At 31.1% G+C, this 71,384-nt stretch overlaps 4 protein-coding genes and 3 long non-coding RNA genes across 9 annotated transcripts; 6 read left to right on the top strand and 1 right to left on the bottom strand.

The window, feature by feature from the left end:
- Positions 1–1,919: 1,919 nt before the first annotated feature.
- LOC105328427 (uncharacterized) lies at positions 1,920–2,974 on the top strand. Its single transcript, XR_010709867.1, has 4 exons — positions 1,920–2,069; positions 2,202–2,400; positions 2,492–2,599; positions 2,826–2,974. It is a non-coding gene; the product is annotated as an uncharacterized lncRNA (long non-coding RNA).
- A 6,458-nt stretch (positions 2,975–9,432) lies between these two features.
- On the top strand, positions 9,433–11,785 carry LOC136271599 (uncharacterized). The gene is made up of 7 exons (XM_066071921.1): positions 9,433–9,592; positions 9,720–9,933; positions 10,068–10,175; positions 10,318–10,501; positions 10,661–10,764; positions 10,876–10,917; positions 11,054–11,785. The coding sequence occupies exons 1-7, from the start codon at positions 9,539–9,541 to the stop codon at positions 11,188–11,190; spliced, it is 843 nt and encodes a 280-aa protein (XP_065927993.1). The 5' UTR covers positions 9,433–9,538; the 3' UTR covers positions 11,191–11,785.
- A 7,050-nt stretch (positions 11,786–18,835) lies between these two features.
- LOC105333435 (uncharacterized) lies at positions 18,836–27,329 on the top strand. Its single transcript, XM_066070522.1, has 7 exons — positions 18,836–18,976; positions 19,158–19,365; positions 19,480–19,587; positions 19,731–19,875; positions 20,034–20,137; positions 20,265–20,306; positions 27,147–27,329. Exons 1-7 carry the CDS (start codon positions 18,926–18,928, stop codon positions 27,281–27,283), a joined length of 795 nt encoding a protein of 264 aa, XP_065926594.1. The 5' UTR covers positions 18,836–18,925; the 3' UTR covers positions 27,284–27,329.
- Positions 27,330–31,236: 3,907 nt separating this feature from the next.
- Positions 31,237–33,957, bottom strand: LOC136271146 (uncharacterized). The gene is made up of 3 exons (XR_010708992.1): positions 33,818–33,957; positions 31,878–32,002; positions 31,237–31,629 (listed from the first exon to the last, which is right to left on the bottom strand). It is a non-coding gene; the product is annotated as an uncharacterized lncRNA (long non-coding RNA).
- A 7,129-nt stretch (positions 33,958–41,086) lies between these two features.
- LOC109619378 (uncharacterized) lies at positions 41,087–42,300 on the top strand. Its single transcript, XR_010709039.1, has 5 exons — positions 41,087–41,276; positions 41,368–41,475; positions 41,700–41,856; positions 41,991–42,109; positions 42,242–42,300. It is a non-coding gene; the product is annotated as an uncharacterized lncRNA (long non-coding RNA).
- An 11,827-nt stretch (positions 42,301–54,127) lies between these two features.
- Positions 54,128–57,321, top strand: LOC117686032 (uncharacterized). Of its 3 annotated transcripts, XM_066071929.1 has the most exons (7): positions 54,128–54,281; positions 54,587–54,693; positions 54,810–55,005; positions 55,139–55,246; positions 55,349–55,535; positions 55,678–55,798; positions 56,218–57,321. In XM_066071929.1, exons 2-6 carry the CDS (start codon positions 54,589–54,591, stop codon positions 55,793–55,795), a joined length of 714 nt encoding a protein of 237 aa, XP_065928001.1. In that variant the 5' UTR covers positions 54,128–54,281; positions 54,587–54,588; the 3' UTR covers positions 55,796–55,798; positions 56,218–57,321. The 3 variants fall into 3 exon arrangements, 2 of the variants coding, with proteins under 2 accessions (XP_065928001.1, XP_065928003.1); XR_010709542.1 differs by lacking the exon at positions 54,128–54,281 and having other exon boundaries at positions 54,445–54,693; positions 54,829–55,005; XM_066071931.1 differs by lacking the exon at positions 54,128–54,281 and having other exon boundaries at positions 54,445–54,693.
- Positions 57,322–60,542: 3,221 nt separating this feature from the next.
- LOC105332550 (uncharacterized) lies at positions 60,543–63,341 on the top strand. The gene is made up of 7 exons (XM_034460684.2): positions 60,543–60,702; positions 60,826–61,039; positions 61,170–61,277; positions 61,406–61,589; positions 61,749–61,855; positions 61,971–62,012; positions 62,149–63,341. Exons 1-7 carry the CDS (start codon positions 60,649–60,651, stop codon positions 62,283–62,285), a joined length of 846 nt encoding a protein of 281 aa, XP_034316575.2. The 5' UTR covers positions 60,543–60,648; the 3' UTR covers positions 62,286–63,341.
- Positions 63,342–71,384: the final 8,043 nt, after the last annotated feature.

Raw genomic sequence — 71,384 nt, 5'->3', positions numbered from 1 at the left:
ACATCTATACGCGGATCTAGAGCCGGGGTGGTCGGGGGGCCTTGCACCCCCACCCCGCAAACAAAACTATCTATCCGACCCCCCCCCCCATCACCACCACCACTACCCCGGTAAATTTTTCTGGATCCGCGCATGATCATGTAAACTGATTAGACTTTTCATATTTATGTATCCATGATTATGACATCTCTCTCTCTCTCTCTCTCTCTCTCTCTCTCTCTCTCTCATCTCTCTCTCTCTCTCTCTCTCTCGTTCTCTTTCATACATGTACCACTATTAATAACTTATTCGTCCGAACAAATCCTAATTCGTCCGAACAAATCCTAATTCGTCCGAACAAATACGTTATTTGTCCGAACAAATAGCTAATTCGTCCGAACAAATCGTAATTCGTCCGAACAAATATCTAATTCGTCCGAAAAAATCGTAATTCGTCCGAACAAATAACTTATTCGTCCGAACAAATCGTTATTCGTCCGAACAAATCCTAATTCGTCCGAACAAATAACTTATTTGTCAGAACAAATATCTAATTTGTCCGAACAAATCCTAATTCGTCCGAACAAATAACTTATTCATCCGAACAAATCCTAATTCGTCCGAACAAATCGTTATTCGTCCGAACAAATAACTTATTCGTCCGAACAAATCCTAATTCGTCCGAACAGATAACTTATTTGTCCGAACAAATAAGAATTTTTTATTTTTTCATTTGGCCCTTCCACGCCGCCGTATAATCGTGCTTCGATTTTATAATTTTTTTTTAAAGTCTAAGTACTTGTTGTCAAATATAAAATCGAGACATTTATTGATTCTTATCCTTTACCTTAATTAATTTGTGGATGAAATGAGTAAAAGAAATAAATGTGATAATAGAAAATACACATGTATATGTTTTTCCCCCTGTCGTTGCAACAATTAACATGCTTAATAGCAACCTCATTAGGATTGATTTTTGATCCGTACCTGACCTAGTAATAGCATCAAGAGTGAAACAGACTATACTATTTAAGCAGAATATTCCTTGAAAATGGCTCGAAAAACTAAGTTTTATTGTTAAGCAAGGTATTGCACACCAAAAGCCTAAAACATGGCTTTGATTTGACAAAGCAGCCCAATGTATATTTTGTCAACCTCGTGCATAGTGCTTGAACACGAACAATAATTCTTTTCTGTAAATCATTGTTTATTTAAATAACCGCTTGATGATGAAATAAGACATTTATCTTAATAAATGTTCATGGTTTAACATAAATCAGAGTAGGGAATGATATAAAAACGACCAGTACTTAAACATTTTAAGAATATTATCCGAACACTCATAATTTCGTTTGAAATTTGTCATGAACTGAAATCTCGGGGAAATCTCATTCATTGCAGCACCTCTGGATTTTTTTTTTACATTCTTAGCAACGATAAAGAAAACTATCCAAAAACATTCGCATGGATGAGTTGCGACCACAAAACAAACGGGTAACGACCTGAAAGTCCGTGCGGTCAGAAACACCCATATGAAAATGTCTACGATGTGTGGTATCTATATGCAGTATCGTGCTTGTAAGAACTTTTTTTTTCAAATGCAAGTATTCAATTTGATAACTTTTTTTACAACTAGTTGTAAAATTCTTTGTTGATGGTGATTTTTTAAAAGAAGCAGAATGTGACAATGTGTTCTCTTGCATTCAAAAAATGCTGATGTAATAAGAGATGTTTAAACTGGGTCTATTATGCCGTATTTGTAGAGCAGTGGTTTAAGTTGTACGGGTTTAAAAGCGTAAAACACCTTTCACGTTAAAGGGATATACCCTATTAAAGCTATAAAGGGAATTTTTAAAAAGAAAAAATATTTAAGAATCTTCTATCAAGTTCATATATTATTTTCTGATGCAGTTGGTCTCATTTTATTAGTAGCTATGTTTTTCACTTGGACAATTATTCTTTCGTTATTCATATTTGAAGGATTGTAATCTCCATTAAAAATCTTTGCAGTTACAATGATTCAGATAACCATGTTTACTATTCTTGTGGTTCTGAAAATAATATGTGGATTAGTTTCAACAAATAATGAGGTAATCTAAATGAGTTACAAGTATTATTATTTATTTTGCATATTGTCATTGATAAAAATCGTGATTATAAAAATCTGGTTGTGACTACATGCAATTTTGTTAAAATAATAAATGAAAATGATCTTTGCATAGGCAAGTTGTCCTGAGTCAACATTGTCAGCTGTGTATTTCGAATCATGTCCTCGAACAGTCGATGAATGGAGAGAAGCAGGCAATAGGAAAAACTGTAAACAAATTGCACATAGTTGCAAATCTTTCGAATACCACTGTGTAATAAATGCATGGAAAAATGGAACTGTTGAAGTATGTGCACCAAGCCAACTGATTATTGGTAAATTATCAACTTTGAAGTGTCATAAATTCGTTCCGAATTTTAAAAAGCAAATAAAATCGAAAAACAAAAACATAATTATCTTTTCAAGGAAAAGTTTGTGCTGAATTTAACTTTGGAGGAAATAGAATACAGCGGAATGATAACACAAAATGTCAAAAATGTCCAGAAGTCTACAATTCTAGTGATGCTTTGAGATGTAAGTATCTTGAAATGCCTTTCTAAAAACAGTCACAATGTTGTTAATGATATGATACATTATATTGATCAGAAGCTAATTTTACTGATTTATGTTAAGTTCAAAGATTTATGTTTGCATCTTGAACAAATCTTTTTTTATTGGCTGTGGGAAATCAATTTTTGAATTTGCTTAGGTTTATCAAAATTAACAAAAAGGGTACGAGTTTTTTGTATTATATTTGCAGATCCCGAATGTTATGATTATGTGAAAAGTACGGAAAAGATAAATAAATCACAAAGTACTAAACAGTCAATAGACGTTAGCAGTGATTCCTACACTACACGATACGTATCGATCTCATCGCATGAAAACGTGTCAGTTCATGTAAAAACAAATCTTAGGTAAGTGTTTTAATAGGTTAAACAAAACAATTGATCGAAATATTATGAATTTATTTTCTTCCACGTTGTTAAAAGTAAAATGTATGGTTATTTCATTGCATATTGTTTTTATTGTATATTCAATTTTTTAAACAGTGTGGTGATTGGACTAAGCATTACGGCGGTAATCGTTTCGATTTTCTTGATTACACTCCTTGTTTTTCTCTGTATTGGTCGATGTCGACAGCAAACCGAACAAAACCAACAAACGCAAGGTGTATACTCTACATTAAGACATGCATTTGGTCTTACTTTTATTTGTTATTTCTTTAATTTCTTACAAATGATATCAATGAAAAGTTTGACATGCATTAATAGTTGTAAATAATAATCGTAAAAGGTATTACATGTACATGTAATCATGTAAAAAAAAAACAACTTATGTTCCTAACTCACTGTATGTCTTATTGTTTCAACATGACAAAAGGAAATAGTATAAGATAGCGTGCTTGAGAAAGTTTGAAAAAACATATAGCAACATACAATGTTTGTAGTCCTTCTTATCGTATTTAGGTTGCTCAAGGGTCGTCCAAAGCAGGAAGTCTTACGAAGAGAGTAACATGATATCTGAAGTCTAAGAAGAAAAATCCCTCCAAATCATACAATACTGTGTAGTTAATTTTATCTGGAAACAGCATTAGGCGTATTTATTTTATGGTATCAATGGGGATGATATGTGGCCCAATGCTGAAGTCAGATGGATACATTTTACTCAGGGGGTTTCGAGTCAACAATGCCATCTTTATGATACAAATTCCAGAACAACAAAAAAAAAGGACTAAGAAACAAATGGGTGAATATAAATGATTTAATAACATTTTTATCAATTAGGAGCAATAGTATGTTTATTTCAATTGTCATTAACCTAACATTGTTAGAATTTGTGTGTTTGTCTATTTGCATGTGGAACCTAACACGAAGAGACCTAAGAGAAATTAAAGTAAATATGAGTTATTTGGTAGGAAATGACTTGATGAATTCAGTGTCCTTAAACAGTTTCTGGCTGTAATAACATGTTAAATAATTTTTGACTTTTTTTTAAAAAATACATCAGATTTTTTTTCATATCTTTTCTTTTATTTTGTGTGATATGGATAATTATGTACACTGGTATTTTGTTTAGTGGAATATATTATATCAAACTTTTATTATTCTATATGCAGCAGTTTTGTTTGATAAAAGAGATGTATGGTTTTCATCGAGATTTCATATTGTACAACCAACTAATAAATTTTAAACAAACAAGAACATGATTGATCTTTTCCCTTATTCTAATCATGATGTTAATAGGTACATTCGGAGTAAAGTCATTTGTCCGACAAAATGCAAATCGCCTTGGTTTCTAAACTTGATAAAAAACAGAGACTACTTAACGTCACAAAACATCACTGTATTTTAAAAATATAATTAATATTATTCTTAAGGAAGTATATAAAAATTTGATAGTTGTTAATGGAGTTTTGATTGACAAAATGTAAAGAAGGAATCATTGCAGAAAAAAAGTACTAATGCCGGTTGTGTATTTTTTTTTTACCAATGTCGGCACATACATATCCCTCTTAATGCACCAAAGAAAGTGGTTTATTGTTAATGCATTAATCGCACTGTAAATTTGTTCTTACAAAGCAAACTTTTGCTGAAGAAAAGTTTTGTTTTAGCTCGCTTATTTGAGAAACATTTTATTAAACGTGATATAGATTCTTTTTAATCATGTGGTACTGTTGTTGATATATGTTACTGTGTAGCTTGTGTTCAGAACTCCATGTTGACTGTATATAGGGAAAGAAAGTCTTTTGTAAAAATTCATTTGTATTTTTGGAAGGGGTGCCTATTGTTTCTATAATTTATTTTTTAAAGGCATAATAAACTAATTAATCTCAATAATTTTTTTCTTTACCAAGCAAAGAGACGATTTATTTTAAATGTATAAATATTGTTATAGTGTGAGGTTTGTTTTGTACCCATTGATGTATAGTATATATGAGGTTCAGGCTTCGACATTTGAGATCAATATCTAAAGAACTATGTACAGTTTCAGTCATATTTTGCCTTGTTTTAAAATGATTTTTAAAAATAAAACCTAAAATGGAAATGTTACATTTATTAACACAATAATACCCATAATTTTATATCTATAAATAGTAACTTGATTAGATTTTTCACAACGGTAATTGTGACGTTAGAAACAGTGCGTTTTCCCGTAATATTCATAAAACCGAGTAGAAGATACCAATTCTTCAGGTTTTTTTCTTTTTTTTTTTATACAAGAAAACTATCTCCGCAGCTCAGATTATAACTTTATTATGTGATATCACTTAAAATATATTAATTTCGTTGTCGGCGACGGCTTTGGACACAGTTTCCTCATCAAAAAAGTACAAGAAAAATTTTCATCATTTTTGACTTAATCATAGAAATATGCCAAAATGTTGAAGAGTAAAGTGAAAATGCGATTATGGTAGACAGTTTATAAGTGGATCAGTCTATTTTTTCCGGTATGGGGGAAGAGGTCTTAGGCCTATTTTCAATAATTTTACTGTGTAAATTTAATAAGCTTCAATTTTCCTGAGAAGGGAGGAACTGTTCAGACCCGCTGACCTCCTCCCCTCTAGATCTGCGCATGCAGAAAAACATCTAGAATACATTTAAATTTCATTATAAACTTATCATTAAAATATTAGATCATTTAGTAAATGATCCCAGACTGTCTTTTTGGTGCTAGAACCATTATGACGTCATAATTGATTTGATGAATCTTTTCCCGTATTTTTCGGCTTTAAAGGAATGATGTAGAAAATAAAACAATATTTTTACATTCTATATTTAATCACGGGAAAGGTAATCCCGGTACCTATATTTAATTTGACATCATTTTAAAGAGGAGGTCAAGAGCTTGTTAGATGCCGTTTTTGGAGAGACTGTAGGCATTCTAGATATATTTTATTTGTGAAAATGGATAAAACTCCAAGATTTGCTACTTTTACCCTTCATATTTCATAGAAAATGGTTGTTTAAAACATGATTTTTCATTTTTATCTACCAAAAATTTAAGCCCCGGTACAGCCTATGAAACAAAGATATTGTTATGAAGCATCATTAAAAGAATTTATATCTTGAATTTCATAAACCTGTAGGCATCTTTCATTTACTAGATCTTGACCTTAATACAAACAATTTCAAAATGTTAATATCGTTTTCCTTACAAAAAAATCTTATTATAAGTCAAACTGTTCGCATTGTTTTCAATATATTTTATTTAATAGTTTTGTTGCAAGGATTTCATTTTGGCCGGAAAAATTATCAGGGCGAAGCAACAAGGGGGCGTGTGGAGTAAAATAACCAATTTGTCACTATACACACACAAAACGCCAAATAAAAAACTGCATGTAATTTTGTTTGTTTACGTTTAGATAATAAAAAATATAAACATTTATCTTATTTATTTGTTACACTTAATCTGGGACACTTATCACATCTCGGTCGTTTGTGAATGAAATTTGATTTACGACGAGCGGATAATGCGTGGGAAAAATTAAAGGGATTTATGTTCGTCCTTGACCGTTCTCCATGGTTCGTAGTTTTTAGTTTAAATTTTGTTATTAGACCGATGCACTAAACGCATCGTTCGATTTAAAGATAACGAGAGAACCAGTTTATATACAGTCAGATTTTATTCAAATATAGATGTGACTTCAATAGATCAGCATTTGAAGGAAAGAAACAAAAAGAAAAAAAGAAATATAGAATTTGGATTAGTGTTTGTTATAAAATATACATCGATGTTTGGAAATAAAAAAGGTATCCTTACCTTTTGTGTATGCTATATTATTAACAACTTAAAAAAAGACAGCATCATTTTACAAGTTCAATTTGATTGTGTTATGCAAGTCAGAATTTGTAATCTGAAAACACTCACAGTTTTTGTAATATTTTTTTCACAACACGTAAAGCGTTTTTAAAGTTTGAAAACATCCCGAAGAGCACAGGTTATTCGTGATGTAATGATTGTTTGGCCTTCACAAAGACTTTAAATAAGCTAACATTGAAACGGATTATCATGTATGATGACTCACCACTCTGTACCACCCTATCTGGTGCACACACAAAACACTGACCGAAAAATGAAATGATCACAATTGCTCTATTATGAAGCATCTCTCTCCTCATGGTTGTTTCTTTTATGTTTATGTAAATATTTGAAGTTGTCCTGAAGTATCCGTAGCAATGAATACCATTTTGTGAAATCAAAGAAGACTAAATTTATGATGACGAAAATTTATTCGATTTTATTTAATTAAATAAACAAAAATATGTTCTGAAAATCACTAATTATACATCAGCTGGTTTGTAAAAATCGTCGTCAGCATTTATTGTACCGCTTCTTTAAAATGATTTAAAATCATCAAAAAGGATCGAGTCAATTTAGCGGTCCTCATGCATTCAACGAGTGACATATATTTTTCACGGGTACAGACATGAGTCATACTAAGCGTTTAATGTTACAGTATCTGCAATAGAGATAGAGAATCACACGTACAAACAATAAATTGAATTGTATAAAAAACGTGTTAGCTTGTAAATCCCTGAATACTGACAAGGCAATCATACCTGTCTCTCGATTTATCTCAAGAACCAAGAAAGCAAATAAATAGTTGTTTTTTTTTGTTTGTTTGTTTGTTTGTTTTTTGTTTTTTTTTTTATAAAATTGCATTATGTGAATTTAGTTATATATTTACATTTTCCAGTGTCTTTACCAGTGATAACACTACGTATCGATGTTGTACTATATAACTGATAATACAAATGACGTCAAATTGAGGCGCCAGCGGGGTTTGCTCATCTATATTTAATGGCTTAAAATTATATAAATATAAGTAATAAGGAATCATTCTTTGAATATTATGAGGTGATAATTTCGGTCGTGGCGTGATCAAATCTATCATAAAGCCCTTCGGGCTTTACTGGATTTGATCACGCCTCGACCGAAATTATCACCTCATACAATGTAATACTTAAAGAATGATTCCTTATTCCTTATATAATACCTTCTTGATCGGCAACGTGTGCTTAAATTCATAACAGAAAATATGTTTAGAATTTAATTTATTCAAAATTCGATACTGTGATAATTATGCATGCTTCATTTAGATTCAAAATCAAAAATAAAAAGTAAATATCTAAGTTGTATCAGGATACCGTTTCATCCACTAGATTTTAACACAGTTTTGTACAGGTCGACATTGATACAATTTATTGGCTTTGCCCACAAAATCATAAATAACATATTGATTTTAAAGCATAATCTGATGGTTACTGTTCAGTAAAATAAAATTTTACCGTAGGAAATTAGAAAAATTAGCTAATACTTCTTTATTATTTCAAGGGAAGCAACTATTATTTAATTAGAGCAAATCATAATATTTTATACTATAATCTCCATGTAATGGGAGGGATATAAAAATAGCGAAGTTTAGAAATTTAATCACATCTCTCAGATGTTTTTCGATTAAAATGATAACTGGATGGATATATTTTGCTGTAAACATTTTTATTTTTTGGACTTGTTGTGAAACTCCTTTAGACTTATTTTCATTACAATTTGGCATGATTCTAATACTGTACTGTATAAGAGAAGCAAACAGACCAGTTTTTTAAACTCCGGCATAAAGAAGGGTAAATGTTGGGTAAGACTTTTTGATGATGATTGTAAACTTTTGGAATTGATAAAAAACAAACATAATCTCACTAACACTTGTATTACACAATAGACTTAAACACCAATTTCTAAACATTAAAAATCATAATATTGTCTTTCGATAGCACATTTGTAAAATCGTAAATAACTTTACCTTGTTTTTTAATATTTGATGTTATGCATAAAATGATGGTAAATATCTGTTTACTGCCGAATTAGATGATCAGATAAAATGATATGTTAAATAAACTTTGCTCCTACATTCAAAGACTGCCTCAAAAGTATGTTAGTGCGACTGTAAACTAAAAGATATTATATTCTTCTTTTAGCCATAGTTAAATCAAACCAAAACATTCATTGATCATATCTATTGAATCAATAAAAAATATATCAAAGGAGAAATTAAAATAAAAGAATAACTATATGCACTGCTAAAAAATAAAAAAAAAAATGTCAGATTTTGTAAGGGTTTTATTATCTTTAATAAGGTATCACATGCAAAATTACAACATTAAAAAATACATTCATTTAAACACGTTTTGTACTTCTGTTATCTACACAAGGTGACTATTTTTAAAATACCCTTCCATTACCGCATTTGGGAAATTACCTTTAAATTCTAGATCTAAAAATAGTTGATACGCTTGAAGCGGATCTGTGTCGTATATATTTAGGATGCAATTGCTGCGCGATTCATTTTATTTCGAGAGAGTGGAGTGGTAAATTGTTGTTTTAGCATTTAAGAATATTTATAACCAGCTGATATAGTCGTGTTCAAAGATATTCATTTGCATACTAATAGTTACTACATACACAGAAGACATGAAACTTAACAGATTGGTCTTGGATTGTTTAATATTAATTGCTTTTTCTAAGGTAAGTTTTGATTTAGAAAACTATTTCTTTTGGTTATCTTCTTTCATCTTATTGTCATATGAGTGTTAAAACATGGACATACAACTTTTAAACAGGAATTGAAAAATATATAAACTTCATTTTGTAGGTTTACGTGAATTCTTCTGCATGCTACGAATCAGCAGCAACTGCAACAAAAGTAAAATCTTGTCCACAAAATCACGAGGAATGGACCAAAGCAGCTGTAAAGAAAGGCTGTGGGGAAATATCACACGCATGTTCTTCTTTCGAATACCACTGTGTAATCAACGCATGGAGAAATGAAACAATTGAAGTTTGCGCTCCAAAGTGGATAGTTCATGGTACGAATAAGTATAAATCATCATATATATATATAAACATCTATTTTCCAGTAGCATGTTTGTGGTTTCATATTTTCTAACCAGTTTTGTGCAATTTTCTTCATTATTTTTAACTAACGTACTGTTTTATGCAGGATATGTTTGCGCTGAATATAGCCAAGGAGGAAAGAGAATTCAAGGCAACGAAAATGCAGCATGCAAACACTGTCCGTCTTATTACCCATCTAATGAAAGCTTTAAATGTAAGTTTATGTTTGTTAATGCAAAATCGATAACACATGATATATGTTTAACTAATTTTAGTATTTTATTCATAAGTGAATTGGAAAATCTCTTAATCAGCTATATGGCGTGAAATACAATAATTCATTGTCTTTTTGACAGATCAAGAATGTTATGAGTACGTCAAAAATGCAAATGCCCCACTTACAACGCAACTGACAACCGAATCAACAGACATGGAATCAACGACACAAGAAATAGTTTACTCATCCTCATCAATGACTCATAAGGAGGGACCAGCACGTTCATTTCAAAATATTGAGAGCCAAAATACACCGCGTCATTTGTAAGTAAAATCAAAATATTGATGGTAATCAATATAAATGATATACCCTAGAGACTTTGCATTTCATTAAACTGATCAAGTACATCAATTCACTTTTAGGTGTTTTGTTATTTATTTTAAAAATTTCAAATATTAAAAACATGTATTTCTATTTTTCAGCACAATCATAGCTATTTGTGTAGCCGTCGGTCTAGCTGCTATAGTGGTTGTCTTCACAGTTAAACGACAATCATGGATAGATAAAATCTTCTCTTATCTTAAAAGTAAGCTTTTCATTTTAACCATATTTATTAAGTTGTTTTTGTATTTTTTACTTTCGAATGTTTGTTTAATATTTTAAGATATATTTTATTTTGTTTTTTTTTTCTTTATAGGAATAATTTCTCAAAGTGAAGAATCAACAATGGGAAAAACAGGTATGTTTATTCTATTTTAATTCATAATTCATTTAGAAAAAAAAACAAATTTCTGTTCATAGAAATGGACAATTATATTGTTTATGTAGGTTATTTAACAATAATATTGTATTCATATTTGTTTTTGTTTTTGTAGAATCTGTTACTAAAAAAATCGTCGAAGACCCAGAAATACAAAATTGTTTACTGGAAAAAGAAACGCAAATACAGGACGTGTTCTTTAAACTTAATGAATCTTCAGACAATGTAAATTCAAATGCAGTGTCAAGCTGACACGTTTTCTATCATATGCAATGTTTGTATATCCTGTTATATATGTATTTATTTTTATTATTGTTGTTTTTTTTTTTACTCCAAATGGCAGCTACTTGTTATATGAATTAAACCTAAAACAAAATGGTGTTTGTCGATCAAATAGTAAAACTCGTTTATAACGAATTTCAAGGGACCATAGAAAAAACGTTGTTATAGCCGTAATTCGCTATACGTTTATAACGACTTCGTAATAAATATTATAGCGAATTCGTTATAAAATAATTAAGTTTTTTTTTCGGCTTTTACAGTTTTCTAAACTATCGTAAGTTATAAAATTAGTATTACCGTCATTTACAAAAACTGTCAATATAACCATTTCATTACGTTGTCTATTAGTCATTCTAAAAAGTAATTCAAATAGTTAACATTCATGACGTCTACATGTGAACAAGCCACCGGCTGCAGTAGATATGATTCTTTTCAAAAAACACTTTTTATTAACTGTAAGCATTTAAAGATACACATTCATTCATAATATGTGTATGAATAGCCGATAGGGAAATAAAGATATTAATAACGTTTAAATTTACCATTAAAAACTACATTGAACTACATTAAATTCATTAACTCTCATTACATTTGCCTTTTCTATTTCATTATGCAAGTTGTAGCAATATTCAATTCTTGATGAATCGTTTCTGGTGATTGTTAAGACCAGATATTGTTATTTATAAAGTGTAAGTTGTTTACCTGTAAATAAAAGACAATGGTGTTAATAAACATGAAAGCAAGAAATCCTTTCAATTGCAAGTAGTTTTCATATGTAATTAATTAATGAAATGTGTTGGAGCAAAGGGTTTACTTTCTTTTACTACAACTGTTTTAAAATCGAGGCTTGAAGATTCAACTGTTAGCATTAAATATTAGAATACTTTTAAAAAGCATAAAAAGTAGCTTTGATATTCAAAACAGCAATGAATCAAAGTATTTTTTACGAAAACGTAGTTTAATGATATATTGTAAGATTTGAATGTTATTTGCAGTTAAGTTTTGTATGGAAAATCCATAAAACGGCTCAAAGCACCTAATTACATTACTGTAAACTGTATCAACACGTATGTTTTTTTTTCAACAAAAGAAGAAACACAGACACTGTCGATTTGTCGCTTCAATGGCGTTTACTTATCTTCAGCGTCGAAACCAAAGTGATGCTTCATGATTTAAAATCTGGACTAGGACCGAGTGGTTACTCTATTTAAGCTCTTTTATTGACGTCACCCTATCAAAACAAAAAGTAAATAATACGTTCTACTGATATCAGTGTGTCAACCTATGGTTATCGTTCAGTCCTGCATTTATCATAAATTTGATAAAAAAGAAACTGGAATCACTTACGTAACTTCAATGCTTAAATGAATCACAATATATGCAATGCTTGTGTAAGAGGGAAGCCCGTTCATTTACCAGATAGCCAAGACTTAGTCAATTTCGTTTCGCAGGGGAACTAAAGAGCATACATGTATGAAATCTATGTTACATGCAATTCTGCATGTTTTTATATATCATGATAATATAGCTTAAATATCACGACAGTTACCTTACATTTAAGCTAAGTATGTGTTTTCGATGATGCGTTTTTTTTAAAATCAGAATACCGCTAAAACTCTCTACTCCATTTAATATTATACGATTCATTGTGATTATCATCATACTTCTCCAGCAAAGTTATGATAATATTGAATTAAGTATCAGGTCGTAGTATTCTTAAGTTTGGTTGATTTCACTATTTTTACACTTTTAATTTTTCATTTTGTGATGGAACACGAAACGGTAATTTAGTGGTATTGTTGTCATAGATCAAGTAGATTAAGTAAATGTATTGTTTCGTATTTTTATACGTACATGCAAGTTATATTAAACTAAACTCGACAAGAGTTTCATATTTGAATAATATTGATAAAGAGTTCTACACTTTAGCTGTTGAGAGATAGGTCTATACATATTCAGTTCGTGCTAGGTAGGTTTACGAATCAAATATTTGGTTAAGTGCCCAACTGTACCCAAATTTGGCACTTAGTCAAGGTCGTTTGACACTCCTGTTTCATGAATGAAATACTTCAGATTATGTGCTAGGGCATGAGAAGCAAGTTAAAGGGTATGCTGTTTGTCCTTGGAAGTTCTCCTAATGTATAGGCAATCATCCAAAAGGGTATATCATTCGTCTTTGATCGACAACCTTTAATTTAATTAACGCTATAATTTAAAAGAAAGTCCTCGTTCGGGGGATTGTTGGAAGTAAAAACTGAAGGAAAAGAAGCAGTACATCTTCAGAACAAACGGAAATGTGCGTAGAGTGTAATTTTAGCTGCACTTGACTTAAATTGATAAATAAATGTACAATAAAAGTTTCTACCATGTAGTTTAAGTTTGCCACCTGCAATGGTTAACTTACTAACTACACAAACATATATAGACATCCCTGCCTACAAAAATATCATATCAAAATTATGGACACACATTGCACTGCATATGTATATTGCATATATTTAATCGAAGAATTTGACTGAAGTTAAATATCCCACAGCAAAATAAAGACAGTCTCACACACTGGGCGACATAACAGTAGTGATGTTAAAAGGTTCGTCGACTTCCTACGTCAGCATTGATCCTCAAAACACTGTTGTGCAGGCAATAAGTCTAGCGAAATGTGAAAACAGATGTCATGAAACTGAATCCTGATCATATACTGATAAACGTTGCTTATTTTTAAAAGAAAATTGTTTTCTTTATTAATGAAAAAATCGGCAGTCAATAAGGCACATCAAACACAAGAAAAGATGCCTGCCGAATTCAGAAATTTATAAATTGAATTTTCTAATTTTCAAATGACACTTAACAATGTACCAAATGACATCTTGATATGCAATAACATTCCAGAGAAAAACTTATATTACTATTTGTTTATTTAACCATCAATACATGTGTTTAAAATAAAAGAAATGGAATTGATAAAAGAATTATCAAAATTAACAAAACACAAAAAACCTGCTTCCATAATAATGTTGATTATTTTCATTTAACATTCAAAAAGATGTAATAGATTCGCAGAGAATAGAAATGTAAAGAGATAACTCCCTATCCCCTTCCCTACAAAAAAAATTACAAATCTTAAAATAAGAAGTTAAACTTTAAAAGGGGTAGTGACTGGTGAGCGCAACTCAGTGCACCTAATTTTAATATACAAATGGCTATAACCCAGTTATTATGCATAGTAGCTGATATACATGTGAAGACACATATCATATGAGAACACTTCTATCTTTCACTGTCTAACGTAAATTGTTCAAATATTTAGAAGTACATATCTATAGCTTTGTTCTGATAACATCAACAAAGGCACGTCATGGTACGCTTTTGAAATCACTTTAAAATCATATAACACTCGGTTAACAATATAACCCACGGGCTTTCATGTAATATATATGTTGACATAAATGGGTACTTATTAAATATTGAACACTACGTATACACTAAAAGTCATTTTCTATTGAAAGTATCATTATATGTTTATTTTGATATTTCCAAAAAAAAAAGAAAAAAAAATCGGGAGAAATGGGTAGAAAGGCATGGCGTTTCAATAAATACATTATATACTCAATATTATTGTGAATTTTTATTCCAGTGAAGAATTTATTTGATGCGTTCGTTTGATACAATTTGAGTCTGCTAATGAAATATAAACAGATACTAGGAAACGGATAGCATGACAATATATAATACGAGTTTAAGTCACAAATAAATAATCTAGACATGAAATTGCTTTCAAAATTAAATTGCGTCATGTAATTTTTCAGTGTTTTTTTTTCTATTTGTTATCACCGTTTGTCTTTTGCGGTTTTTCTGCATAAGTCATGCGGCAAGTGAAACCACCTGCAAACACATTACGAATATATAACGTTTAACACTACCTTGTTGATCAGACAGCGACAGTTTCGAACATATCTTATGTTCAATGAATAGGATTCTCGCGATCAAGACACATATACATGTACAGTTTCAAAATAATTCAAATCATTTTTAATAACAGTACCCGTATTAGTTTCTTTCGAAGGAAATATTTCGCCTACTAAAAAAGGGTTTATTCCATACTTGCTATCCTGGGAAGCAACAACGTGTAAACAAATGTTTAATATATATAATGATAAGATAAAATTTCATTGTCATATCATGCATTCGTTAAATGATCAGGTGGACTTATGGATTTAATGTGTTACAAACCAAATTAATAGTACCATCCAAAGCACAAGTGATACGATTTGAATTGTATGATTCACTAATAAAACAATATATCAGTAACATTTTTATGTAAACACTCATAATTATACTTCTTTATTTCGATGTTTCGTGTTTCATACCCCTCGCACTCATAATATTGCTCGCTGTGCCTTGCCTGATTCAATATCGCCGTTCTAAATTCTACTGAAGTATATGTATCACTTATTTACATCATTTATTATCATTACAAATTATATAGAATACAATAACAGATCTTGATGTACGGTTTTTAAAAAGTAATAAAAAAGTGATAAACCGTATGTCGAAATGGATAATAATATTTTTGTTCATAATTTCAACACAATTACAATGCCAGTGAAAACAAAACAAAAATATATGTAAATCAATAACGCGAGATGTGTATTTAAATTTACCAAATGAATATATACATTAATGAACATATTTCTTACGTAGGAAATTAAATTTAATCATTATTTTGAATTGCTGTCACTATTGATCAATTGAAGATGATTTATTGCACTCGTCTGTTATTTGAAATATGCTTAAATATAGGTATGAAATTTAAGTTAAGTTAAACAAATACATTGTTTGCATTAAAATTCAAATGTTCTATATTTGATTTTTTTTTTAATTCCCATGTCGAATTAATTGGTAAATCGTGTAACTTCAAAAAAAATTTGAAGAAAAAAAATAAAGAAATAAAGGTTATGGATAAGTTTACTCATAGAATATATATTTTGTAATGTCCTGCTGGTTTCTTCAAAGCAAGCACAAATTATATATCATCTTATGCTGATTGTCATTAGATTAAGACGCCTCGACTGATGATTGATTTGTCCCAATCTAAAAAAAAAAAACCATGAAAAGCATAGTTCCGCTAAACAAACATGGCTCGATAACACAGAAAACAGTAACAGTAAAAAGTTTTATTTCATAATGCCTACATAGAAAAATAACCAACTGTATAAACTTATATTCATTAGGCCCAACAATACATCGTCTTATTGTACCGGACAGGCAAACAGACAGACAAACGTGCAACCAGACAGACAAACAGACAGATAAAATGGATTTTGAGATAGGTAAATGATATACTATGACTCACTTTAAAAATGGGGTCAGAGGATTTTTTTAAAAACCCATATTCATATTATATTTCATTTTTACAATGCTAACGCTCTGAATGTAACCCAATACTGGAATAAATATTTGTAAGATAACAACGTCAGATAATTGTTAAGTTCTTGGTACGCCCTTTGAACAACATGACTAATCGTCTATTGACACAGATTTTTTTTCACTGTTGGTTCACGGTGTCCAGGTACACCTTAAATGTTGCAGAGTAGACAGTCTTTGATATTAGAAAAATAATTATTTTTTTGATATATTGTTAGTAGGAAGTACAGTATTGAGTACACTACCAGTGATCAATAAATATCATTCGATATCGATGGTTGCAAGTTAAACTCTTATTTTGCGTTATTCCGCTCCATTATAAAAATACATTATTACAACATAAAACGGATTCTTATGCATAAAAAATACCCCGAAAAATACAGGTATTTCTTGACGTAATGTTTCGCTGACCTTAAAAAAAAATTAGATATCAAGACTTTTAAAAACGGGCCTAGCTAATGCGTCAACACACTAGATCACCACACTAAATCATCGTGTCCGGCGAATACAGAAAACCAGACAAAACAATGAAAAGAACATCATTACAATTTCATAAAGCTTGTTTTCCTCATAATTGTCTATTTTTCTGTCGTAGATGTTTGTTTGTGTATTTAAGTTGATTCAAATTGTGCGGTATAATTGGGTGAAAATGAGTAATCCCCCAAAAGAAATAGTTTGAATTAAATTGCCTACACAAAACGTTTTCCAAAATCCATTTCCTTTCTCCGAAAACCCTCTCAATAAAATCAATACTAACACAGGGTTTCCTTTTACTATGTAATGCACAAAGAAAGCGATTAATGTGTCTAAAACCGAGGTATGAGACAATGTTTTATGGCATACAAAAATCACGAAATTATTTATTTTGATTTTATTTGTATATGCAGTAATATAACAACGTCATGGTGAACTATATTAAAAAAAAACACAACAAAAACCTGCGATCATTGCAACTTTCATTTTAATAAAATGATAATCGAAACAAACACGCATAATAACGATTTATATCGCTCTGTAAAACAATTTCATAAGTTTGAAAAGCAGACAAAGTTCACGCTAGTACAAACATATAAAACAATGATAATGAGGAGTATCAATTTATTGGCATCACTGAGAGTCTAATAGAACAAAATTGGGTTTATCATGTTGCATTTCAAAATATAGAGTTCTGGTCAAAAGAGAATTCCATTTTATTGTGAATTCGTTTTTAAAGTAGTAAATGCATCCATCATTACATGTAGAATATTTACGCATCCCTCTAGGTTGTTATAAATGTAAGCATAATTATATTCGTTGCAAGATCTTAAAATATTCGAATTTATCAGATAAGATCAACCGAAGTCACCAGTCTGTTCTACTAAATAAGAGACATGTATGAATCGTAGGGTACACACAAATAATTATTGGCATTTAAACATACTGTAGTGGAGGAAACCACCTATATGAACCTCAAAATCAATGGTTTGTGTTTGTTTCATTTAGAAGCTAAGTAATGAATATTATCCGTTAAAACTAAAAAAATATCTCAAGGAAAAAAGAAAGAAAATTAATACTAAGTATGAATAACATAGACAAGTGTCAAGAAAGCTATCACGATGTTTTCTTTAGAATTGCTATATTTGGAGACACACATAAACATCAATAACTATCTGCCTGACCTAAATTGTTGTTTTCATAATCCAGCTTTATTTATTTTATGTAAACAATTTATTTACACTCACGATTGCATGTTTAAAGCACTCATTATAAAACTAATGATATTAATAACAAATCGTTCGATAATTTTGGTATATATATGCACTTTGTTTTATAGCTCGGCAATTTTTCACAAATATTGATTAAACTACATCTTCACGCATCAAAGCAATATTCCTTTTTTTTGTTTATTTAGGAACCCACCCCCCCCCCCCCCCCCCAAAAAAAGAAAGTTAATGGAGCCTTAAGATCATAAGATTGTAAACCTCAATAATATTTTTTAAATTAATACCGTTTTTGCAGACTTACAAATCTAATAGATATATAATGGGTTTTTTTCAAGTCGTGGTTGTGTTACATGCAAAATAGTGACCTGTTTTAAAATACCCTTTTATTACCACTTTTTGGGAATTACCTTTAAATTATATATCTATTTTAGTTAACACGGTGTATGTTGATCTATGCTGCATACAGTTACGGTGCTTTATCGGTACTACTCATTTTAATCCAAAACAGCGAAGATAAAAGTTACTGAAGCTTCTCTATAGTCCAGTATTTACCTACATGTGATACCAAAAAAAAAATAATGATGGATAGATTACTTTTCGTTTGCTTAATATTTTTTGCATTTTCCATGGTAAGTTTTGATTTGAAACTTATAAATTTACTTCTACTGCATGTGCACTATTATCAATTAGGCATTTAAAAAAAAATAAAGAATAAACCTACCTTATTTTATTGCCTTAGTAATTTAAAATATTTTGAATAATTAATATTTTGAAGACAGAGTGTAAGTTATCCATGTACATCATTTACAGGTTTTCGTAAATTCTACTGAATGCAAAGACTCAGCAATAACTGTTAGAAAAGTAGAATCATGCCCTCATAATGTCAAGGAGTGGAAAGAAGCAGCTGCTAGGAAAGGCTGTAAAAAAATGACGTGTTCCTCGTTTGAATACCACTGTGTGATCATTGCGTGGGGAAATGAAACAATAGAAGTCTGTGCTCCACGTTTGTTGATAATTGGTAAGAATATATACCGGTATATAAATGTATCAATTAATTTTATCGTTTATTTTAACCAATTTTTTTTTTGTAGTCCTCTTTTAGTTTTTAAATCGTTACTTTTCTTTAATGTAGGAAATGTTTGCTCAGAATATAACATAAGAGGAAACAGGCTTCAACGCAACGACATTGTACCATGTGAAAAATGTCCTCCTTTTTACTTTTCGAACGAAAGCTTTAAATGTAAGTTAAACTTTATTGCTTATTTCATAAAAATCTAATATAAATAATGATAAGTATTTACATTTTTTCTTTATACATAGTTACTATGAGTTATACCTAATCAACTAAAATTCCTTGAAGAAAGCATAATTCTTTTCATGCAGATCAAGAATGCTATAAGTACGCCAAAAAAGCAAAGATACACTTTATATCACATGTGAAATCCAGTTTGATAGGCATGGAATCAACAACACAAGAAACAATATACTCATCTTCCTTATCAACAATTAATCAGGAATCCAGTCACATGTAAGTACAATTTTAAAAAGAGATCATGCAAATAATAATAAATGATATACAAAAGAAAGTTTGCATCGTATAAATCTAGTTAGTTTGTACGTTTCTGAATGTTGTGTTATCAATTTACAACTCAAATTTTTTGAAATGTTTTTACTTTTTTTTATTAGGAAAACCATCATCATTTGCGTAGTCGTCGTTGTATTTGCTGTAGCACTTGTTTTTACAATTAAACACCGATCATGGAGGAATACAATTTACTCTTATTTAAAAAGTTAGTATCAGTACATGCTTTTAATTGCATCTAGACAATTTTATTTAGTTTAATACTGATTTATTATCTTCCTGTCTTTCTTTGATATTAGATATTATTAAATAATTATGTTGTGGTTTCCTTTTAGAAAAAGTTTTTCAGAATGAAGAATCAAAAATGACAATCAACGGTACGTTTATTTTTTTTTATTCATAGAACACAATCCAAATCAAAAAAGGAAAATCAAAATTCCTTTTTTTTGACCCTGTTTTTCATATCTGCATCCATTTACACCCCTTTTTGCCAAAATTAAGCCTTTACAAGTCAAAGTTCATGGAATTTTTCCTGCATCATTGACATTTAAATGCATTACACTGAGTAACGTTCCTCTTATTCTTATAAAAACTTAGGAAGCATCAGAGGAACGTTCCTCTTTACCTAAACTAAAATCTAGATCTACATTTCATATGAGGAACGTTCCTCTTTTCAATTCAACAGAAATCTTCACAAAGAATCTGAGGAACGTTCCTCGTTTCACTTTAACAGAAATCTTCACAAAGAATCTGAGAAACGTTCCTCTTTTCACTTTAACAGAAATCTTCACAAGGAATCTGAGGAACGTTCCTCTTTTCACTTCAACATAAATTCTGACAATTCATATGAGGAACGTTCCTCTTTTCACTTCAACAGAAATCTTGACAATTCATCTGAGGAACGTTACTCTTTTCACTTCTTTATATAAACTGAAATCCTGACAAAGCATCTGAGGAACGTTCCTGACTTGAAATCTTTACACTGTATCTTAGAAATGTTTCTCATTTCACTTCATCTGAAAGCTACATAAAGCATCTGATGAACGTACAATCTTTCACAAGTTGATTGTTTACTTTTTACATGAAATCTGTATAAATCAGCCGAGGAACGTTCCTCTTTTTCCTTAAATTGAAATCTTTACAATGCATTCGAGGAAAGTTCCTCATTTCATTTAACAAAATGTTTACTTCTCACCTGAGGACTTCAAAACATTTCCTTTTTTAGTATTTTAATCATTACGCAAACTATGACTGGCAACAATCCTCTTTGTAAAACTAATAAAAGACAAATTGAAACAACGATTTTGACAAACCAAAAGTAAGCTAACTAATCATTCTTAAGGAGACTCAGAGTCTCAATTGACGTCATCGTAAGACGTTGACTTCGAGGTGGATAACATCGATTTTGAAGATCTAGAAGAGGCGAAATGATTAAAATACTTCTGAACATTTTTCTAAGGATTCACTTTTTAAAAAAATAATTTTTATGATAAATTTTAAAAATATAGAAACGTTACATGATAACCTGAATATTTGAACATTTTACTCTGCATTTGTGTTTTACGACATTGAAACTATTTCCTTTAAGTATTGTGTAATACCTTGTGCAGAGGGCGCAAAATTGTAAACCCGCGACTGACCTTAAGTTTATTGTTTCTATACCCCCCCCCCCAAACAAAGTTTAGGGGGTATATAAGAATCACCTTGTCTGTCCGTCTGACTATCCGTCTGTTCGTCTTCTGTGCAACTGGACTTAAAAAAAGTTTTGCTTAAATTAATTGTAAATAATTGATGTGCGATTGTCAACATTTTATTGAAAAATCCTGATTTTATTTTTAATATCTATCATGATGCAAATTGATTTGATACATTGCGGTGATTATTATTACAGGGATGATTTTCACTAAAACCCCTATTGCACTTGTAGCTTAGTATAAGCACAATTGAAATTTAGAAGACATGCTAATTATGTCACTTATTAAATAACTTGTTTAACAAGTGTGCAAAATTACTCCTGATGATAGCGGGTTTGCAGCTCATTATTTAACAATTTTAAATATAAAATCAAAAACTTTGTGTCAAGCCGCTGAAACAGCAATATGATGTTGGTTAAGTAATATAAGGACTGATGAAAAAGGGTGCACACACACACACACACACACACTGTAAACTCGAGGTCACAACTCTAAGCACATTATGAGCACTCAGTTGGAGCGCAGTCATTTGTTAGTAAAAGTTTGTAGGAATGCAGTTTCACGCTGCAGGAGCTGAGTAGAAATCCCTTGGTCAACTGTCACATTTTCACCTTGTAAAAATTTAAAATACAACAGTACAATGTTTTTGAATTTCCCAGCGAACCCACAGCAATTCCAGAAATATAACAGTATCGTGAAACTCTGGGGGAATGCAATCTGGTGTGACAGGACCTAAGCTTTGAGAAAACCATTAGGTTACCAGAAATTTGCATTTGTCAAATTCTTTGAGCTGGATGATAGTAACAAACATTATTAGGATGTAAAATTTGAATTACAGTTCTCATATGAAATGCAATCATTATATTAATATACATGTAAATTATATTATCTTACACTAGCTAACAAATACCCCCACCCCCTTCCTAATAAAATCACAACATACACGAGCTATAATTCAATATTGTACTCGTAGTTTTGATAAATCTACAAATCTATACCTCTGCTATTAAGTAGGATATTTTAGGTAAAAAAAAAACCAACTCACTTTTTGGCTTTCTTGGAGTACCTCATGTTTATCAACTAGAAAATATCTAATATCAAAATACTCCAGTATATTCTTTAAATAACTTCTCAGCATGCATGGTCAATAGAAATGTCATGACCTAAAGCCCATATTCCTCTGCTTCATTTGGTTTGCTAATGTCACCGCCGGCCATTTCAAGCTGAGTAACAACTTGTTGTTACATGCACTTGCTAAGGTCCTCTGTCAGATGTCAATCACTAACTGGATGCTGATAAGATGTTCGGGGTGTGCTAATAATAGTAACTGTGTGAAATTTGAGAGCTTTCAACAGCAGATCACTGCTGGAACAGATGCAAAATGTGGTCGCAAATTTAATTTAAAATCAACGCTGCATGTGTACTTTATGAAGCAGAACAGAAATATTGTTTGGAAATTGCAGTTGCAAACTTTGCAGGATACATGCATCAAGGTAATAAATACTTCTATTATATCCAAACGTTTAAAATACATAACTGAGTTTCTTTTGCTCTTCTGCTAATTTACTACAATCAAGGTAATTGCAAATCTAAAGCATTTAAATTAAATTGATACAAAATTCTTGATTATCTGATATTTAAAAAAATTATTGTAATCATCAAATTTTGAAAATGATGTGCAAAATTAAAATGTAATCATAATACAATGTAATGTTATAGGTGATGATGATTGGCAGTGACAAAATATTTTGCCTGGTGGATTTTGATTTGAAATCACTGCATTTGAATTGTTTGCTGGTCTAGAGGATGGGGAGCATTAATTTGGACAGAGCTTGATCGGGATGGAAGATGCTTGAAGATTAAGGTTTGTTATTCTTAATTTAAAATTAATCTCACACTATAGCTGTCCTTCTGGGACTACTCCCATAAGGCTCTTTTGAAACAGCGTAATCTGCTAGCCACTTCTCATTTTACAGGTTATCAATTTCCCCTACAAATGCTTATCAACAGACAACGCCATTGCTAGGAAAATGGCCCTCTTGGGACAAATGAATTCAGTAACACTATAAACTCCATTTACATGATGTGAGTTTTTAGATCTTACAAATCAGACTTTGTAAATAGGAAAATCATAAACAGATATTAGGTCATATGGAATAGGAACATGCTCTATTTAAGAAAAAGTTAAATATTAAATATATGATTAATCTGCCAAAATGAATTATCACACAATTGTAACCTGTACAAATGTGAAAGGATTAATCTAATGAGTGCACAGGGGCCCATTTCACAAAGCAAACTTAAGACTAAGTTATATCTTAGGAAAGAACTTTTTCCTAAGTTCATTACTTATCCGTTTCACTATTCCAGTTGTATATTATAAATTTTAACTTTAAGACAGGTAAATTGATGTTTTAGGAACAAACTTAACATGGTGACTGTTTATATTATATTGAAATGAATTATATGCACAATTAAGTTGAACAAAAATACTAGATAACGGGTATCATTAAGACTTTTTCACTTTACTTCTAATTTATTTAAACATGTTTTATTGAATAAATTCAATAGGATTGGACAACAGGCATATAGCCTATGTATGTCCTCTCCTTGTAATATATTATCCACTTTACTTCTAAACTGAAAACATTAGAACTATCAAATTATTCATATATTTCTTCAATTAATTTCTTTGGTGTAGACTTTTAATTTTTACATTTTTTTAGATTATCTGGTTGCACCCACAGATGGATAGCGGGTATATAGTTATAGCTAGTGCACTGATGATAATTAAGTTATTCATGCCTGAGAATTACTGATATCTTAAAAAGGAATAAATACTACATAAATAATCAATTAAAGAATGACTGGATGATTTGTCCTATCCCTCCACGAAATAAGCTTTTCTTTTAGGGGAGAAATGTTAGGTGTTTTCTTCATCTTATTTTTTTTGTCGGGGGAGGGGGGAAGGGGGGTAGGGGATAGGAATTACCGCAAATTAAGTGATTTGGGAATATTGATGCTAAATCATCCTTATAATGTTGTTTCATACAGAATTTTTTGCCTTTTATCCTCACTTCTTCTATCAGCCAAGATGCATTTATTTGCAGTGTTTTCTTAAAAAAAAAACACCACCCTATTTTTAAATCAACCCTTTCAAGCAGGCACGTAGCATCAGGGTGTAGGAGGGACCCCCCCCCCCCCTTAACTTTTTCTGTAAACAATTTTCTTAAATTTACATATCAAAAAGTGAATAAACATGGAGTCCCCCCCCCCCATTTTTTGGGGAGCATGTAAAATATTGAAGAGAATTTTGATGAAACAAACATAAAGTCCTTAGTATAACAAGTATAACAAGTATAACAATGATGAGCAAATATTCTGAATAATTTATGCTTCTAAATTTCAAACAAAAATAAGTTTGCCCAAGCTCATCAAGCTTATTTACTGAATTCTAGTATTCCCTTGCTGCAACATTAAATTGATAGGATGAACAGAATCTGAATTATACAGCTCTCTTGTTTGACGTGGTTAATAATTCCTGCTTTATTTAAGTTATGCAAATTCCAACTGCTCAGCTGTCTGGCTTAAAACAAATAATTTAGAGCTGTGAACCATTCTCATACTCACAAGAATGTTCGGCCCCGATAACAATAGCTTTGGGATTTGATGTGAAGTGTTAAGATCTGTCGCCATCCAAAAAAATAATGCAATTAATACCAATGTGTTTTAAGATTAGAGCAGAAATTCAAGAGTATATTGATGTTTGGTAGATTCAAATCAAACTCATGCTTAATTATCCTGCTTGGATTCTGTAAATGTTTTAACATATTTAGGTATATAGGTATATATATTTGTTGTACAAATCTCTCTCTCTCTCTCTCTCTCTCTCTCTCTCTCTTGTGCTACATCTCTCTAATTTCTCTCTCTCTTTCAAGTTAAGCAGGGAAAAACTTATGTGACCTTTAATATACTTGGTATTTCTTCTTAAAGAATGTCAATACCTAAATGTATGTTTGAGAATTTGTGTGTTGTTAACAAAAATAAGCATTACAACCAGATCTTCATTATGAAATGAAATAACAGGAAGTTATTTAGCGATGATGAGTTTTAATGCAAATATGTATTATACATAGATTCTATAGAAGATCTGGACATCCCCCCTGGGAGGAAATCACTGAGGCCACAGAAAAGTTCAAAAGCCATCCAGCCAGTCACACAGTATGAACAGAGGATATACAGAACAGAAGATAAACCTTGATTCATGTCAACCATGTATCAAAGACCGTGGTTTCTGGAATATGCAGCTCTACTTGGGAACTCCATCCTGAATTTGATGGATGCGAGCTTTATGATTTTAGTAATTATAAAATCATATGCACTGAGACAATTATTGATATAGTTAAATTTTTAATTATATAAACATCTAATCCAATTACAAACTAAACTTGATATTTAATATAAAAAGAAATATTAAAATTGGTATTCTTAATTACATGCCTATGTATTTTTATTGAAAACAATTAGTTATAGTTTGATCTACAATACAAGATCAATTTTTGACACCAATTAATATACATGTATTTGCCGCTTAAAAAATACACAAGGGGCACCCAAAAATGCCGCGCTATAAAATATTAAAAATTCAAAATCTTTTTTACTTTATATCGAGTAATCAACTTAGAAAATTTTAGCTGATCATCATCAGGACTGAGCGATAGTCAAGTACTCGAGTACTTGTTAACATCCTTAATATTTTCGTAAAGTATAGCATGTTTAAATGCCTATTTAATTTAAGATTACCGGTATTTTGCTTATTGCTGTTTTTACTTTCAAATGTAGGAAATTGGAACATTCTTCAGGTACCATGTAAAGTTTTCAGTTAAAGAGAAAAGAGGAACGTTCCTCAAGAATTTCCTCGTGAAGATTTCAGTTGTAGTGAAAAGAGGAACGTTCCTCAGATGACTTGTCAAGATTTCAGTTGGAGTGAAAAAAGGAACGTTCCTCAGATGACTTGTCTAGATTTCTGTTAAAGTGAAAAGAGGAACGTTCCTCAGATTCTTTGTGAAGATTTCTGTTAAAGTGAAAAGAGGAACGTTCCTCAGATTCTTTGTGAAGATTTCTGTTGAAGTGAAAAGAGGAACGTTCCTCAGATGAAATGTAGAGATTTTAGTTTAGGTAAAGAGGAACGTTCTTCTGATGCTTCATAAGTTTTTATAAGAATAAGAGGAACGTTACTCATTTTAAATGTCTGTGTAATGCATTTAAATGTCAATGATTCAGGAAAATTCCATGAACTTTGACTTGTAAAGGCTTATTTTTGGCAGAAAAGGGTTTATATGGATGCAGATATGAAAAACAGGGTCCAAAAAAAGGAATTTTGATTTTCCTTTTTTGATTTGGATTGTGTTATAGTTCATTAAGAAAAATATTTTGAGTTTCATTGGAGACAAAATGAACAACAGATACAATGCAAATGCGTGATATCTAAAATTTGTTATTATATTCGTCTTCCTTTTGCAGAACCCGAGAAGTTCAATGTCGAAGAAGGGCGTGAAGTGGAAAATCATTTACTAGAAATCAATGCGATCACACAAGACGTGTTTCATGAACTTAATAAATCTTCAGACAATACTAACTTAAATGCAATATTAAGCTAACAAAATGCGTCAAGTGTATAATATGTTATATATTTATTTAATATGGTTGATATTTTTATTCTTTCGAAATGGCAGCTATACTTGGTTTATTGTTATATGAAATAAAACTAAAAGATATAAATTGTCATCACTGTTTAATTTAAATAGATTTGTTATCATGAATATGCAGCAAAGATAATTTATTTGATTTCAACAAAGGACAATAAGATATATTTCATTTATCAGCAGTATAAATTTCTGTATATAATCCGCTCTGTCCTAACGTTTACACTTTTCCTGTTCTAAATGACCCGTTTAGAATTACTTTAAGTTCAAAATACTCTGTTCAGATAATTTGTTTCTTCATTATCTTCTTTTTGTTTTTTAGTTTATCAAGATAGAAATGTCTATAATTATGCAGCAATGTATTAATGATCATATTTTTTGTTTAAAAATTTTAGAACTCTTCCGTTTGCGGAGGCGGTTTGGTTTTAAAAATCTCATTGCATATTATTACATACCATATCATTAAATTTTTCATGTCAATTTCTCATAGCATAAAAATCTTGTAGCATTGCATAACAATTTCATACCATATCATTAAAGTTGCAAACCATAGCATAAATTGCTAAAGAATTGCATGAACTGACTTTAAGTGATCTAGTTACATGTTTATCATGACTTGTTTTTTTAAACGTTCAAGGGGAATGTAGTTTTTTCTTTACTTGTACGACTTCTTCCCTTACATACAATTAAGAATTCTTTTCTATTTGTGAACTACGCAACATATCATGATGATCGTTTACAAACGTTATTTCTTTTAAAAGCAGCTATTTTTAGGTAGCTTATTACATCTAATTATGACTCTTATTATATCTAATTTCAAATTTAATAACAACTTAAATGTAAATCTTTTCCCTTACTTAAATCCAATGTTGCAATTGTTTTCTATTTGCTCAAAATTATTCAGTTAGCAAATGACATTAATCTATTAGCGTGATTACAATTGTATCTATCCAATATAAGGGCTGCATAAATCGCCCATGGTATCTTGTTTACATAGAAATATAAAGGAATTCAAAAAAACGGAAATACCCATACTATTCCAATGATGTGTATTTAAAAAATCTTCTTAACGCGAGCAACCAACAAAGAACCTGAAACTTTTAGAATAGGATATTTATTTATGTCATAATAACTCGGTCGAATTTACTCTTTGGATATACATCGGTGGTTTTAGGACATTAATTTTATGTATACTGTGAATACAATGGTATTGCGACGACTAATTTTCTAGAGTAAGATTTATCTATACCCGTTTTAATTTTGCAACCATGCGAAAAAGGGTGGTTCGCAGGGAAAATATATTTCCAAGGACGAGACTCTCGTAAATATTCTCCCCATTTCTTCCGTGCGAATAAAAGTTAGTTGTAACAGTTACTGGTTATAACACAAATTAACCTGGTCAGTTTGCATTGTGAGTTTATGATTGGGCAGGGGTTAGGGTAACCACTGTTTTGGCCGAACAATTTTAAAGTCATATTTTTTGTTATTTTGGATGAATGTAAAATTTAAAAAATAACTAAGCAAACAAAAAAACGAAATAAAATAAGATCAAAACACAAACCCCAGGTTATAAAAGAATATTGACGATTCGACAAAAAATTGTTTGTCTATATTAGTTACGTGTTTTAAATTTGGTGCACAAACGTTGTTTTATACTATTTTTTCATGTAACCTTAAAATAACTTTCGTTTGATAACCTAACGTCCCTATCAAATTTGATAAAATTAAGTTTTAAAAATCAATGTAAAACAAACATATTCAATCTATTTCAAGAATTGTTTCCTAACTGTATCCTTGTACTAGTTATTATTTGAACAGATTGTTTAGGTCGACCTTTAGAAATAACTTATTTTTCCGATTAAGTTTTATACACATGCTAAAGATTCTTTCGTGAGTTTTATATAAAAAACAAAATAACTATTACATAATGCATTTTTTCTGGATCATCGCATTTTTCAAAGATTAAGATTTCTATTTTTGTAACTGCTTCATAAAAATTTCCAGATCTAAAAACAATGGTTTATGGATTACAGTATTTGGCATCATTCTGAAAAAATGCTATTTATTAAAAGAAATTGTCGCCTTTATTGAAGCAAAGCCAAACTCTATCTTACTCATTCTTTAAAAAAATGCCATCATGATAGAAGTCAAACGTCATATTCTTATCGCTTATGAATTAATTTGAACATATTTTAAAAACAGTTTTGTCTTTGGTACTATTAAAATATTGTAGACTTTTAAAACCTCAGATAAATGACAAATACGGCAGAAATTTCAACTGTTCTGATATAGGATACAAAGTCGCGCAGATTATTTAACATAACATATTTATTCTTTGTTCATTTGTTACCAGCCTACAGTTTAGGAGAGCTCTCAATACTTTATAACTTTATTAATTTGTTTCAAAACATTTAAAAAAATCTTATAAACAAGAAGGGACAGAGAATCAGATGGAAAACATATGTACAGCGAGTCAGCATGACTGACATCAAGGGAATTTCCTGCCGAAATTACGCACTATAGAACATTTCTTTTCTGCGAATTTGAATTGACTGTGAATCATGACTTTTTTATAATGCTAATCAATGTTTTATTATTATTGTTTGTTTAAGATCGGTTCAAAACATGGGTTTTATAATTCTTTTTAATCTATTGCATAAAATTTAATCTCATATCACTTTCTGGCGAGTGACAATTTTGTTTAAAAATATTTTTTAAAGTATTTTAGAAAAATTGATCTGTATTTAGTTATATTTTTAAATTGTATTATGAGAATGCTCTCCTTATTTTTCACTTGTAATGAAAGAGTCATTTTTTTTTAATTTCATCCAGATTTATTAAAACAAACATTACAAAATTATGTTTTTTTCCTTTGTTTTATTATTATCGATCTGCTTATCCTCAAATATTAGTTTTAAGTATTGAGAGAGAGTTAACCAATATTTTAATGAAATGTAAACTTAGGTACAATTAATGCATACTTGTATGACATTTTGTTTATTAAAAGCATCAAAAGACGCAGTCCATGTTTATTAAGTCCATACGACACTTGCATAAAAAATCTCACGATTTTAAAAAAAAATACCCGCTTCATATTATTTATAGGGGATTTTTAATGTAAAACCCAACAGAATCAACAACAATGTCAACAAAATTTTGAGGAAATCAACTATTGAATAAGTTCCTCATAAAGGTTATAAACGTGCGTTTCATAATGTAATGAAAAACCATCATATGTGAATTTGAAAGTAGTAATTCGGTGTCCATTTAACTGCTGTGAACGTTAATTACATGGTGACTGCTGTAAACCTCACATGGTTGTCAGTTGTCTGTCTCTATACTTATCTGCTCTCTACCATATCTTTTTATTCATACAGAGGAATAAAAATAATGCACGTCAGTTAACCACGATTAGTTATTGTACAAGTTAACTTATATAACTCGAGAACCAAAGACAACCCTTCATATTGGTTATATAAACTTTAGTACATCGATACAAGAATGCATGATTTATCTGCATATAATTCAGATTTAAACGACAGCAAACAGGAAAAGGCTATTGACCATAACAAAATAACCAAAAATGGTACTGTATAATAAATTTATGTACAGAATTCTATTTTTGGGGTGATTCAATGCATCAAATTATGATGCTCACTGTCAAAAATGTCCAGAAGTGTAAACGTCTAGTAATGCTTTTAGTTGCAGGTACCTGGATTGTTTCTTTATAATAAATGACCTTTCTATGATGTTATGCATTGGTTGCAGACGAGAGTGATCAAATGAATACAAAACTATAAACCTGAAATTTTTTTTTCTATGGATGGTACTTTTTTAAATGCGGCGATTTTAAATATAAATCAATCAAATAACGAAAATTGCTTTTATTGAATTGACAAAATCTGAATGTTATCAATACGTCAAGAAATAAAAAAAATAAGTAATGCTCAAAATAAGTCTTCACACATCGAATCTAAGATAAGGTAAGTTTCCATATTGTCGTAAAGGCACCATTCATCAAAATACGTGACATTCCGGTCGAATTTTAAGTACCATTTTTGTCCTGTAAAACAGCATAATTATCGGTTTGAGTGTCCCTATGGTGGTTTTGTTTGCTCTACTTATCTTTCTTCTGTTTCGACGCATTGTTCCAGGACGAACCTCATTTGGTCGACAAACACATGATGCATGCTCTTCACTAAAACGTAAGTACCAATGAAAGTCTTCTTAGATACACTGCAAATCATTTTTAAAAGCACTTGATTTGAGCATGAACAACCCCCATGGTGGACTAATACTCTCTGTAATATAAATCTCTACGTGTTTTATGTATGTTTCGTTACAGGTATGTTTCTGCCGTACTTTGCTTCTACGAATAACGATAGCCTTAGCACAGCAAAGGAAGATTAAAAATCCGTTTTTAAATAGATTGTAAAAATGTCTACAGACACAAAAAATAAAATTTTATTAGTAATATTTTATTGTATCTTCAGTTATCATTTATTCACTGAGATTTATATTATGTTTGGATATCAACATATATACTTACATGCTCTTGAAAGGAACTTTTCAGCTGGTTCGTTAGGCTATGAAAGAGGAAGGCCTTATCCTGAAGGAATACCAATATCAGCGTAGACCTACGATATTACCACCGTTGATAGTCATGAAGATCGACTATTAATAAAAAAAAAAGTGATATATTATCCAAATAACAAGAGCAGCACATTTCTCGAAATCCATTAACCATCTTAGGGTTATTCAGAATGTTTTGTAAAAATATATTTGAATTGAAATTGACAATAATTGAATTGAGCTTCATTAAACTGTTGACATCATTCATCAAGTTTATTATATTCACTCACTCAATAAATCAAGGTTATCATATTCAAACTATCATGCAAATGTATTTTGCTCCCACATATGTTTGTTTATTTGTTTCGTATTGTATGATCTCGACTTGTATGCGTTGTCAGTTAACAATAGCTTATGAATATGCCAGGACGTAATTTTATTAAAATAGTTGAATATTTTGACAAAAGATCAAGATCTAGTAACTAATTTTTAGAGTGTTTTAAGGTACAAGGTCCATTATGACAAAAGAAGAAATATATTTAGTGTATCGTTTTTCCGTACTTTATCAATAATCTGTAGGTCTCCTTTTCTTATACTAGATATATTTTGACCTTTTTAGCATATTTTTTAAATTCAGATTATTTTAATAGGGTACATGTAACTGAATAATGAAAAGCTAGTGTGAAGCATGTAGAAAAAAAGTGCGAATTAATCCAAATCGTTTTTTTAAGTGTTAAAAGATGTGAATGTTTATTGAATGTTTATTGAAACCTTAATTACGCATTTTCACTGATAAAATTATTTACCTTTATGTGTAAGTTATGTATTATTGAAATTGAAATACATGTTTGTTTCATTGTGTTAAGTAATTTGTTTGTGATAATGCGAATACGACGTTTATTGCCTTTTTTATCACTAACATTTTTTGATATAACATGTACGCCAATAAAACATACTATACTTTCTGTCCATTAATATTATCATTTTCAATGTCTTCAATACGTTAAATTAAGTCATCAAACAAGATACACAATCGAATGATTACAATAATTGGTTGCTAAAACGGGATAAAAGTCGCAAGAACATAATGATACGTTATAATTACGACATTATAAGTTTGAAAAACATAATGAGTGGTTATGACACGACATACATGTATTATGTATACATGTATTATCTTGTAGCAACATACGACAATGTTTCCCTTACAAACGACGTTACGCAACGACATAACGACTACTTGAAGGATCTTTTGACATGTTTTCTCGTATTTATAAAATGTTTCTTTTATATTACAAAGATAGTGTACAAAACTTACATGTATATAATGTTCTTTGTCCTACTTATATTTGCAATAATGATCTTCTAGTTGATTTTTTTACTCTAATGAATGGTTCATATTCTCGAAATAAGGACTACAGTCAATTTAAGCATAACTTTTACAATATTCACCACAGGAGAGCATTTAAATCTCATACCTTAGCAATATAATCTCATATTACAGCAATGAAAGCTAACCCCATATCAGATAAGCTCGTAGCATATCATCACGTTCTCATAAGGCATAGCATACAATAGTATAGCTTACAACATAAATTCAACTTAATTTTTTAAAGGGTTTTTTTTTCAGAGAACAAACGTTTACATTGCAGATCAGTGATTTTTTACTTTGAAATTGTTGGAATTCTTTTTTTTGCAGAGACGGTTTTGTTTAAATCTCTTAACACAGTATTTCTATTTCTTACAGAAAAGCATATAATTCTCATAACACTCAAAAAACATCTCATAGCATATCATTAAAATTGCAATTAAAAGCACAGCATAACATTCCTAAAGATATGCATGAAATGACGTGATCTAATTACATATGTATCATGCCTTTTTATCATACGTCCAAGTTGCATGTCGATTTTTTACCTGTAAAACCTGTTATCGTATATACAATTAGTATTTTCGAACAACTGTCTCCTTCATTCGTGTTCTGTTTTACATATATGTATCACAATTACGACGTATCTTTTTAGAATGTTATTTTTCGAATGTACATCTATATTTACGTATATGTCTGTACGTTCTGCGCGCGTGTATTCCTAACAATCATATTTATTGAAAATAATGGCTGAATGATTCACCCCTCATATCATTTTAACAAACAAAATTTTAAAAAAAATTCCCAAAAGGGAATACCCGTAGTATTCCCATTATCTGTGTTTAAGAAAGAATTCTTTTTAATGCACTCTACACAAGCAACCAACAAAACTTATGTAAACTTTCAGCATAAGATATTGATTTGTGTCATAATGACTTGGTCGATTTAACTCTTTAAATTTTCGCGAGTAAGTCTTATCTAGTCCCCATTCTTTATATAACCCGCTGGTTGCAGTGAGATATATTTGCGATGACGAGGATCTCCGATATTTTCTCGCCTGCGAATATTGGCTCTTACAGAAATCAATTGGTCAGCTTACACAGTTTATGGTTAATCGAGGGCTAGGGAGAGCACCTTTCCAGCCCAACAGCTTAAAACCAAAAAAGATTTAATACATCAATCTGACTTTATCTTAGATATGTTGATTGATATTATGAATAAATGTAATATTACCCCCCCCCCCAAAAAAAAAAAACCCAACAAACAACCCCCCCCCCCCCCAAAAAAAAAAACAACAAAAAAAAACCAACAACAACAACAAAAAACAAACAAACAAAACCCAAATTTCATAAAAAAGACATATAAAGGTTCAAAATAGAACTCTGAGTTTTAATTGCGTGTTTTGCTGCAAACTTAATTACTTAAGCATTCATTTATTTCACAGATAATTTACCCGTAACGCGAACTTTCATTTGATAAGCTACCGTTTCAAACAAATCTGAAATTGAAGCTTTAAAAGTCAATGTAAAATAAACATACACATTTGATTTCAAACTTTGTTTACTAAATGAATTCTTGTACTTGTTCATGTTCACGAAAAATACATCTAATACCCCAGATTTCTTCTTTTTGTTTTACACAAATGCCTGAGATTTTTTAGTGTGTTTTATCCCCCCCCCCCCCGAAAAAAAATAACCATTACATCATGCATTTTTCCGGGTCATCCAGTTTGTTAGATGAATATCAATATCTTTTCAACGGCGGTATAAAGAATCCAGGTCTAGAATAAAATATGTTATCTGGTATCAATATGAAAGACTTATCCTTTATTAAACGGATATGTCGCCCTCATTGAAGCAAAGCCAAACTTTATATATAATGCATTCCTTAAAAATAATGATAGAAGTAAGGGACATACCCTAATCGCTCTTGAATTAATTTGCATACATTTTAAGAATCCTTTTGTCCTTGACATTATCAGAATATCAACGATTTTAAAACCACAAATAAATGTCACACATACTTCAGAAATTTTAAATGTTTGATAAAGGATACATGTACAAAGACGCACTTAAACAGAAGACGTGTATTCCTTGTTTATTTGTTATTAAAATTTAGTTTAAGAGTACTTTCAGTGTAAATTACTTTATACCTTGATTAATTTGTTTAAAGACATTGGAAATTGACTTACAAACGTGTAAGAATGACCAGGTGATCAGATTAGCTCTTGACAGCGTTATATCAGTATGGCTGATATATTGTTTGCGGATTTCAAATGAATGTGTTTGGTGCCATTTGTTTGATATGCTTATCTATGAAGTTTCAAATTACTGTTTTTTGTTTATAGAATCTTTACAACATGCATTTTATAATATCATTATGTTCATTGTATAACAAGTAATCTCTTATCACTTTCTGACGATTTAAAGTTTTGTTTAAAGTGACGTAAACATTTGAGATCATAATTGTTTTTCTTAATCCATATGTATAAAATGGAATAGTTTTGCATTTTGAATGATTGGGCAAAATTTGATTGTTAAAAGTGACATGACGGAAACCACTGCGTTTTTACGAAGCTCCCGCGGCGGGTAACTGCATTTCCACAGAGTTCTGCATGGCGATTGACTGCGCTCTCGTTGAGGATCTGCCAAGCGCTCATGACGTTGTAAAAGATTTTACCCTGCGTTGTCGGCGTGCTCTACGCGTTGACAGACCGATCTTTGCTTGGTGATAAGTAAATTTTATATTTATTTAACTTTAATTACCGGGTACAAACAAGAATTTTGAACTTTACAACTAGAAAATAAATGATGAAAACATTGTTAACTGTTTAAATGGAATAATGTACATTGTAAATGCATGAAACGTAACTTCATATTTTCTAAATAATAGACAAAGAACTAGATATAATAACTGCTGTTGGTAGTTAGAAAACATAGAGGGTTATTATCATTATTATTCCATTTACGTCCTTCAATAGGTCTTTAAATTTTCGTAGATTCTGAATTTTAAATAGTCATAAACATCAAGTTTGAGAATACTATACTATTTGCTATTGTAAGGCCATTGTTCAAGTTTTTGTAGTCTGGTAATAGAAACAACGAAAGCGCGGTATAAACGCTAATGAAGGCAGAATACACGTCAAGAGAGACCAATGATCGCAGCAAAAGTTCTTTGGGGTTTCTTTGTGAACGCAGCAAGATGAACAAAACCCACATTCAAACAATATGGATGAGCAGTAAGAGCACGGTATAGACGCAGTCTGTGACATAACTAAGGACTCCGACGAAAGGTTGCACAACCGACTTCTCACTGCATCTATACTGCCATTATGTACTTTACTTAAACGCGCCAAAGCAGCTCTATTGGCGCTGTTGGAGTTCGCGCTATCGAAAGGCGTTTAACAGTGTTCCAGGCGATCCCACATTGACGGTGGTACGTCGCTATAGGAGACTCTACTACGTGTACCATTGCGTTTCTCATCATTTGAGGACGCAGCAGGGTCGCTTTTAGGATGCAACCCCTATGTGACAGGGTTAAAGGAAATAACAATTTTTTTTGACAAAATGACGCGCGACAAAAAAAAACCCTGACTGATTGATTCAATTTGTTCATTAACAATATTATAAAAAAAAAACACCCCAACAAACACCATACAATTGATTTATCACTATACCAATACAACACACATGTGAACAATAACAAGACAAGCTTTATTTACCAAACAAAGAATTTCATATCTGTTTTGTTTTTTCTAACTTGATAATTGGCTTTTAAATTTTTGGAAGAATGAATATTTAAAATATTAATCATTAGAAATGGAAAAATAAATTTGACAATGTTGAGCTCAAATTGTGTCTTAATAATATGACAATTCTTCCCATTCTTTCCGCTTGTAGTTACCCCCCCCCCCCCCTTCCCCCCTCCTTTATCTTTGCACCCATGGTAGCTAAACATGTCTCAAAATTAATTTTTCTTTGTTTTTAAAAAATTGATATGCTAGCATATCCTCGAAATTCTTCATTACTATTGTGAGAAGGTAACATTTTTATTCTGTTTAACGGAAACTTGCATATTATTAAAAACATTTTTTTAAAAATATGACTACTTTAGATATTAGTAGACACAGGTCTTGTTTATTAATCGCACACATAATAACATGTATAAAACAATTACTAAAAGAAAATTTAAAAAATCTCACGATTAAAAAAATACTCAACCATTTATAGGGGATTTTTAATGAAAAGCCCGACAGAAACCAGTTAGAAAATGTCAACAAAAGTCTTGTGAAAAGACACTATTCAGTAACTTCCTCATTAAAAGTTTAATGCGTGTGTTATATAGTTTAATAAATTTCACCTTACAATTCAAAACGGCACTATACAACTTGAAATCGTATTTGCTCACATTGTTACAGAATTATAAGTTAGTTTTTTTAAGTATTCATTTTAAAATGCATTTCCTTTTGGAAAACACTGAACGTCAGATGACGTTACTAATTCTTTTGAATAAATATTTACAGATTTTCTTTTCTTTTCATTCGGGCCACTTGATGTTTCAATAACAGTTACGACAACACCCGCAAACACACGCATTACAAATAAATACAAATGTGAAATGAATTTTAACATTATTTTCACCACTGAGCATATTTACAGTATTCATTTTTATGTGAAGAAAGACCAAATCTTATATATGTTAACAAATAATGAAAAAAATATTTAATTGACAAAATGACGCGTGGCAAACAATAATCACAAGACTGCTTTTCAAAAAACTATCAACAGATTTGCAATAAGACATATCTGAAGATTGTCATACGATCTGACTTATTACAATCATAAGATATATCAGTTCCGTTTTACAAAAGAATCTAAAGTCTCATTATTTCTAGAGTGTTTATCCTTTAAAACCTGCATCAACTCAATATATTTACCGGGAGAGGGGATATTGCTAAACTGAGCTGTCTAACATATGATAATGACTACATGTAAAAGTTATCCAACGCAAACGTCTGAATTTACACTTTACACATTCATATAATACAATGTTAATATGTTGATCCGTATTTTTTGTTCTCTGTTGTACATACTGTGTCTGGATTTTTTCCTAATTACTTCCATAACCTATTTTGTCTGCGATGCATGATGAACTCGTCCTACACTTTCAGTCGTGACCTCAATTACTCAACCCACGTTCTTGGTAACCCCGTTCTGAAAAGTCCAATCCCGTTTTCTCACCAGAGGTCGTGCTTCGCAAGCGTCCTTCAAAACAAAAGTTCGCGTATTCAAAAAACGAATTTGCTTTTTATTTGTTCAACATTTGTCAAATCTTAACCTGTATGTATACTCTTAATCAGTCATCAGTTAATATATTCGCTCTTAACATAATCATTCAATATAATGTCATTGCAAATATATATTTTGATGCAAACTACCGCTGACTTGGATACGCCAAAGCGCGTCCACCACCTCACTCTTATTTTTGCTATTTCGGACTTGTTTGTCGAAATCTAAATAATTACTTAGCAATTAAAATTCAATTATAGCTTACAGACACCATCTCAAACGTATTGATATACAAAATGTGTAAGCAGTTATTCTGGTGCAGATATTTTGTAGTTTTTTGCAAAATGTCTTAATTGTTAAGTATATATAATGTTTGGTAATTTAGACATTTAACAAAACACTGCATATTAACAAAATTATACATACAACTTAAGGTAAAACAGGTATTTTTATAAAGTATATTGCATTCCTAGAAATCTTTATCTCATTGACTGTTTTATTGCGCGTGTACAAACAACTTAAAATGCATACAGTTCACCCCCTGCGAATGTTATTTTCATTTAAATTTAGATCACGTGGTGTTTTTACCCTTTCAGGTTTGCAGTAATAATCGTGCTCGAGTTTATAGTCTATTTTCTAAAGTCTAAGTACTTGTAGTCAAATATAAAATCTAGACATCTATTGATTCTTATCCTTTACCTTCATTAATTGGTGGATAAAATGAGTTAAAGAAATAAATGTGATGATAGAAAATACACATGTATATGTTTTCCCCCTGTTGTTGCAACAATTAACATGCTTAATAGCAACCTCCTTAGGATTAATTTTTGATCTGCGCCTGACCTAGTAATAGCATCAAGAGTGAAAAAGACTATACTATTTAAGCAGAATATTCCTTGAAAATGGCTCGATAAACTAAGTGTTTTTGTTTAAGCAAGGTATTGCACTCCAAAAGCAGCCCAATGTATATTTTGTCAACCTCGTGTATAGTGCTTGAACACGAACAATGATTCTTTTCTGAAAATCATTGTTTAGTTTAAATAACCGCTAAATGATGAAATAAGACATTTATCTTAATTAATTTTCATGTTTTAACATAAATCAGAGTAGGGAATGATATAAAAACGACCAGCACTTAAACATTTTAAGAATATTATCCGAACACTCATACTTCCGTTTAAAATTTGTCATGAACTGAAATCTCGGGGAAATCTCATTCATTCCAGCATCTCTGGATTTTTTTACATACTTAGCAACGATAAAGAAAAATATCCAAAAACATTCGCAGGGATGAGTTGTGACCACAAAACAAACGGGTAACGAGCTGAAAGTCCGTGCGGTCAGAAACACCCATATGAAAATATCTACGGTGTGTGGTGTCCAATTTAATAGCCGCAGTAGAAAGTTAGTTTCAACTGTTGGAAATGATCTTAGGAAGAAGAGAGAGAACATAAAAACGAAGCATCGGGTGGGGGGGGGGGGGCATTAAAGTCTTCAACTCAAACGTGCACGTTGTTCGGTGGTAGACCAAAATATAGGCTCCCGATATGTTTATGTTAGACTTAAGACATATGTGGTTGTCTTAAAAATATGCCAGAATTGACATAGATCTGACAGTTTTGTAAAACGGCTGTGATGAGATTTTATCACACATTTTCGTTTTAAGATAGATCCTAGTCCTAGGATAGTTTTGCGAAACGGGCATGGTTTCTTGTGTTTATAGATAAAATTATCCACGAAAAAAGCAAAATTTATATGAAAATTACATAAATACAATACACATGAAAATATATTTGTACAAATATAAACAATAGCAAAACTCGAAAACTGTTTACAAAAAAACAACAAAAAAATCTTTATGCAGCACTGTGCTTGTAAGAAGATCTTTTTTTTTCAAATACAAGTATTCAATATGATAACATTATTTACAACTAGTTGTAAAATTCTTTGTTGTTGTTGTTTTTTTTTTAAACAAGGAGAATGTGACAATATGTTCTCTTGGATTCAAAAAATGCTGATGTAATAAGAGATGTTTAAACTGGGTCTATAATGTCGTATTCGTAGAGCACTGGTTTAAGTTGTACGGTCTAAAAGCGTAAAACACCTTTCACGTTGAAGGGAATACCCTATTCAAGCTATAAAGGGAATTTTTAAAAGGAAAAATATTTAAGAATCTTCTATCAAGTTCATATATTATTTTTTGATGCAGTTGGTCTTATTCTATTAGTAGCTATGTTTTTCACTTGGACAATTACTCTTTGGTTATTCATATTTAAAGGATTGTAATCTCCATCAAAAATCTTTGCAGTTACAATGATTCAGATAGCCATGATTACTATTCTTGTGGTTCTGAAAATAATATGTGGATTGGTTTTAACAAATAATGAGGTAATCTAAATGAGTTACAAGTATTATTATTTATTTTGCATATTGTCATTGATGAAAATCGTGATTATAAAAATCTGGTTGTGACTACATGCAATTTTGTTAAAATAATAAATGAAAATGATCTTTGCATAGGCAAGTTGTCCCGAGTCAACATTTTCAGCTGTGTATGTGGAATCATGTCCACGAACAGTCGATGAATGGAGAGAAGCAGGCAATAGGAAAAACTGTAAACAAATTGCAAATAGTTGCACATCTTTCGAATACCACTGTGTAATAAATGCATGGAAAAATGGAACTCTTGAAGTATGTGCACCAAGCCAACAGATTATTGGTAAAATATCAAGTTTGAAGCGTCATAAATTCGCTCCGTATATTAAAAAGCAAATGAAAGTGAATAACAAAACATAATTACCTTTTTCCAGGAAAGGTTTGTGCTGAATTTAACTTTGGAGGAAATAGAATACAGCGGAATGATAACACACAGTGTCAAAAATGTCCAGAAGTCTACAATTCTAGTGATGCTTTTAGATGTAAGTATCTTGAAGTGCCTTTCTAAAAACACTCACAATGTTGTTAATGATATGATACATCATATTGATCAGAAGCTAATTTTACTGATTTAAGTTAAGTTCAAAGATTTATGTTTGCATCTTGAACAAATCATTTTTTTAAGCTGTGGGAAATTAATTTTTGAATTTCCTTAGGTTTATAAAAATTAACAAAAAGGGTTAGAGATTTTGTATTATATTTGCAGATCCTGAATGTTATGATCATGTGAAGCGTACGGAAAAGATAAATAAATCACAAAGTACTAAACAGTCACTAGACGTTAGCAGTGATTCCTACACTACACGATACGTATCGATGTCGTCACAGGAAAACGTGTCATTTCATGTAAAAACATATCTAAGGTAAGTTCTTTAATAGATTTAACAAAACCATTGATCGAAATATTAAGACTACATTTTCTTCCATGCTGTTAACAGTAAAATGTATGATTATTTCATTGCATGTTGTTTTATGACATATGTAATTTGTTAAACAGTGTGGTGATTGGACTGAGCGTTACGGCGTTATTCGTTTTGGTTTTCCTGATTATCCTCCTTGCTTTTCTCTGTATTGGTCGATGTCGACGACAAACCGAAGAAAACCAACAAACGCAAGGTGTATGCTCTGCGTTACAACCCACGTTTAGTGTTAATTTTTGCAATTTGAGTAATTCCTAACAAGTGATTTTAATGAATGGTTCGACATAAAAGATAATGCTATAACATGTGCATGTATATTTTTTTCAAGGTATATTCCTCATTCCACACTGTATTTCTTCACGTTTCAACAGCATGACAGGAAAAGGTATAAAAAAGCGTGTTTGAGAAACTCTTAAAAAATATTTAGCAACACACAATGTTTGTAGTCCTACTTATATTTTTTTAGGTTGCACGAGGGTCGTCCAAAGCTGCAATGAGGAAAGTAACATGATTTCTGAAGCACAAGAAGAAAAATCCCTCTAAACCATGCACTATTGTATAGTAACATATATGAGGAAAACGTATATAGGTGTATTTTTTATAGTATCAATAAGGATGATATGTTGCCCGATGCTAAAGGCAGATAGATACATTTTACTAAAAGGGTTTCGAGTCACTAACGCTATTATTATGATAACTCCCCCCTCCTAGAAAAAATGAAAAAAAAGAGCGAATGTGAAACTATCAATGATTTGATAACATTTGTATCTATAAAAAAAATCAAGATGTCTAATTCAAATGCTATTATCATTATCCTAACATTTTTGGAATTTTTGTGTTTGGCTATTTGCGCAGGTAGGTTAAGGCAACTCCGAGTTAAATGGCCGTCAAAATTATGATCAAGTTAAAAACTGTTTATCTTTATGAAAATGGTGCTGAATATTTATACCAAGTGAATGTGTTCACCAAGATATTTTTCTACTTCGGAATCGATTCGATTTTTGAAGCTGCTGTGCCATGGTATCACTTGACAGTTAAAAATAGATCACTTTTTACCTTAACAAAAAATCAAAAAGTGTAACACTTCCCCGATGTTCATTGTATGTATGATACGATAATCTGATCGGCAATTAGTTAAATTTAACTAATATTTCTGCTAAAATCATGTTAATTGCATCAAATAAATATTGTCATTATCGGAAACCCTCTCAACTTCTTCAATTTCATTGAAATTACTACGTATTTTTCATCTACAACAACAACAAAGCACAGGATTCTAGCAGCACTTTCCAGGTATTTTAGGTCATACACTTTCGATATTTACCAAATTCATCTTTCATATTATTCGGGGTAGTGTTACACTTTTGCCTTTTTTTGTACACACTGACAGGGGAAAGGCCGGTCAAGCCATATAAATGTATATCTGCTTACCTTATAACACTCGCTAATAAAACAAATGTCTGTTTTATCTTGATTATATCCTAACTGCCACTCACCTAAATCTTGGGTATCTGTATTAAATAAGTCTTATGTTGGCATTGTTTACACTGCATTCCGATGATTTGTCTCCCGACATTGATTTTCTCTATTAAACTTGCTTGTGACGTCATCAATGGTAATTAAACATAATACAGAGAATTTGAAGATATGTTCAATTAAAAAAGTTTCTAGTGACATTTAACGCCCTTAGTGTTTATAATTTAAAACCAGAGATAAAGTTAAAACATACATATTTCTGAATAAAATATGACATCATACTGCTAATTATGACGTTATATCTATCAGAATAATTTTTACTCAATCGATTGCTGAAAGTTGCATTATCATACTCGCGTTGAACGTGGAATCTTACACGAGGAACGTTAAATAAATATTGATATTTGATATAACCTTTTGATGTAGCGTTCTTCATAATTGAATATAATACGTTATATCAAACTTTCATTATTCTATTGGCAGCATTTTTATTTATTAAAGAAATGTATAGTTTTGATAGAGATATAATATTGTACAACCAATTGATAAATTTTAATTAAACAAAAATATCATATCTTTGTATTTTGTGTATAGTAAACCCGATATCCTGATATTTTACCTTATTCAAATCTTGATATAAATAGGTATCCCGATCAGTCCAGTCATTTGTACAGCAAAATGCAAATCGTCCTGATTTCTAAATATAACCTAGACTACTGATAGTAATTAAGAATAATAACTAGGTGTATAAGTATCACATCCAAGTTAAAGAGCTAGAGCCACGAAGCATCTCTAAAATTGCCCTATTATTAAAAATTACCATATTTTGGTAAAATATAGAGTAGAATCTTAGCTTTTCATAACTGTTTTTCTTTTTTCGATATCTATCATTCTTTTTTTATAAACGGAATTTACAAGATGCCATTGTTTTGATGAAAAATGTAGAACAGACGTCATTTTTGTTAAGTAACGTCATGAAATGATAAAACTACGTATGACTTGAATCTAATAAAATAAACAAAAAACAAATTAAATCATCATGTAGACATTATAATTAATTTATGAAAATAAATTTATTTATAAAAATACCATGAAAAGATTATTTACAATAAAGTTTAAATATATTACAGGGACCAGTGCTGAAGGTTAATATAACGGCGGTAAATTTAAATATGTCGGTGTCTTAAAAGTTCTTTTTTCTGCAATTTGAAACAGCATGAAGAAATACTGATGATGCGCAGTGTATAACCGAGGATTAATCATTGAATTCTACCAATGTAATCACAAATTATTAAAAATAAATATATATATATGACAGAGACACGGTAATTGAATTCAATAGAGATATATGTAATCTCGAATTTTGATGCATTAATGTAGCAGTCTGTGTACATTACTCTACATGATTATTTTACTTGTTTCAAGGCTTCGATATTTTCACCCAATCCTGGCACTTTACAGCAGTTAGATGCCAGGGTTCAGTCCTTTGAAATGTTTTATTTTCCCATTTTCCCGGCAATCGGTTTTTAGAACGCAGTTCGCAGTTCGCAGTTCGCAATTGAATAGTGAACTGCGTTCTACGTAGAACGCAGTTCGCAATTCAAAATTTAGAATTCATATTCGCAGTTCGCAATTGAATAGTGAACTGCGTTCTATCTAGAACGCAGTTCGCAATTCAAAATCTAGAATTCATATTTGGGGCCCGATTGCCTTATATGCAATTGAATAGTGAACTGCGTTCTATCTAGAACGCAGTTCGCAATTCAAAATTTAGAATTCATATTTGGGGCCCGATTGCCTTATATGTAATTGAATAGTAAACTGCGTTCTATGTAGAACGCAGTTCGCAATTCAAAATTGAGAATTCATATTTGGGGCCCGAAATTTTCAGGAGCATCTACTAGTGGTATTTCACTACCACTGTGAAAATATGGTGATGCAGTTATCTATAGTTTTTGAGAATCGTATGGTGTCCGGATAGGGCCATTTGCGTAAGCGCGACATCGTGTTCAGATAAACGAGACATCGCACTAACACACAACACGCCGTCGCGCTAACGCAACTTTGCACAACACGCCGTCGCGCTAACACACACCACGCCGTCGCGCTAACGCAACTTTGCACAACACGCCGTCGCGCTAATGCAACTTTGCAAGTTTCATAGTCTAGTAGGAAGTCGTGTCCGGAAATATCAGACTGCACATGCTGAAATATGCATTCACGCAAGCATGGATGAAAAGTGAAATAAATGTTCTTTGAAATATATATATTATTTTCTTTATTATCAGTGCATATGAATAAAAATATAGTTACTAGTGTGTTCCTATATAAGGATATGAATTATTATAAAATCTACCAATTGTTACATTTACCTTAAATATTTAAAAAAATTCATTAAATCAGCAATAATATATTCATGACACATAGGCGTCGGAACCGGAGGAGGGGCTGTCTTTTTTTGCTAAGTTGTACCTAACCATTAGGAACATAGCAGAATAGAGGGTTCAGCCCCCCCCCCCCCCCACACACACACACTTTTTTTTCGCAGGAAACATAATTGTTCCGTAATGTACGTTTGAAAGATTTAGAAGTTGGAGTGAAAGGTATAACCCCCCCCCCCCCACCCCCCACTGATTAGGATTCTCATGATTTGGGGAAAAAAGATGTATGGCCGGAAAGATTTTGTTTTGGAAGTATAGGAGTAACCCCCCCATACCCCCCCCCCCCCCATACTCCCCCCCCCCCAAACGGATTAGGATTTTCATGATTTTGGGAATTAGGTTTTTTCTCTCAATATTTCTGAGGATCAGTCTAGCCCCCCCCCCCTTTCAATTTGCTTCAGACGGCAGTGTGACATGTTATATACCTGTAATTTTACATTTTAAAATTTCTTTGCTTTGGTAATATACAGAGCACCTAATATGAATTTGTGACATGTCCATGTTATAAATATATAATTGCTGAATTAATTAATTATATCAAATATTTGAGGTAAATTTATCAATTGGTAGATTTATTAATAATTTATATGCACTCAAGCATATCCTTATACAGTAACATACTAGTAACTATATTTTTATTCATATGTATTGATAATGATTGAAAATAATATATGTATTTCAAAGTATATTTTATTTATTTTTCATCCATGCTTGCATGCAGGCCTACAAATTTCAGCATGCGCAGTCTAATATTTCCGGACACGACTTCCTACTAGATTGTGAAACTTGCAAAGTTGCGTTAGCGCGACGGCTTGTTAAGCAAAGTTGTGTTAGCGCGACGGCGTGTTGTGCAAAGTTGTGTTAGCGCAACGGCGTGTTTTGTGTTAGCGCGATAGTGTGTTGTGTGTTAGCCCGATGGCATGTTGTGCTAAGTTGTGTTAGCGCGGCGGCGTGTTGTGTGTAAGCGCGACGGCGTGTTGTGTGTTAGCGCGACGGCGTGTTGTGCAAAGTTGCGTTAGCGCGACGATGTGTTGTGTGTTAGCGCGATGTCTCGTTTATCTGAACGCGATGTCGCGCTAACGCAAATGGCCCTATCCAGACACCATACAAATCTCAAAAACTATAGATAACTGCATCACCATATTTTCACAGTGGTAGAGAAATACAACTAGTAGATGCCCCTGAAAATTTCGGGCCCCAAATATGAATTGCGAACTGCGTTCTAGAACGCAGTTCACTATTCAATTGCATGTAAGGCAATCGGGCCCCAAATATAAATTCTAAATTTTGAATTGCGAACTGCGTTCTAGATAGAACGCAGGTCACTATTCAATTGGATATAAGACAATCAAGCCCTAAATATGAAATCTAAATTTTGAATTGCGAACTGCGTTCTACATAGAACACAGTTCACTATTTAACAATTTGAATTGCGAACTGCGTTCTAGATAGAACGAAGTTCACTATTCAATTGCATATAAGGCAATCAGGTCCCATATATGAATTCTAAATTTTAAATTGCAAACTGCGTTCTAGATTTAACGCAGTTCAATATTCAGCAATTTGAATTGCGAACTGCGTTCTAGATAGAACGCAGTTCACTATTCAATTGCATATTAGGCAATCGGGCCCCAAATATGAATTCTAAATTTTGAATTGCGAACTGCGTTCTAGATAGAACGCAGTTCACTATTCAATTGCATATTAGGCAATCAAACCGCAAATATGATTTTCTTAATTTTAAATTGCGAACTGCGTTCTAGATGGAACGCATTTCACTATTCAACAATTTGAATTGCGAACTGCGTTCTAGATAGAACGCAGTTCACTATTCAATTACATATAAGGCAATCGGGCCCCAAATATGAATTCTAAATTTTGAATTGCGAACTGCGTTCTATCTAGAACGCAGTTCACTATTCAATTGCATATAAGGCAATCGGGCCCCAAATATGAATTCTAGATTTTGAAATGCGAACTGCGTTCTAGATAGAACGCAGTTCACTATTCAATTGAATGTAAGGCAATCAAGCCGCAGATATGAATTCTAAATTTTGAATTGCGAACTGCGTTTTAGATAGAACGCAGTTCACTATTCAACTGCATATAAGGCAATCGGGCCCCAAATATGAATTCTAAATTTTGAATTGCGAACTGCGTTCTAGATAGAACGCAGTTCACTATTCAATTGCATACAAGGCAATCGGGCCCCAAATATGAATTCTAGATTTTGAATTGCGAACTGCGTTCTATATAGAACGCAGTTCACTATTCAATTGAATATAAGGCAATCAAGCCGCAAATATGAATTCTAAATTTTGAATTGCGAACTGCGTTCTAGATGGAACGCATTTCACTATTCAACAATTTGAATTGCGAACTGCGTTCTACATAGAACGCAGTTTACTATTCAATTACATATAAGGCAATCGGGCCCCAAATATGAATTCTAAATTTTGAATTGCGAACTGCGTTCTAGATAAAACGCAGTTCACTATTCAATTGCATATAAGGCAATCGGGCCCCAAATATGAATTCTAGATTTTGAAATGCGAACTGCGTTCTAGATAGAACGCAGTTCACTATTCAATTGAATATAAGGCAATCAATCCGCAGATATGAATTCTAAATTTTGAATTGCGAACTGCGTTTTAGATAGAACGCAGTTCACTATTCAACTGCATATAAGGCAATCGGGCCCCAAATATGAATTCTAAATTTTGAATTGCGAACTGCGTTCTAGATAGAACGCAGTTCACTATTCAATTGCATACAAGGCAATCGGGCCCCAAATATGAATTCTAGATTTTGAATTGCGAACTGCGTTCTATATAGAACGCAGTTCACTATTCAATTGAATATAAGGCAATCAAGCCGCAAATATGAATTCTAAATTTTGAATTGCGAACTGCGTTCTAGATAGAACGCAGTTCACTATTCAAATGCATATAAAGCAATCGGGCCCCAAATATGAATTCTAAATTTTGAATTGCGAACTGCGTTTTATATAGAACACAGTTCACTATTCAATTGGATATAAAGCAATCAAGCCCTAAATATGAAATCTAAATTTTGAATTACGAACTGCGTTCTAAATAGAACGCAGTTCACTATTCAACAATTTGAATTGCGAACTGCGTTCTATATAGAACGCAATTCACTATTCAATTGCATATAAGGCAATCAGGTCCCATCTATGAATTCTAAATTTTGAATTGCGAACTGCGTTCTAGATAGAACGCAGTTCTATATTCAACAATTTGAATTGCGAACTGCGTTCTAGATAGAACGCAGTTCACTATTCAATTACATATAAGACAATCGGGCCCCAAATATGAATTCTAAATTTTGAATTGCGAACTGCGTTCTAGATAGAACGCAGTTCACTATTCAATTGCATATTAGGCAATCAGGTCGCGAATATGAATTCTTAATTTTAAATTGCGAACTGCGTTCTAGATGGAACGCAGTTCACTATTTAACTGCATATAAGGCAATCGGGCCCCAAATATGAATTCTAAATTTTGCATTGCGAACTGCGTTCTATCTAGAACGCAGTTCACTATTCAATTACATATAAGGCAATCGGGCCCCAAATATGAATTCTAGATTTTGATTTGCGAACTGCGTTCTAGATAGAACGCAGTTCACTATTCAACTGCATGTAAGGCGATCGGGCCCCAAATATGATTTATAAATTTTGAATTGCGAACTGCGTTCTAGATAGAACGCAGTTCACTTTTAAGTTGCATATAAGGCAATCGGGCCCCAAATATGAATTCTAGATTTTGAATTGCGAACTGCGTTCTATATAGAACGCAGTTCACTATTCAATTGAATATAAGGCAATCAAGCCGCAAATATGAATTCTAAATTTTGAATTGCGAATTGCGTTCTAGATAGAACGCAGTTCACTATTCAACAATTTGAATTGCGAACTGCGTTCTAGATAGAACGCAGTTCACTATTCAATTGCATATAAGGCAATCGGGCCCCAAATATGAATTCTAGATTTTGAATTGCGAACTGCGTTCTAGATAGAACGCAGTTCACTATTCAATTGCGAACTGCGAATATGAATTCTAAATTTTGAATTGCGAACTGCCTTCTAGATAGAACGCAGTTCACTATTCAATTGCGAACTGCGAACTGCGTTCTAAAAACCGATTGCCCATTTTCCCGTGGGGTCACCGTGCGTTCATGTGCGCTCACCTTGCGTTCACTTTCGCTCTCCGCTCCGCTCCGTTCCCGCTCATCGTTCACAAAACGCCCACCGTGCGTTCACAAAGATTTCGCCTTGCGCTCACTGTGTTCGTTTAGTGTTCACTTATTGTTTAGTCAGATAATATTATATTTAGGCTTATAACAATAAAAACATGTAGTTTATTGTCATTATTTCCTGATTACCAACGAAACACAATGTAACAATACCTCCCGGGGCACTAAATCGTTCATCTTGCGTTCACATAGAGTACATATATCGTTCAACGTTCACTTTGCGCTTGCGTTTGCGCTCTGCGTTCGCTCACATTTCACGATCATAAGCGCTTTCCAAATTTGGTTCAGCGTGCACTCACCGTTCGTTTAGATTGCACTCACTGTGCACTCACCGTTCACGAACTGTTCAAGTGAAAAATAAAACCTTTTAGCGACTGTTTATATGTAATGGATATATTAGTATGCCGAAAGCAGTTCTGTATGAAATAATAAAAAACAGTTTCGAGGCCCGTTATAGGGTCGTGAACTATCTGATATTTTTTCATACAGAAGTTTTTGAGGCATATATCGCACTTAAATCACTGCCATTGAATATCATTGTTGATTCCTGAGACAGTCCGATTTTAAAGAATAACAGTATTTTAACCACTGTTAATGGTCTGATATTAAGAAGCTCTCTAATATATCGGACTGTCACAAGTAAAATTGTTGACTGCCAGGACAAGGGAATAACATTACAGCAGTGTTTTACTTCATTTCTTAAATGAAAAAAGAATATCGATTTCATTAAAAATATTCGTATGAGTTAATTATTCCTTATAAATGCCATAACGTCTATTCATTTACATTTCATTTTTTCTAGTGATATTCATGTCTTTTGAGAATTGTTACAAGTGATAAGCTTTCCGTAAATGTCTTGAGAATTAAGATCATATTTCAGAGAGAGAGAGAGAGAGAGAGAGAGAGAGAGAGAGAGAGAGAGAGAGAGAGAGAGAGAGAGAGAGAGAGAGAGAGGAGAGAGAGAGGAGAGAAGGAGAGAGAGAGGAGAGAGAGAGAGAGGAGAGAAGGAGAGAGGAGAGAGAGACAGGAGAGAAGGAGAGAGAGAGGAGAGAGAGAGAGAATATGGATTGACTATAACTTTGAAGCGAAGATAGGTTAGAATGAACATTTTTATTAAGAACATCAAGCAGTAGCACATAAATAATGTCGTAAAATTGTCTTGAAAAGTCGAATTCATAGAAAGCATGTAGAATTTGTGTTATCATATATAAAGATTTGTAATGAACTCGGCCGTAAATCGATTTTTTCAGAGGGTAGGAAAGGGGGGGGGGGGTTGAATGGAAACAAATTCTGTTTTAAATCTCGGCTGTACTCATTGTTATTCTTTTAAAGAAAGGGACCGGCAATCTGAATGTTTTCTATATGCCATACAAGAAAAACTTTCATTAGATTTAATACGCATAAACTAATCAAAGATAATTTCAATCGAGAATTTTATAAGGAAAAGTAAGTCACCAATGTACACACATTTAGGGTGATTTTTCATTTTATTGGACAAATTATCAACAAAGACATCGCAATTAGGATTAGACTTCTATATAGTGCACATGCTGATAATGTATTCTAAGCTCTGTATACCAAAAGCCGTCTTCATCGAAACGGACACAATCGATCTTTTAAGTGCATGTAACGGTTCACCGGAAATAAATTGATCACGCGACGAATCAACACTGATCAACAGGTGGCTGATAAAGAAAAGACGTATGCATTGGCAAAATGTTTAAATGCAAGGGACGATGTCTTAATATTCAATTACAGCTGTACTTAGGAATTAAATAATCAAGTTTTTGACGGAATAAGTTAAGTTTCTCATATATGTACATGTTTACACGTGATGTCGACTGTCTTTCTCCCGCGGTATTCAGGAACACGTACTTGTGTAAAAAAAATTGCTTGGATCTTTCCTTTCGTTTAATGCATTTCACCATTTGACAAAAAACCCACAACTAGCTACTTATACATGCTATCGCTTATTCTACATAAAGGTATAGGAATATGTATTTACTTACGTACGTACAATGTTAACTTTGCCAATTTCTTTTTGTTTGTTAGCAATGTTCATGTATCTCATATTCTACTGCAATTGAATAATACCGTGGTACATAGAAATAATGCTTTTTAAAAATGCAGACTTTATTGGTAAATTCTATTGGCAAATACTGAATGAACTCAAGATTCCATGTACAGATTCAACTGACGTCGCAAACGTCAAACTATGACGTCATTGATGATGCAAGATATAAGCATGAATACACAGTGTAAAATTACTAAATGAAACATGTTAAAGTTCAGTTTATATGCATTTCTTCCTCAAATATTTAATAAAATGATGATTTTGTAAATAATCACAAATAATTCTTTATCATTATTAATTAAATTCTGCAATTTCAATAAAAAAAGGAAGCAAATAATTACCCTAGAATAGAGTGGTCTGGTTTATTTTCTGTTACTAAAATTTTCAAAATTTGTAAAATACACATTTGCCGCAGTTGAGTACTTTTAGCAATTAGAAATTTTGCAGGCAGAAGCATTTATGCAATATCTCTCAGTTTAAAAAGTTTCAAAGAGGTACTTAAGTGTGGCCAAATTCAAATTTGGGAAATACTGCAGTAAAATCTACAATTTTCAGCTATTTTTAACGATCATAGTATGTTTGATGATGTGCATGTGCTAAACAGTGGGGCCGAAGTAAAAAATTGCATATGCATAGAAGCAGAATATTGTGTCATATATTATAATTAATTACAATTTGTATTGTTTCAAACTTGAGTTTTGTGAACATTTTAAGGCACATTTTGATGCTTTCTGGCTCTAGCTCTTTCTCTGTAATCTCCCCCTCCCCAAGCAAAAATGACAATTACATTGAATTCAGAGAAATATGACAGTTGGCTTAATGTGCAAGTAATTCTCTAACGATGTAAAAAAAAGCACTGAGTACAATAACTACTACAAAATTACACTTAGCCGAAAAAAAAATCAGAATGAAGCTTCACGTAGGTGAGTGGTGCAAACTTACCAATTTACCGCCTTACACTAAATAAAAAACCCACCAGTGTGATGTGGGGAATGCATAGCAGATGGCAACAAATTCTCTCAAATAATCAGTGCAAAACCAAAAGTAGACTGTTATTCGTACCTATCCTTCAGATACATTGATAAAAAACTGTTATCGTCACATACCATTCGATTCTAAAGACCAAGAAATAATTGTCCTTTAACATATGAACAATTAATTGCTGAAGTAAAGGTTGAAAAGATAAATAAATAAATTATAAATAAATATGTTTCACTCGTATGAGTGTGAAGAATGAATGCCTTGAGTAAGTACATTAGTGTAACTGTTATGAATTATTATAGACAGCTACAAGTCAAATTTTATTCATTTTAAGTTGCTCACACTGTAGATTTAAAGTAAACATATTATATTAATTTATTGTGTATAGGTCATATATGGCTCTTCATGATAATGCATTAAATAATGACCTGAACTCAATTTCATACATTGGTAACAATATGTTCTGTCATTGATGTAAACGGTTTTAATGATATTAATTACATTAGTAAATATTTCTGATCATTTGGGAATAAAGTTTAAGTAAGAATATGTGACTTAGCTAAATATATGTTATGTTAACATCTGTAAAATGTTTGTGTTGTCTTTGTTGTGTGTTTATATGTTTTATGCATGTATGGCTTTAAGGTGATCTACAAAATATTTCAAATAAGTCAAATAACATAGGCCTACTATATAAAGCAGTCGAACTTTACAATCGACTTGGTGTTAACATTTAAGACTTATCAAGACCGGGTTACGATATGGAGTTTAAAAAGGAGGAAATTTAACTTCTTAAACCATGCATTGGTTTAAACATATCTTTATGCTTGTAGATAATACAAATTTATGACTCATCTCGCCAACTCATAAATGTTCCAGATAAGGGAATACCCTACGCAGTCCATTATTAAATGTTGTAGCTTGATGTTTGTTATTATTATCAATATTATCTATGCTTTTAAAGAAAGCAGTATTACTCTATCTTCACTAGCATTTACCTAAAAACATTGTCTTGCTAATATTCGTACATACTTTGTTAGGCTGCTTCTGGTGAAATTTTGGATATTGATTTTTGTTGTTGGTTGGATTGCAAGTTTCGTTAAACTAGTATCGTAAAGGTATGTTAGCTTCATTGCCCTGATATAATATTTTTCAAACTCAATATCTGTTTAAGTAATAATTAAAACTTTTGATCAAAATGTTTTAAGTTACACGGCCAATTTAAAGAAAAAATTATAAATATATTAATAAAATTACATGTGTAGCTATATATATTTTATCACATTTTTCATATTCTATTCTGTAATGTGAAAGTTGAATGTGAAGGAAAAAAGATAATACATACATTCGCACACGTCTTTTATTTCATTTTCTGTGCATGGTGTCTATGTCACAAAATATATTGTATCATACTGTTTATAAGAGATGTTATCAAACAAGGGAGTTTCTTCAATGAAAATGGATATGCTGAACACGTTCCTCATTTTTGCTGTTTTGAATTTAATTGTTACAATTGCTAAATCTAGAGAGGTGAGATTTTGAAATATTTGGTCTCAAATAAATAATGATCCAATGAGATTATGATTACTTTTTAAAAGTACTTTCAACCTTTGATAAAAAAAAATATTTAGCATATTATTTTTCAGACAAATTGTACATTGTCAGACAAGGTTGAAACAGTTGATTCATGTCCACAAACAGCTGTTGAATGGAAACAAGCAGCCGCTAGGAAAAGCTGTAAAAATATATTGCAAAACTGCTCCTCATTGGAATACCACTGCGTGATTAATGCATGGCAGAACGAAACGATTGAAGTATGCGCACCCAAAGTCCTTATCGTCGGTAATGCATAATGTACAGCATAATTAAATACAATTCAAAAGCTATTTCTATCATAACACATATCAGATCAAATGTAAAATACCCAGTTAGATTCATTGTTATTAATTAGTTTTTTTAATTTATAATTATTTAGGAAAGGTGTGTGCCGAATTTAATTTCGGAGGAAACAGAATACAGCGGAATCATAATGCAACATGTGAAAAATGCCCCGTAGTGTATGACTCCAGTAATGCTTTTATGTGTAAGTATAATCTGATTTTTATTTTCAATGCTAATTATTAAATGAATCGGCTGATCTTTACTAAAATCGATTAGACAGGGATTTTTTATCATTAATTGACAGACACAGAATGTTATGAATACGTTGAAAGGTCAAAAGGATTTGATACATCACACATGAACACAGACCCACCATATGTAAGCACACATGCTTACAATAAATTATCTGATCAAGATGATGAACTATTGCCAATGGAGGGTCACTTTAATCACATGAAGAATGAATCTTCAGTTGCAGGACTTGAATCAAGGTTCGTCCTTTTTTAAATTTTATTAAAGCTTCACTTACCGACACAAGTAAACGTACATAATTTATTCGAATTAAGTCGGGTGTTTCCACTATAACAATTTAGAAAGTAGTTGTTAGTAACTTTTGTTTTTGCTTCATTGCAGGATAGTGATTGGATTAAGCCTGACGATGGTAATTGTATTGATTACCTCCTCTGTATTAGTTCTCATTCGTCGACGGCGAATAAGACAGCACGAGGTATACATCCATGTTCAACATTGAAACGTAAGAATACAATACATATATATATATATATATATATATATATATATATATATATATATATATATATATATATATATATATATATATATATTGAATATCTAGAAAAAAAACACAAATTGATTCTGTTTACCGCAAACGTTTAAATATATTAAACAGGATTAATTTGTAATTTAATCTGGAAATTTATTTTTTTTTTTTTTTTAAATTGTGCCGATTTATATTTTTTGTTGTTTTGGGAAATTATATTAAATGCCGCTTTCAGTAAATATGTAATGGGTTTCAATTAATTTATTTAATTTACATTTTTTTTAATAATTAAAATTTATGTACAGTGTATGATGTTTATCCTGTTTTTAACAACTACGTGTACCTGACTGTGCATTTAGTGTAGAAGTGTAGTTTTTAAAATTTCTTTTAAGGTCAATCACAAGAGGACTATAGATCAGAGGTCCACCTTTTAGACAACATATGACTAAAACCTTTAACATGGGACATGAATTGAATATTATTTTTTTAAAAGTATACAAACAAATGATCTCATATTTTTATTTGAATTAAAAAATCCTCATAAGTTTCGTGATACAATTTTTACTCAATGCAGCTTTGTTAAATAAGAATTCAGGTTATTTTTTTTATAGATGTTTTTAATTATATTATTTGGATATGGTAGCAGAAAATTTGTTTATTTGCTTAATAACATATACCGCATTTTAATTAGATTAGATATGTTTTATGTTTCCTTTTATCAGCATTTAAATTCTTAAACATTATTATAATAAATGTAGATTATATCGAATTTCTCGTTCAACTACAGGCAAAAACGAAATAGTTTGAATTTTATCAACTATTACATATTGGTTAAACAAATTTATATGATACACTTTAAACGTATTACACACGGCTATGTATTCTATTTTGCGTTTTAGGCGGAGAACGGCGCCCGCTTAATCAAGTACATCACCAAATGTAAAATATATGTGGAAAAATAAGCGTAATTGGACATGCGCTAAATTAAATCCCCGCTAACTTGTTAAATAAACGCATTCTGCGAAATATCGTACACTTAAAACATAATACGTTTACAGTAAATTAAACTGCTATTTTCTCTAATAAAGTTTTATTCGTAAATGATATCATGAAAGTTATAAGTAATATGTACTAATTCTGCTTTAAGTTATTTTGTGAATGTTTTAGCTGTCACAATTTTTGATAGATACAATAGTTCATACCGTAATTATATTAAAGGAGTATCTTATAAAGTAACTGTTCATAAATTTATCAATGTTAACCTTTAGCGATATTTCAATGTATAAAGATGAAACAGTATAATACAGGTGGATAGTGTATTTTGCGATTGATCACCATTGCCAATTGTTATCACTTATATAAAAGCTTATGTAAGTAGTTAACTGAAATAGTCGTGCATTTCTAATGTGTAAAATCTATTTTTAATGGAAAACAGTTTGCTAAATGTGCAGACAAGAGGATAACTGAGATTAAAATGTTTTCTAAATGTCACAGTGTTGGATGATGTAATTTTGTATGTTTACTTTAAGATAATAAAAAATATAAACATGTTACCTGTTTCTATATTACACTTAATCTGGGACACTTAGCAGATATTGGTCGATTGTGAATGAAGTTTAAATGTGCAAATAATGCGTGGGAAAAATTAAAGGGATTGTGTTTGTCCTTGACCTATATTCATAGATCATAGTTTTTAGTTTAAATGTTGTTAATAGACTGACGCACATCCTTCGACCTAACGATAACGAGAGAACCAGTTCAGATGCATATATTCATATATACATGTGACTTCAATAAATCAACAATTTAAGAAAAGAGACAAAAAGAAATATAAGTTATGGATTAGTGTTTGTTATAAATATTTCATTTGGTTATGTCCCACTGCTCTCTCAAAGCTTGCACAGATAACATATAATCACATGCTGATTGTCATTTGATAAAGACAATAAATGTCTAGTTCGTCCAGATCTTAAAAAAAAAACTTATATCATAGTATTCATAAATTATGCCTCGATAAAACAGAAAACAGTTAGTGTATGGATTTTATTCTCATAATACCCACAGAGAAAGCCGAGCTGTTAACACATTGCATTCATTTGACTAGAGTTTCTAAAACAAAGCAATTGTTCAGGCAACATAATTGTCTATTTATCTTCCACAGCTAACAGACAGAAGGATATATAGACAGTCAGACAAACATACAAACTGAATTAGATTTTTCTATAGGGATTTGATATTATAAATCGCTTTAAAATGGGTCATATAATTTATTTTTCACACAACACACAGCTATATTTCATAATACCAAATCAAAAGCACCGAATCTAACTCAATGCCTGAATAAACCTTTTTTGAAATAGCAATGTCAGATAATTGTTCTGCTCTAAGGCCGACGTATTTTAATGGTTTTTTTAATATTTTTTTTTTTGAAACAGTTTATTTCATAACTGGTTTACGGTGTTCAGGTACACTTAAAAGACTCCGCTTTTTATGCAGATAAACCAATAAGAGAGAGAGAGAGAGAGAGAGAGAGAGAGAGAGAGAGAAAGAGAGAGAGATAATATAAACCCGCGGTAACTTTCAGTCTTTTAATCTTACCAAGTTGTGTTAAGTATTGAATCACCTGAATAGCTGTTTCTATGCCCATCAATATCTTGGTTAAAGGTAGACAATTTTAAAACTGATCAATTTCAGAGTTTTGTGTCCCCCTACTCCATAGATATCATTAGATGACCGGTTTACAAACAAGATTATGATCTTATTGTTAATTAAAGTACAGAATAAATCTACAGAAATTGTCTCTCTCTTTTTCTCTTTGTTGCAAAAGAAATACATTTTGTTTACTTTTTGCTTCTGTTGATCTAAAAAAAATCTTTATATCTTTATTATATCATTGACCATACAAATAAAGTTGTTTTAAACAGTGTATATTCTGAGGTGGGTTTACTCATTTTGATGCCGTGCATGACATATGATTTGTAGTGCTTAGTATTTGTATAAAGTATGCAAACATCATAATTGTGTCTCTTAATATGAATTTATGTCGATGTTTGGAAATAAAAAAGGTATCCTTACGCTGTTGATATGCTTTATTATTAACAATTTAAAAAAAAAGAATCACTTTACAAGTTAGAGTAGTTCTATATGATTTTGTTCTGCAAGTCATGATTTTTAATCTCATAGTTTTTACAATAATTTTTTCAAACACGTGTAGTGTTTTAAAACTTTGAAAATACCCGAAGAGCACAGGTTATTCGTGATGTAATGATTGTTTGGCCTTCACAAAGATTTTAAATAAGCTAACATTTAAACGGATTATCATGACTCACCACTCTATACTACACAGAAAACGTTGACCGAAAAATGAAATGAAAATCATCAAAAAAGGGATCGAGTCAATTTAGCGGTCCTCATGCATTTAACGAGTGACATATATTTTTCACGGGTACAGACATGAGTCATGCTTAGCGTGTAATATTACAGTAACCGCAACAGAGAAAGGGAAAATCACCCCGTACAAACAATAAATTGAATTGTATGAAAAACTTGTCAGTTGGTAGATCCCTGAATATTGACAGGGCAATCATACCTGTCTCTCAATTTAACTCAAGAACAAAGAAAGCAAATAAATATTTCATTTTTATAAAATCGCATTATGTCAAATTAGTTATACAATGCCTTCTTGATCGACAACGTGTACTTATAAATTTTACGATAGGAAATTACAAATTTAGCTGATACAGAGATTTAAAAATCACGAAATTTAGAAATTAAATCACATCACCCAAATGTTTTTCAATTAAAAGGAAAACTGGATGAATGTTTTTCTGTAAACGTTTTTATGATTTGAAATTGTTGCATAAATTCATGTAAACTTCTTTGAATTATTGAATAATATATATTTCAATTTGGTATAATTCTAATACAGTACAAAAGAAGCAAACAAACCTATCCAGCTTTTCTTAAAACCTCGGCATGAAGAAGGAGTAAGTGTTGTGTAAGACTTTTTGATGATGGTTGTAAACTTTGGAATTTATGAAAAAAAAAACCATAATCTCACTAACAGAAACTGTTGTATGACGCAATAGACTTGAACACCAATTTCTAAACATTAAAAATAATAAATTTGTCTTTCGATACCATTTTTGTAAAACTGTCATTAACTTAACCTTGTTTCTAATTTGATGTTATGCTTAAAATGATGGTAAAAATCGGTTCACTGCCGAATTCGTTGATCAGATAAAATGCTATGTTTAATAAACTTTGCTCTTATATTCAAAGACTGCCTCAAAAGTATGTTAGTGTGACTGTAAACTAAATGCTATTATACTCTTCCAGCCATAGTTAAATAAAACCAAAGCATTCATTGATCATATATATTGAATCAATAAAACATACATCAAAGGAGAAATTAAAAAAAAAACTATATGCATTGCTAAAAGAAAAAAAAATAGTTAGATTTTTTAAGGGTTTTAATATCTTATATAAGGTATCATATGCAAAATTACAATATCAAAGAATACATTCATTTAAACACGTGTTGTAGTTCTGTTATCTACACAAGGTGACTATTTTTAAAATACCCTTCTATTACCGCATTTGGGAAATTACCTTTAAATTCTAGATCTAAAAATAGTTGATACGCTTGAAGCGGATCTGTGTAGTTTATATTTAGGATGCAATTGCTGTGCGATTCATTTTATTTCGAGAGAGTGGAGTGGTAAATTGTTGTTTCAGCATTTAAGAATATTTATAACCAGCTGATATAGTCGTGTTCAAAGATATTCATTTGCATACTAATAGTTACTACATACACAGAAGACATGAAACTTAACAGATTGGTCTTGGATTGTTTAATATTAATTGCTTTTTCTAAGGTAAATTTTGATTTAGAAATTTTTTTTTTGTTATCTTCGTTCATCTTCTTGTCACTTAGTGTTAAAACATGAAGATAAAACTTCTAAAAAGGAATTGTGAACTATATAAACTTCATTTTGTAGGTTTACGTGAATTCTTCTGCGTGCTACGAATCAGCAGCAACTGCAACAAAAGTCAAATCTTGTCCACAAAATCACGAGGAATGGACCAAAGCAGCTGTAAAGAAAGGCTGTGGGAAAATATCGCACACATGTCATTCATTCGAATACCACTGTGTAATCAACGCATGGAGAAATGAAACAATTGAAGTTTGTGCTCCAAAATGGATAATTCATGGTACAAATAAGTATAAATCATCATATATATAAACATCAATTTTCCAGTTGCATAATTATGGTTTCATATTTTCTAACCAGTTTTATGCAATTCTTGTCATCATTTTTAACTCATTCAATGTTTTATGCAGGATATGTTTGCGCTGAATATAGTCAAGGAGGAAAGAGAATTCAAGGCAACGAAAATGCAGCATGCAAACACTGTCCGTCTTATTACCCATCAAATGAAAGCTTTAAATGTAAGTTTATGTTTGTTAATGCAAATTCGATAACACAACGATATATGTTTAACCAATTTTAGTATTATTCATACGTATATTAGAAATATTATATGGCGCGAAATACAACAATTCATTCTTTTTGACAGATCAAGAATGTTATGAGTACGTCAAAAATGCAAATGCCCCACTTACAACACAACTGCCAACCGAATCAACAGACATGGAATCAACGACACAAGAAATAGTTTACTCATCCTCATCAATGACTCATAATGAGGGACCAGCACGTTCATTTCAAAATATTGAGAGCCAAAATACACCGCGTCATTTGTAAGTAAAATCAAAAAATTGATAGTAATCATTATAAATGATATACACTAGAGACTTTGCATTTCATTCAACTGATCAAGTAAATCAATTCACTTTTAGGAGTTTTGTTATTTATTAAAAAAATTTCAAATATTAAAAACATGTATTTCTATTTTTCAGCATAATCATAGCTGTTTGTGTAGTCGTCGGTTTAGCTGCTATAATAGTGGTTGTCTTCACAGTTAAACGTCAATCATGGATAGATAAAATCTTCTCTTATTTGAAAAGTAAGCTTTTCATTTTAACCATATTTATAAAGTTGTTTTTGTAATTCAATACGTATTTTTTACTTTTGAATGTTTGTTTAATATTTTGAGATATATATATTTTTTTTCTTTATAGGAATAGTTTTTCAAAGTGAAGAATCAACAATGAGAAAACCAGGTACGTTTATTCTATTTTAATTAAAAATCCATTTAGAAAAAAACCCCTTAATTTCTGTTCATAGAAATACAGAATTATATTGTTTATGTAGGATATTTAACATTAATATTGTATTCATATTTGGTTTTTTTTGTAGAATCTGTTACTAAAAATAGCGAAGAAGACCCAGAAATACAAAATTGTTTACTGGAAAAAGTAACGCAAATACAGGACGTGTTCTATAAACTGAATGAATCTTCAGACAATGCTAATTCAAATGCAGTTTCAAGCTGACATATTTTCTATTATATACAATATTTGTATATCCTGTTTTATATGTATTTATTATCATTATTGGTGTTTTTATTGACTCTAAATGGCAGCTACTTCTTATATGAATTAAAACTAAAACAAAATGGTTTTCGACATTCAATGTTTGGGACAAAGAGAAGGATATAATGTTTGCATTTACTATCTATAGAGTTTTTATTGCCAAAGTGCATGAACAAACAATGATATGATAGAAAGAAAAAAAAATTAACCGGACATATATCTTCCGTCAGAAGTGTAAATCTTTGTATAAGATGACATTGTCCCCAGATCAATAGACCTGTATGAACTTTCCAACATATTTCATAGTTGTCAAGACCTATAGCTCATTAAGCTAAAACTATAAATCTTGAGAAAGGAGATTTCGGAACAATGCGTATTTTTTGTTATCAATATCTTGCATTTTTACTTTGGTAAACTTTAAACAAATAATCTTACGTTTAAGGGGGGGGGGGTTAGTTGTGATTTCATAAAAATCACAGAGCTAATGACGAAAGATTAATCAGAACTATTTAAAAACTTAATTCTAAAAATACCCCAAATGGAAACGTCTAGTCTTAATCATAAACTCTCAAAGTGCAAAATATTAATGTTGAATTTAATATTTGCATTTAGGTAAAGAAATGTACAGTTTGAAATAACAGTTTTTGGAATGGGTTTGTTTTTTTAAAATGAATACACGACACTTGACACACTTCTTTCCATTGTGAATTTATTTTTTAAAGCAGCTGATAACACGTAAAGATCTTTAAAAGCCAATCCCTGTCCTTGACCAATATACCAGATTCAGGTTTTACGTCTTACGTCGTCTATCAGTCATTCTAAAAAGTAATTCAAATAGTTTACATTCATGGCGTCTACATGTATACAAGCCACCGGCTTCAGTAGATGTGATTCTTTTCAAATAACACTTTGTATTAATTGTAAGCATTTAAAGTTACATTTTTATTCATAATATGTGTATGAATAGCCGATATAGAAATAAAGATATCAATAACGTTTAAATTTACCATTACAAAATACATTGAACTTCAATAAATTCATTAACTCTCATTACACATGCCTTTTTTTTCATTATGCAAGTTGTAGCAATATTCAATTCTTAATGAATCGTTTCTGGTGATTGTTGAGACCAGATATTGTTATTTATAAAGTGTAAGATGTTTACCTATAAATAAAAGACAATGGTGTTAATAAACATTTAAGCAGGGCGTCCTTTCTATTGCAAGTAGTTAATGTGTTGGAGCAAAGGGTTTACTCTTTTACTACAACTGTTTTAAAATTGAGGCTTAAAGATTCAACTGTTAGCATTAAATATTAGAATACTTTTTAAAAAGCATAAGAAATAGCTTAGATATTCAAATCGACAATTAATCAAAGTATTATTTACGAAAACGTAGTTTTCTGATATACTGATAGATGTGAATATTATTTTCAGTTTAGTTTTGTAAAGAAAATTCATAAAACGGCTTATAACACCTAATGGTGGTATCATTACTGTTAACTGTATCAACACGTATGAGAACAAAAGAAGAAACACAGACACTGTCGTTTTGTCGCTTCAATGGCTTTCACTTATCGTCAGCGTCAAAACCAAAGTGATGCTTCATGATTTAAAATCTGGACTAGGACCGAGTGCTTACTCTATTTAAGCTCTTTTATTGACGTCACCCTATCAAAACAAAAAATAAATAAAACGTACTACTGATATCAGGGTTTATCGTTCAGTCCTTCATTCATAATAAATTTAGTAAAAAAGAAACTGGAATCACTTACTTAACTCAAATGTTTAAATGAATCACAATATATACAATGCTTGTGTAAAAGGGAAGCCCCTTCAATTACCAGATAGTCAAGACTTAGTCAATTTCGTTTCGCAGGGGTACTTAAGACCATACGTATATGAAATCTAAGTTACATGAAATTCTGCAAAACACATTTTTATATTTCATGATAATATAGCTTAAATATCACGACAGTAGCCTTGCATTTAATTAAGTATGTGTTTTCGATGATGCGGTCTTTTCTAAATCAGAATACCGTTAAAACTCTCTACTCCATTTACTATTGTACGATATCTTGTGATTATCATCATAATCCTTCAGCAAAGGTATGATAATATAAGATTAAAAGATATGTTTATACATATTCAGTTCATACTAGGTAGGTTTACGAATCAAATTTTTGGTTAAATGCCCAGATTGGGCACTTAGTCAAGGTCGTATGACACTCCTGTTTTATGAATGAAATACTTCAGATTATGTACTAGGACATGAGAAGCAAGTTAAAGGGCATGTTGTTTGTCCTTGGGAGTTCTCCTAATGTATAGGAAATCATTCAAATGGGTATATTGTTCTTCTTATTCGACAACCTTTAATTTAATTCATGCTAAAATTTAAAAGAAAGTCCGCTTTCATCGGATTTTTGGAAGTAAAAACTGAAGAAAAAGAAACAGAACAAAAGGAAATGTCCTTAGAGTGTAATTTTAGCTGCACTTGACTTAAATTGATAAATGAATGTACAATAAAAATTTCTACCAGGTAGTTTCAGTTTGCCACCTGCAATGTTTAACTTAGAGAACTACACAAACATATATAGACATCCCTACCTACAAAAAAATCATATCAAAACTATAGACAGACATTGCACTGCATATGTATATTGCATATATTTAATCGAATAATTAGACTGAATTTAAATATCCCACAAGAAATTTAAGAAAGTCTCACACACTGGGCGACATAACAATAGTGATGTTAAAAAGTTCGTCGACTTCCTTTATTAGCATTGATCCTCAAAACACTGTTGTGCAGGCAATAAGTCTAGCGAAATGTGAAAACATATGTCATAAAACTGAATTCTGATCATACGCTGATAAACGTTGCTTCTTTTAAAAAAAAAATTGTTTTGTTGATCCTCAATACACTATTGTGCATGCAATGAATCAAGTGAAATGTGAAAACAGACGTCATCGAAATGAATCCTGATCATGTACTGATAAACGTTGCTTTTTTAAAGAAGAACATTGTTTTCTTTATTTATGAAAAAATCGGTAGTCAATAAGGCACATAAAATACAAGATAAAATGCCTGCCGAATATAGAAATATCTAAATTAAATTTTCTGATTTTCTAATGACCCCTAATAATGTACCAAATGACATCTTGACATGCAAAAACATATCAGAGAAAAACTCATGTTACTACTTGTTTATTTAATCATCAATACATGTGTTTAAAATAAAAGAAATGAAATTGATAAAAGAATTATCAAAATTAACACAAAAAAACTGCTTCCATTATTATGTTGATTATTTTCATTTAACATTCAAATAGACATGTAACAGATTTGCAGAGAATAGAAATGTAAAGAAATAACTCCCTATCCCCTACAAAAAATAACATCTTAAAATAAGAAGTTAAACTTTAAAAGGGGTAGTGACGGATGAGCACATCTCAGTGTACCTAATGTTATATACAAATTGCTATAAACCAGTTATTATGCATAGTAGCTGACTCATGGGAATTTACCTGAACACTTGAACATGCTTTTTTTTAATCTGATTTTAGAATACACGGCTTTGTATCATATTCATATGAAGACAAATATTAAAGGTTTGTTCATATTTTTGCAACTCTGGTTCTGCACATCTCTAGAAAAGTGAACATTTATTGATTATAAGTAAATACATTAGATATTTCCAAAAAAAATAGGAAGCAACGGCAGAAAAGACACTTAAAAATGTTTTCCCTGCAAATGAACCATACATGTAAAATATTGAAAGTAATATTTCTACAGATTGGACTTAAAACCGAATAATTTTGAAACCTCAAATTACGTATTGTCTAATTTATGTAACAAATATTGACGACAGATATCATGTTTCGTTGAATAGAAATCAGGTACAAAAGACATAAGGTCCTCTTTAGAATTGATTTAAAACGTGAACGTCACCGACGTCACGGCACAACAAGAGATACAAACAGTGTAGTTTTAAATCGGAGAAGAACCTATGCATTCTATGAAAATGTCCGATAGTGCAAATCAATGAAAAAAATTGTTCAGGGCTTGGTGGAAACTGTATTTTGGACATTATCCAGCTCAAAAGAAATATAATATATGTAAATATTTGGTAAAAAGAATAAATAACGTCATTTGTTTTGCATGGTTTCTAATACTGTAAACGAAGAAACATACAATAAAAATGAACAACACTCCTAAAAAGCTAATAGATTAAGATGTGAAAAACAGAAGAGACTCAACATACTATAAAGATTGGGTATTTCTTTCAGATGTACAGGTGCCATTCTTGACGTCATGTTTTGAACCTGACCTGAGCTGATGACACATATACAAGTTAAAACTATTCCTTGTCCTTAACATTAGAAAAGATATACAATTACTGTTTTATCTATACTAACGTCGCTTAGTCGTCCTACAAAATGTAGTTCAAATAATCTATATCCAGGACATCTACATGTTTACCGACCACTATTTGCAGTAGATATCAAATATTATCAAACATACGTTATTCATCATCTAGTATACATGTTTGCATTACAATACGTGTGATACAGGTCGGGCCTGTAATGTAGTTCCAATATTCAAGAACGCATTTATAATATTTTGAAACTTCAGATTAAGACTTAAACGACAGATAATTAATATTATACTGCAACTACCCATCAAATTGACCAATTAAAGGTAAGCCAATAAACCAACGCTATATTTGTTTAATGCCCCAATATAGCCCCTTGCGTTTATCCCTCGTTAAGATAAACGGTGACGTCATTATGCTTTTCATTTGTTTTCGTCATGATGTCATGGTTTTAAATGCGGATATACAAAATATTTTGTCGAATAAATCTCGTTTGAGGTGTAAAATATACAGTTGTAAAATCATTTTGCGGGATACAAAACATACATGATAACTATCTTGAAATATAAGCGACATTTGGGCTCGGGTCGAAAACCTTAAAAGGGTTCGGCAAGCCTCACCTTCTGTCACGGTTTCATACCTACGTCCAATTATAACTTTTATATAAGGACAATAATTATATAAACTTGTGTTTCATATAAAATATAGACAATCAATTATGTGGACTTTTCTAATTCAGAGCACGCACCGCCGAAACCCTTTACTACATGTACTACCAGCATTACACTTGTGATTAATGTCATTATCTTGCAACAAAACATTTAAAGAATGTAGTACCGTTAAGTGTCAGTAAATTTACTTCAAGTATGGTCGGTTGATGTTGCTATTCTTACAATTTTGATATTTCATTTTGTTATGGAACATGATACGCGAAATGGGTGTTATGGATATCATACATGTAGTACCAATTTACTTTTGTCCTTGGGTTTAGTAAAACTTATTTTTTTTTAGATTTGACATGTACATGTCTGGTAGATTTGCAGTCAACAAAAGTCTTACATTTGATATATATTGATAGAGAATACTGCACCTTAACTTTTAGGAGATAACTCTACACATTCTCATTATATGTTTGATTTGATGATGAAAAAAAATTGTTTGGTTTAAAGCCTACATTTGGCATTCATTCAAGGCCATACGACACTCCTTTTGTATGAATGAAATATGTTTATACTATCTGCTACTGCACAGGAAACAAGTTAAAGGGTATGATGTATGATGTGTCGATCGAATTTAATTGATCGACACATTATGCGATAATCATTATCTTGCAATAACAACAGTTGACAATACGATACCGTTAAGTATCAGTAATTTTACGACAAGTTTCGTCGTTTGATGTCTCTATTCTTACAATTTATATATTTTATTTTGTTATGCAACATACGTAAAATGGATGTTACTGCTATATTCCACTTTATAGGCTATACATGTATAGCCTATAATTATACGTTCTGGGCTGAGTTTAAAAAGTAAATATCCCTCTCCACAAATAAAAAGAAATAGCAAATGTTCTATTGAAAGTCTGTCGACGTCCTGTACGATTCATCATCATTGAAACCCATAAACAAATAGTATGCATGCAATAATGAATCAAGTGCAATTTCATGACAGAACCCTGTCCATATAGTGAGAAATACTCAATCTGCCTTTGTTTAGAATAAACAAAACAATCTTTCGCATATATATGCGTGTGAAAGCAAAACAGGACAGTCAAAAAGCCACATCTAGTAATGAAACGCGAAAATATATTTGTCGAGGTCACAAGTACTTTATTCTTTCTGATATTGTAATGACAAGTAAATGTATACAAAATGGCATATTGACATGCATAAACATTTTAGAATAAAAAAACCAAACGTATAATGATATTTGTATATTTTTCCAACGGCACATGTGTGAAAAAACCCAATTCAAATTGATATAAGAATTATTAGAATTACAAAAAAATACTTCTTTCGATTTTTTTCACTTGGTTTTTCCCCACCTATTTTCGTTCATGAATAGTAAAAAATTTCGAACATTCAAAACCATGTTCATGTTTTGTAGAAAATGAAAATGTCAAAAAGATGATAAAAAATAGGGGTAGTGGCGGATTTACATATCAGTTTCCATATTTTTGAATACGATACGCTTTGTCCCAGTTCTCAAACACAGGTAGCTGACTCATGGGAACTCACCTGTACACTTAAAGTGGCTATTCATATCTAATTTACAATACACAGATCTGTGTCGAATACATATGAACAAAAAGAGATAGCACGACTTGATTATATCTTTACAATGCAGGTCTGGACTAAGACTCTCTAGAAAAGTAAACATTATTTCAAAAGATATTGTGAGAACACTTCTACCTGTCATTGTCTTACTTATTGTGTTCAAATAATCAGAAGTACATATCAACAGTTTTATTCTGATATCATCAACAAGGCATGCCATGGTATGCTTTTGAAATCACCTTATAGTCATATAACACTTGGTTAACAATATATTTTAGTTAAAAGTCGCAGACTTTCGTATAAAATGTATTTATACATAAATGGGTACTTATTTTGAAATATTGAACACTACGTATACACTAAAATTCATTTTCTTTTGAAAGCATTAATAATCCTTTTTTTTAATCGAGAGAAATAGCCAGAAAGGCATGTCTTTTCAACAAATTCATGATATACTAAATATTATAATTGTAATTGTTTATTCCAGTGAAGAAAACTTATTTGATGCATTTGTTTGATAAAATTTGAATCTGCTAATGAAATATAAATAGATAACAGGAAAAGGATTGCATAACAATATATCAATAATACGTGTTTAAGTTACAAATGAATAATCTTGACATGGAATTTCTTACAAAATAAAATTACGTCATGTAATTTTTCAGTGTTTTTCTTTTATTTGTTATCACCTTTTGTCTTTTGTGGTTTTTTCCACATAAAACATGCGGAAAGTGCAAACACTTGCAAACACATCACAGATTCATAACGTTTAACATTACCATGTTAATTAGACAGCAACAGCTTCGTAAATCTCTTATGTTCAAGGAATATGGTTCTTGCGATCCAGACACATTTACATGTACAGTTTTAAAAATAATTCAAATCATTTTTAATCAAAGTACCCATATGAATTTCTTTCGAAGAAAATATATCTCTTACTTAAAAAGAGTTTATTCCATACTTGCTATATTGGGAAGCAGCAACATGTAAACAACTATGATTAGATAATATTTCATCGTCATATCACGTATCCGTTATATACTAAGGTGGATTTATGGATTTATTTATGTTACAAAACAAACTAATAGTACCATCCAAAACACATGTGATACGATTTAAATTGTATGATTACTATTAATACAATCTATCAGTAGCATTTTAAAGTAAAAACTGAAAGTTATACTTGTTTATTTCGATTGTTTGTGTTGCATACCCCTTGCACTCATACATGTAATATCACTCGCTGTGCCTTGCCTGATTCAATATCGCCGTTCTAAAGTCTACTGAAGTATATGTATCACTTATTTACATTATTTATTATCATCACAAATTATATAGAATACAATAACAGATCTTGATGTACGGTTTTTAAAAGGTAATAAAAAAGTGATAAACCGTATGTCGAAATGGATATTAATATTTTTGTTCATAATTTCAACAAAATTACAATGTCATTTCAATCCAAAACAGCGAAGATAAAAGTTACTGAAGCTTCTCTATAGTCCAGTATTTACCTACATGTGATACAAAAAAAAATAATGATGGATAGATTACTTTTCGTTTGCTTAATATTTTCTGCATTTTCCATGGTAAGTTTTGATTTGAAACTTATAAATTTACTTCTACTGCATGTGCACTATAATTAATTAGGCATTTAAAAAATATAAAGAATAAACCTACCTTATTTTATTGCCTTAGTAATTTAAAATATTTTGAATAATTAATATTTTGAAGACAGAGTGTTAGTTATCCATGTACATCATTTAAAGGTTTTCGTGAATTCTACTGAATGCAAAGACTCAGCAATAACTGTTAGAAAAGTGGAATCATGCCCTCAGAATGTCAAGGAGTGGAAAGAAGCAGCTGCTAGGAAAGGCTGTGAAAAAATGACGTGTTCCTCGTTTGAATACCACTGTGTGATCAATGCGTGGGGAAATGAAACAATAGAAGTCTGTGCTCCACGTTTGTTGATAATTGATTAGAATATATACCGGTATATAAATGTATCAATTAATTTTATCGTATATTTAAACCAGTTTTTTTTGTAGTTCTCTTTTATTTTTTAAATCGTTACTTTTTTTTAATGTAGGAAATGTTTGCTCAGAATATAACATAAGAGGAAAAAGGCTTCAACGCAACGACATTGTACCATGTGAAAAATGTCCTCCTTTTTACTTTTCGAACGAAAGCTTTAAATGTAAGTTAAACTTTATTGCTTATTTTAGAAAAATCAAATATAAATAATGATAAGAATTTATATTTTTTCTTTATACATAGTTACTATGAGTTATACATAATCAACTAAAACTCTTTAAAGACAGCATAATTCTTTTCATTGTATTTCAAAACATTTAAAACAAACTAATAAACAAGAAGGAGCAGGAAATCAGATTAAAAACCTCTTTAC

This window comes from Magallana gigas, chromosome 9, assembly GCF_963853765.1.
Source record: "Magallana gigas chromosome 9, xbMagGiga1.1, whole genome shotgun sequence".
NCBI classification, from domain to species: domain Eukaryota; kingdom Metazoa; phylum Mollusca; class Bivalvia; order Ostreida; family Ostreidae; genus Magallana; species Magallana gigas.
This window is presented reverse-complemented; position numbering and strand designations above follow the sequence as displayed.

Excerpts from the sequence above, each read along its gene's own strand:
- LOC117686032 (XM_066071929.1), top strand. The coding sequence starts at position 54,589 with ATGTTATCAAACAAGGGAGTTTCTTCAATGAAAATGGATATGCTGAAC. Across the intron at positions 54,694-54,809 it reads CAATTGCTAAATCTAGAGAG|ACAAATTGTACATTGTCAGA; the intron begins GTGAGATTTTGA and ends ATTATTTTTCAG. Across the intron at positions 55,536-55,677 it reads GTTGCAGGACTTGAATCAAG|GATAGTGATTGGATTAAGCC; the intron begins GTTCGTCCTTTT and ends GCTTCATTGCAG.
- LOC136271599 (XM_066071921.1), top strand. The coding sequence starts at position 9,539 with ATGAAACTTAACAGATTGGTCTTGGATTGTTTAATATTAATTGCTTTT. Across the intron at positions 10,502-10,660 it reads CAAAATACACCGCGTCATTT|CACAATCATAGCTATTTGTG; the intron begins GTAAGTAAAATC and ends TCTATTTTTCAG. Across the intron at positions 10,918-11,053 it reads ATCAACAATGGGAAAAACAG|AATCTGTTACTAAAAAAATC; the intron begins GTATGTTTATTC and ends TTGTTTTTGTAG.
- LOC105333435 (XM_066070522.1), top strand. The coding sequence starts at position 18,926 with ATGATGGATAGATTACTTTTCGTTTGCTTAATATTTTTTGCATTTTCC. Across the intron at positions 19,366-19,479 it reads TCCACGTTTGTTGATAATTG|GAAATGTTTGCTCAGAATAT; the intron begins GTAAGAATATAT and ends TCTTTAATGTAG. Across the intron at positions 20,307-27,146 it reads ATCAAAAATGACAATCAACG|AACCCGAGAAGTTCAATGTC; the intron begins GTACGTTTATTT and ends TTCCTTTTGCAG.
- LOC105332550 (XM_034460684.2), top strand. The coding sequence starts at position 60,649 with ATGAAACTTAACAGATTGGTCTTGGATTGTTTAATATTAATTGCTTTT. Across the intron at positions 61,856-61,970 it reads AATCTTCTCTTATTTGAAAA|GAATAGTTTTTCAAAGTGAA; the intron begins GTAAGCTTTTCA and ends TTTTCTTTATAG. Across the intron at positions 62,013-62,148 it reads ATCAACAATGAGAAAACCAG|AATCTGTTACTAAAAATAGC; the intron begins GTACGTTTATTC and ends TTTTTTTTGTAG.